Source organism: Cupressus sempervirens, chromosome 3 (genome assembly GCF_028749045.1).
Source record: "Cupressus sempervirens isolate cs-2001-9-10 chromosome 3, ASM2874904v1, whole genome shotgun sequence".
Classification (NCBI taxonomy): Eukaryota; Viridiplantae; Streptophyta; class Pinopsida; order Cupressales; family Cupressaceae; genus Cupressus; species Cupressus sempervirens.
Window position 1 is genome coordinate 60,226,955 of NC_143120.1, and position 72,089 is coordinate 60,299,043.

Sequence of the window (72,089 nt, forward strand, 5' to 3'; positions counted from 1 at the left end):
TCTCATGTTATTTGCAAATTCTTTCTTCTCATCAACACTAGCTTTAGATAGATTGGTAGTCTAGGTTTATAGTCTTTCTTTATAAGTTACCAAGACTTGATTCCCATGCATATTAAATGAGTAATTATCCTTCCTTTCCATCGTGTATAGTTGGTTCCATTAAATTTTGATATGTTCTTCTTAAAGGTTTCCATCACAAATATCCTCAAGCGATCAAGCTTCCAAAAGAGGACTAGGCTCAGATACTAATTGTTAGAAGTAGTGGTTGTTGTTGCACCAAAAGATCAACATTTTAATGTTAGATACAAGCACTAGACTTATAAAACCCACAAGAGGTTGTTAAACCATGTTGTGAATCTTGTGGTGGATGTTGGTGCACTACCAACACTTGCATCAATAAGAAAACACTATAAGCGACACATACAAGGAAGTCGGGTAAGCTAAAGTAAAAAAAATTAACCACATGGAAATACAATCACTTAACAATAGGTTGAAGGGTTGCACATTTCAAACCTAGGTAAATATTAATGAGACTATTAGGATAAAACCACAGACAGAAATAAAAACTACATGCAAATATAACCAATAATAGAAAATAATAGATCACACAGAAATGAACACAAGGCACCAAGATTTAACATGGTTCACCTAATCCCTGGGCTACATCTACCAAACTACAAGTCCAATATTATTACAATCTAGTGATTACAACCTAATTACAATCCGTAATCCCTTGCAGCTCAATACCACCGCAAGAAGCAATTTTGCATCACAAAATAATGAAAATACCTAACCCTAAACCTTTTTATACAAGTATTTTATGTCATTTTAGGGTTACAACATGTTGGCCATATGTCGGCTACAACATCAGCCACAGCCCAAAAAAAATTTGGGCTGATGCCCCAAACCCGAAAGAATTTATGAATTATGTATAGTACTTTCATGATTAGTCGCCACAATCTAACAATCTCCCACTTGGGGACTAATCAGGCTCCACACTAAACAAAAATCTCCCACTTGGAGAATAATCCTATAGCAATACCACTACCACATGGGGCTCCCACTGGATTAGACCACCCTGGACTCTGTTGTTCTTTTATTCATGTTTAGTCTAAAAGACCAACTGAAGCTAAAGAGGAGTTTTGCTTCTCCCTTGTTACAACCTTTGTCAACATATCTATTGGATTTTCATTTGTATGTATCTTCTCCAGCATTAACTGTCCATCCTCCAAAACTGACCGAATGAAATGGTACCACAACTATATGTGTTTGGTCTTAGAATGCAGAGCTAAATTCTTTGCAAGATGACTGGCACTCTGACTATCTGTGAACAAATAATTATCCTTCTTAGGATGTCCCAATTCTTCCAAGAAGAACTAAAGCCATATCATCTCCTTGGCTACCTCTATAGTAGCAACATACTCTACCTCTGTAGTGGATAGAGCATTAATATTTTGTAACCTAGAAACCCAGCTCATGGTTGCCCCACCAAAAGTAAAGACATAACTTGTAGTACTCCACCTGGTATCAATATCCCCTACCAAATCTGAGTCAACATAGCCCTGTAAATCAGTAGTAGAGCCCCCAAAGTGTAAACATTTATTGGATGTTCCTCTCAAATATTTGAGAATCCACTTGACAGCATGCTAATGTTCAAATCTTGGATGACTCATATACCTGCTAATGACTCCCACTACATGTGCAATATCTGGCCTAGTGCATACCATGGCATACATCAAGCTTCCTACAGCTGAAGCATAGGGTACCTTGGACATCTTATCCTCCTCTTCTTGTGTCTTGGGACACATCTCCTTAGTCAACTTCAAATGATCAGGTAAAGGTGTGTTGACAGCTTTAGCATTCTCCATAGAGAAACGTTGCAACATCTTCTCAACATAATTAGCCTAAGATAGCATCAATGTTTTGCTCTTCCTATCTCTACAAATCTTCATACCAAGGATTTTTTTTGCTACCCCCAAATCCTTCATAGCAAATGCATGTGCTAACTAGTGTTTCAGCCCCTTAATATGATCCATGTTAGACCCATCTACAAACATATCATCAACATATAAACATAAAATAATGTAGATATCATCATCCAACCTCTTAAAATAAACACAATAATCTAAATGACACCTGTTATAGCCATGCTCATGCATAAACTAGTCAAATTCTAGATACCATTGCCGATGTGCTTGCTTCAAGCCATATAAACTTTTCTTCAATTTGCACACTAAGTTCTCCTTACCTTTGACTTCAAATCCCCATGGCTCAGCCATATATATTTCTTCATCCAAATCACCATGAAGGAAGGTTGTTTTAACATCCAGCTGCTGTAAATGCAAATCTTTAGTAGCCACAAGACTTAAAATAGTACGGATACAAATCATTTTAACAATAGGAGAAAATATCTCATCAAAATCAATTCCCTTTTTCTGTACAAATCCTTTTACAACTAACTTGGCCTTAAATCTTTTCTTACCTCCTTCCTCTTCTTACAACTTGTAAACCCACTTATTTTGTAAAGCCTTTTTACCTACGAGCAACTTGCACAAATCCCATGTCTTATTCTTTAGCAAAGAGTCCATTTCATCTTTCATTGCAGACTCCCACTAAATCTTGTTATCCACATGCACAACTTCATCATAACTTTCAGGTTCACCAGCATCAGTAAGTAAAATAAAATACAAAGAGGGAGAAAATCTTTGTGAAAGTCTAATTTGCCTCGTTGACCATCTAACATTCATTGGTGTGTGTGGTATTTGTTGTTGTGGTTGTTGCACATAATGAGGAATGGCTAGAACATTAGCTTTTGGAGTATCATCCAATACTACATAATCATCTTCTTTCTTCTCATGTTGCTGCAACAAATCTTTGTACAACACTTTCTCATTGAATACGACATCCCAGCTTCTAACAATTTTATGGTTTTCAAAATCCCAAAGCCTATAACCCAATTCATTAATGCCATATTCAACAAAGACATATTTCTTTGATTTAGCTTCTAGCTTGGTTCTATTTTCAGAGTCTATATGAGAAAAAGCTTCACAACCAAAGGTCTTGAGAAAAAAATAACTCACCTTCTTACCAGTCCATGCCTCCTCTAGAATGCCATAGCCCAAAGGAGTAGAGGGACCTCTATTAATCAAATATACTGCAGTATTGATAGCCTTCGCCCACATGTGTAAGGGCAACCCAGCATGCAACCTCATGCTCCTTGTGTGTTTCATTATAGTCCTATTCATGCATTCAGACACTACATTTTCCTGTGGAGTCCTTAGAATAGTTTTCTATCTATGAATACCATTAGTGGAGCAATAATCTTCAAATTCATGACTACAATACTCACCACCATTATCAGATCTGAGACATTTTAATTTCTTACCAGTCTCATTTTCAACTAAGCATTTCCATTTCTTAAAAGTTTGAAATACATCATATTTCTGTCTAAGGAAATAAACCCATACTTTTCTAGTTGTGTCATCAATAAATGTAACATAATAATGAGAGCCACCAAGGGAAGATACCTGAGCCGGTCCCCATACATCTGTATGCACAAGCTCTAATTTCTCCTTTTTGTTTTCCTTCCCAGTCTTTGCAAAACTCACTCTCTTTTGTTTTCCATACACACAACTTTCTCAGAAATCCATATTAACACATTTTAGACTGGGTAAAACTTTCTTTGAATGAAGTACTTTCATACCTTTCTCACTCATGTGCCCAAGTCTTTTGTGCCATAGCGTTGTATCAGAATCTACAATAGCTATTTGTTCTCCCTGCTCAACTGCAGCAATTGTTCCTGAACATTCATTTTTCTCTAAAACAATCAAAGTAGAAGGAACAATATGACCTATACAAAGATATAAGGTGCCTACTTTCACACCTTTTGCTACTACAAGGGAACCTTTTGAAACCTTCCAATTTTTATCATTAAAAGTAACTACACAACCCTCATCACCAAGTTGCCCTGCTGAAATTAAATTCCTACTCAGCCTTGGAACATGTTTTACCTCATGTAGTAGCCAATCATTCCTATTCTACAACTTAATCTTAATTTTTCTCTTTCCAACAATTTGATAGGGTTCATTATCCCCCAAATAAACAAGCCCAAAATCCCCTTGGACATAATCAATGAAATAACCTCTATGAGGTGTAGCATGAAATAAAGTACCAGAATCTAAAACCCATAAATCATCAACACTTTCTAAATACAAAAGCAAAGCATCCTCTTTAGATTTTTTACTTACCACATTTGCCTCCTTGTCTCCATCTGATTTATCTCCTTCATTTTTCTTTTGATTCCAACAATCTTTCTTTTTATGACCTAGTTTGCCACAATACTAACAGTCATTTGGTCCTCTTGATTGAGACCTCTTCCCTTTGAATTTCCTCTTGATTTCCTACAATTTTAAGAGTTATTTCCTCTCTCAATTGTTCTGCCCCTGCTTTGTGCATTCAAAGCACTTACTGATGTAGATCCACCTGAGGATTTCCTACGAGTATCCTCACTCAAAACAACACCGATCACATCTTCACATTTTAGGGTACTAGATCTAGGAACATAATTACTCACAACCATTACCAAGCCATTCCAGCTTTCAGGAAAAGAACACAAAATCAAGAGAGCCCTAATTTCTTCATTAAAATTGATATCCACAGAAGATAATTGACTAATAATAGTATTAAACTCATTTAAATGATCTGCAACAGATCCACCTTCTACCATTTTCATATTAAATAAATGCTTCATGAGAAATACCTTGTTTGAAGCAGAGGAATTTTCATACATTGTCACTAGGGTTTTCATCAACTCTTCTATCATCTTTGCTTTTTTAATATTAAATGCCACTAATGGTGCCAGGCATAACCAAATGCTTTCGAGTGCTTTTTTGTCCAAAAGATCCCATTCATCATTTGACATAGATCCCTGATTCTTGGCTTTGCCTTCCAACAGTTTCCATAAATCCTTCTGATAAAGATAATCTTCCATTTGCATCTTCTATAACTAGAATTTCTTCCCATTAAACCTATCAACCCTGAGCTTACCCTCATCTGCCATTGCTCCCACTCAATCGTGAGACTCCCACTTAACCGTGAGACTTTCCTGCAAAGGATAACTGAAAGACAACCTCACTCTAATACCACTTGTTAGGATAAAACCACAGATAGAAATAAAAACTACATGCAAATATAACCAATAATAGAAAATAATAGATCACATAGAAATGAACACAAGGCACCAAGATTTAACGTGGTTCACCCAATCCCTAGGCTATGTCCACCAAACTGCAAGTCCAATATTATTACAATCCAGTGATTATAGCCTAATTACAATCTATAATCCCTTATAGCTCAATACTGCTACAAGAAGCAATTTCATATCACAACATAATGAAAATACCTAACCCTAAACCCTTTTATACAAGTATTTTATGTCATTTTAGTGTTAGAACATATCGGCCATATGTCAGCTACAACATCCGCCATGGCCCAAAAAAAAATTTGGTACTTTCCTAATCAGTCACCACAATCTAACAAAGACCTTGGGCAAAAATAAAGTAACCTATAAAAATCTTAAGAAGAAATAAAAGGGATTAGTTAAAACATGATGTTGGAATAAAACTATGGGAAACAAGATACTGAGAGGGGGAGTGAATTAGGATCTTAAAATTTTGACTTCAAAACCAATTCCATTAATTAATACCTAATTCATCTCACAAATTCATCAATAAAACTGTAATGCTCAAACATAAATGACATACATCACATCCATCAAAGTTCAACACATAACATTATAATTTGATTACCCAGAAACACTTCAAGATGAAGGTAAAACTTGGGTGGGAATGAAACCCACAAATCTTCATGGTTGTAAGAATAAAGTTAATTTGTTAAGGTTACAATGTTTGATCATAAAATATAATCTACCCTATGAGCGATCTGCCTTGTTAAAAGCTTAAGAGATCATTAAGTCTCACTTTGTTAAAGGATTCTAAACTCACAATAAAGTAAGGATTCTATTAGGAGATTTTCATAGGCCTCTTAGGACTACTCAATTAAGAGAATTACCCTATGCCAATTAAAAAATAATTGATTTAGTACTTGACCCTCAGTTTGCTTTGCGAGTTGATCTTGGGTCTCCTCTTTCTTGTATCTCTGATCTAATTCTCCTAATTTGATATCTCTATTTAGTTATTCATTGCTTTGATTTCTCTCTATTGAATCTATCTCTAAAAATTTCTTTAACTCCTTCACATATGCATTCACTCCTTATACATCTTCTCTCTTTGATAACAACTCTTCACACTTTCTCATACATACGATTCTAGGGTTAGAATCCTTCTTTAAATAGATGTTCTATGAAGTTTCTAGATCTTGATCGATGACTTAAACTTTATCATATTTTTTTGTTTACATCCCTTTTTTTGATTGGTTGAATTGTATGCCTAGGGATCATTAACTTCTGTAAGGACATGCAATCAACATCTGAGCTAGCTCTACAAATATTAAATGTCATAGAAATGTTGGCCAAAATGGTTTACATATGAGTTTCTGTCATTACAAACTCTCATATCAAAATTGAATTACTTGACACTTGAGTGCTCTGATGCTCAATGATGCATAAACCTTCATGTTATTACTCGGCTTCTATTAACTATTTTCTCTTGATGACTTTTCAATATACTCAATCTTCACTAAATTGCTCAGCTCATACTATATTCCTTGGTTTGCATATATGTGGTGTAGGAGCACCCTTTCAAGGCTCCCACCATATCAAATTTTTGTGTGATGAACTTCTTCTAAGAAGTATGTAGATAGAATAAGATTTTTTAACTCATTTGGTGTGTTTTGCTCTAGTTTAGGCTCTTGGTCTAGGGGTTTGACAATGTATCGTCATGTTGTGATGTTTTGATTTCTAGTGCATAGGGTGTTCCTAAAAAATTGGAATGGTGTATTGGGGTAATTTTGAAGCCCAAGAGTTCCTTAAGAAGACCCAAAAATGGTCTTGGTGACGGAATTGCAAAAAGAAAAAAAAAAGAACTAAAAATTGCTAAGTTGCTGGTCATTTATGTAAAAGTGTTGAGCAACTTGTGTTAGAAAGCAAGTTAACTTATTTAAGTGGCTAAAAATGCCCTAACTCAACCCATACACTAGGGGATAGCCTATTTAAGGTTGGAAAAACATTAACCAAGGGTTGGAAGTCATTTTTTGGTATTGCATTGTGCTGCTACAACAAACTGTGACTGGTTTTTAATACATTTTTACTAGTTTTTGGTGTTGTTTGGCAGAAAATCATGTTTTTACTGTCATTTTTTTGCATGTTCTAGTTTTTATATTGTATATTCTCCATTAGCCATGCATTAGATTAGATTTTTAAACACATTTTGGAAGGTTTTATTAAATTTCTTTAAAAGTAAGAGTTTGTTGTCCAGTTTTGAGTTGTCAACAATGAATGGGTTGTAGCTCTTGTTTCCACTGTGAGATTTCCATGGTCATTTGGATTCCAAGAATACAAACTCTAATATGTAACATATTGCAAGAAATGGCCCAGAAAATGTGTGGAAGCATTTGTTTGACAAAGCCCTAGGTGAGCTAGGTAATGCCCAGCTAGGAGCAAGCATCAAAGAATTTGTTCTCAAGAGCAAAACCTAAAGATTCAAGACTTTCCCTTTGGATGGATTCAAGAGGGATATAATAAGGTTCTTTTTTGTAGAGGAGAAATTTTTATGAGTTGAATAAGGTGTTTGAAAGTTGAGGACAGCAGATAGCCCTCAAAACCCTTCAAAACCTTCATTTTTACCATTATTGTTGTACAGCTTTTTGGTGGCCTAAAATCTCAAAAATCTTTGAGTATGTAATGTATGAAACAAATGTTATTAATGCCAGGTCTAATGAATACTTAAGGGTAATAAGTTATTATCCCTATAAATCTGGGTGGAGGCCTAATTAGGGGCTCTTCTAGTAGCCTTTTTTTGAAGAAACCAAGAACTCGAGTATGAACCCATTGTTACCATCTATTCAAGCATACTAAAAGTGTTCCAATAAGTGAGTCATGGAGCAAGATTTGATTATCTCACCTGGTGGGAAGGTTAGGGAAGGTCAAGGGATGTTCTAAGTTGCAAGAAATCCTATAGACCATATAGTTGTAGAGAAAACACCAAGATCCTATTGTTGGATGAGAAGCACAGACTAGCTAGTCTCTCCTAGCCTACCCCATCAGATTGGTATTAGAGCCTACAAAGGTGTGGGACAAAGCAATTGCAAAGAAATGTGAATGTAGTCACCTAGTGAATCTAGTGATTCTAACACAATGGTAACCAATGTTGAACTTGCTAAGGAGGTAGAAGAGCAAGAAGAAGACAATAGGTCTTTAAGAGAAAGATTGGCACAACTGGAATAGTTGTTAAGCAAGGTCCAAGACACTACAGATAAAGTCAAGGACAAGATGGAGCAGAAAGAAGAGAAGGAGGCTAAAGAAAAAGACATTGAGTTGGAAGAAGAAACTCCAAGACCAGATCCTATTTTACCAAAAGAGCCTTTCTTGAAGGCAATCAAAGCAATAAAAAGTAAAGCCTTGGAAGGCATTCCTATATTCAGTGGCAAGATGGATCCTAATCTCATCATGGAATGGATTGAAGGAATGGAGAACCATTTTGAATGTGATGGTGTCTCTAATTCTTAGAAGGTTAAAGTGGCAAGGTCAAGATTGAGAGGCACTGCTCTCACCTGGTGGAAATTTGTGCAAACAGAGAGGGAAAAAGAAGGAAAAGGTCCTATTACTTTCTGGAAAGGAATGGTGGCTAAAATTAAACAAGCCTACATTCCTTAAGACTATGAAATATAGCTACATAGGAGGAGACAAAATCTGAGGCAAAAAGACATGGATGTGCATTCCTATACTGAAGAATTCCAAAAGTTATGCTTGAAGATGAAAGTGGTTGAAGATGAAAGTATCCGGTTGGCAAGCTATCTAAATGGACTCAAATGGTCTATTCAAGAAGAAATGAGCCTTGTCACTCCTAAAACAGTTCATCAATGTTATCAAATGGCCCTAAAGGTGGAAGAGAAAGGGAAAAAAAACAAGATTGTACTTCCAAGAACAGAGGAAGAGGTAGAGACTCTAGAGGTGGTCAAAGAGGTGGTTCTAGTAGAGGTAGTGAATCAAGAAACCAAGGGGAAAGTAGACTTTTGGAACAAATTTTTTAAATCAGCACAAGGGGATATTTTGGTAGAGGAAGAGGATCTCAAGGAAGTAGAGGAAGAGGAGCAAGAAGGAGCAGCTCCTATTTTTCCACGATGAAGTGTTACCAATGTGGACATCTTGGGCATCCTACTTATAGGTCACCTGATAAACCATCAACCTCTACTAATGAAAAAAGAGTGGCTTATGCTCAAGCACTAATGAAGTCAACAAACTAGAATAAAAAATGGGTGAGAACTTGATGATTAGAAAGGTGCTCATAAGGCAACCCAATCTGAGTGAACCTAAGCAGAGGAGGGCTCTTTTTAGAGTCAGGTGTAAGATTCAAGGAAAAGTTTGCAAGGTTATAGTAGATTCTGGATCTACAGATAATATTATATGAAAGGAGGAAGCAAAGAAGCTAAAACTTACAAAGGTTCCCCGTGCAAATCCCTATAAGGTAACTTGGTTGAATCAAGAGCAAAGTGTACTTGTTAATGAGCAAACATGGGTTGAGTTTTCTATTGGAGCCTATAAAGACAAAGTGATTCGTGATGTCTTACCCATGGATGCATGCCATCTTCTATTGGGAAGACCTTGGCAATTTGACAGGAAGGTGATCTATGATGGAGAAGAAAATGCCATTTCTTTCAAGAAAGATGGAAGGACTTTCAAAATTCAGTCCTTAATAGAGAATGAAGGGGAAGCCTCTAAGACACCTAGTGTGTTACTTAGTACTGGAAAAGAGTTCTTACAAGCTTTACAAGATGAGGAAACCATAGGATGTGCAATTATGGTGAAACCAAAGGAAGAAGATACGAAGTTGCAGCCAATACCTCTTGAAGTACAGCAAATCCTTGATGATTTTAAAGATATTATTTCAGATGGTACACTAGCAGTACTACCACCTAAAAGAGCAATTAGCCATCAAATTGATTTTGTACCCGATGCTTCTTTGCCTAACAAAGCAACTTATAAGCTTACTCTAGATCAGAATAAGGAAGTGGCAAGACAAGTACAAGAATTATTGGATCAAGGGCTGATTAAGAAGAGCATTAGTCAATGTGTAGTCCCAGTGGTCTTAGCAGCAAAGAAAGGAGGAAAATGGAGACTTTTTACAGATTCAAGGGCCATTAACTAGATCACTATCAGGTATAGATTTCCTATTCCAAGAATAGAGGACTTGATGGATTGTTTAGGAGGAGCTAAGTACTTTACTAAGCTAGAGTTAAAGAGTCATTATCACCAAATTAGAATCAAGGAGGGTCATGAATGGGAGACCGCTTTTAAAACAACAAATGGGTTGTATGAATGGCTTGTGATGCCATTTGGGCTTACAAATGCCCCAAGAACTTTCATGAGATTAATGAATGAGGTCTTGAAGGACTTCACAGGTGGATTTGTGGTAGTGCATCTAGATGATATACTCATCTATAGCAAGACAAAAGAAGAGCACATGGAACATGTAAGGTTAGTCCTGAAGAGACTCAGGAAGAGAAACCAACCATTAATTTGGAAAAGTGTGTATTCATGCAACAAGAATTGGTTTATTTGGGCTTTGCAGTGTCCAAGGGTAATCTGAAAATGGACCCAAGCAAAGTGCAAGCAATCCTAGATTGGCCTACTCCTAGAACAGGGACTGAAGTGAGAAGTTTTCATGGCCTAGCACAATTTTATAGAAAGTTTGTGAGGAACTTCAGAGGAATTTGTGCCCCAATATTAGACACCATCAAAGGAGGGCTGAAAACAAAGTTCAAATGGACTAAGGCAAGGCATTTCAAACATTGAAACAAGAGGTAGCTACAAAACCCATTTTAATCTTACCTACTTTTGATAAATTATTCACTCTTGAATGTGATGCAAGTAATGTAGCAGTAGGGGTGTATTGAGTCAGGAAGGAAGACCTGTAGCATTTTTTAGTGAGAAACTCAATGAGGCAAAAAAGAAATATTCAGCTTATGACTTGGAGTTGTATGCATTAGTACAATCTCTCAAGAAGTGGAGACATTACCTCCTACCCAAAGAATTTGTTGTCTTTACAGATAATCAGGCTTTGAGTTATATAAACACTCAAGAGAGGCTTAGTAATAGGCATTCGAATGGATGAGGTATCTACAATCTTTTACATTCGCAATCAAACACAAGAAGGGGCAGCTCAACAAGGTAGCAGATGCCTTGAGTAGGAAGCTTTTGATTGTCCAAGAAGTGCAGCTACAAAGCATTGGAATAGAAGGTTTTAAAGATTTGTATGAAGAAGATGAAGACTTCTCCCAAGCCTACAAGGTATGCCTAGAGTTTGAGAATCATTTTCATAGTGATTTTGTAGATTATACCCTTCAAAATCGATTGCTACTTAAAGGTAATCAGCTATGTGTACCTAAGGGATCCATGAGAGAAAAATTGATTCAAGAGAAGCATAATGGTAGCTTGAGTGGACATTTTGGCATAAACAAGACATTGGAGTTAGTACAAAGATACTACTTTTGGCCTAAGTTAGCAAGGGATGTACGAAGATATGTTGAGCAATGTGGAATATGTCAAAGAGCTAAAGGAGGTTCAAGCAATGCAGGACTCTATCAACCCTTGCCAATTCCAAATAGGCCTTGGGAATGTGTAAGTATGGACTTTGTGGTTGGACTTCCCAAAACCAAATTAGTTATGGACAACATTTATGTTGTAGTAGACAGGTTCTCTAAAATGAGTCATTTTATTCCATGTAAGACTACTCATGATGCAAGTTATATAGCACATCTCTTCTTCAAGGAGATAGTTCAGATTCATGGACTCCCTTTGAGTATTGTGTCTGATAGGGACAGCAAGTTCATGGGTCATTTTTGGCAAACCTTATGGAAAAGGCTGGGAACTAATCTTTCTTTCAGTTTAGCATACCATCCTCAAACTGATGGTCAAACTGAGATCATCAATAGGGTGCTTCATAACTTGTTAAGGTGCTTAACAAAGGAGTATGGGCAGACTTGGGATCTTGTTATCTCTCAGGCTGAATATGCGAGAGATTTAGGTCCTATAGAGTTAAAAAGTGGACAAGTTGAAGATTTTACCCAAACTATCAAAGAGGTTCAAGAACAAGTGAAGAAAACTATGTTGGAGTCTACTCAAAGATTCAAAGCCAAAATGGATGAGAAGAGGAAAGAAGTACAGTTTCAGATTAGGGACTATGTTATGGTCCATCTTAACAAAGCTAGAATGCAGCAAGGTATGCCCACTAAGCTCCAAATGCGAAGAATTGGGCCATGCAAGGTTCTAGCGAAGTATAGAGAGAATGCCTACAAAGTGGACTTGCCATCAGACCTAGCTATCTCACCAGTGTTTAATGTTGTAGACCTAATCAGATTTAAGGGAGAAATCAGTCAGCAAAGTGCAGCTCCACCAAGGGTCCTACAAGACCTTGACACTAATACAATGCCCAAGAAATAGCCAGCCAAAGCAGAGAAAGTATTGGAATCAAGGGTGAAGAAAACTACACGACATCAAGTGTCTATGGCACATCTGATCAAATGGAAGGATCAACCTGAATCTGAAGCTACTTGGGTTGAGGAAGGACATTTCAAGAAGTTTGGCATTGATCCAACTCTTCTTGACCCTAAAGTGCCTTAGTTTGTATTGAGGGGGGGAGTATGGTGCAGGAGCACCCTTTCAAGGCTCCCACCATATCAAATTTTGGTGTGATGAACTTCTTCTAAGAATTATGTAGATAGAATAAGATTTTCTAACTCATTTGGTGTGTTTTGCTCTAGTTTAGGCTCTTGGTCTAAGGGTTTGACAATGTATCATCATGTTGTGATGTTTTCATTTCTAGTGCATAGGGTGTTCCTAAAACATTGGAATGGTGTATTTGGGGAAGTTTGAAGCCCAAGAGTTCCTTAAGAAGACCCAAAAATGGTCTTGGTGATGGAATTGCAAAAAGAAAAAAGAAAAAAGAACTAAAAATTGCTAAGTTGCTGGTCATTTATGTAAAAGTGTTGAGCAACTTGTGTTAGAAAGAAAGTAAACTTGTTTAAGTGGCTAAAAATGCCCTAACTCAACCCATACACCAGGGGATAGCCTATTTAAGGTTGGAAAAATATTAACCAAGGGTTGGAAGTCATTTTTTGGTATTGCATTGTGCTACTACAGCAAACTGTGACTGGTGTTTAATACATTTTTACTAGTTTTTGGTGTTGTTTTTCAGCAAATCACATTTTTAGTATCATTTTTTTGCATGTTCTAGTTTGTATCTTGTATATTCTCCATTATCCATGCATTAGATTATATTTTTAAACACATTTTGGAAGGTTTTATTAAATTTCTTTAAAAGTAAGAGTTTGTTGTCCAGTTTTGAGTTGTCAACAATGAATGGGTTGTAGCTCTTGTTTCCACCGTGGGATTTCCATGGCCATTTGGATTCCAAGACTACAGACCTTAATGTGTAACATATTGCAAGCAATGGCCCAGAAAATGTGTGGAAGCATTTGTTTGACAAAGCCCTAGGCGAGCTAGGCAATGCCTGGCTAGGAGCAAACATCAAATAATTTGTTCTCAAGAGCAAAGCCTAAAGATTCAAGACTTTCCCTTTGGAGGGATTCAAGAGGGATATAATAAGGTTCTTTTTTGTAGAGGAGAAGTTTCTATGAGTTGAATAAGGTGTTTGAAAGTTGAGGACAACAGGCAGCCCTCAAAACCCTTCAAAACCCTCATTTTTACCATTATTGTTGTACAGCTTTTTGGTGGCCTAAACCCTCAAAAATCTTTGAGTATGTAATGTATGAAACAAATGTTATTAAGGCCAGGTCTGATGAATCCTTAAGGGTAATAAGTTATTAGCCCTATACACCTGGGTGGAGACCTAATTAGGGGCTCTTCTAGTAGCCTTTTTGTGAAGAAACCAAGAAATTGGGTATGAACCCATTGTTACCATCTATTCAAGCATACTAAAAGTGTTCCAATAGAACCTTAAAACTTATCAAAACCTTGGTTGGACTAGGTATTACCGTGGAAGCCTGGTAGACCTACATATGCATTTTGGAAGAATTGCACTCCTAGGAGGATAAGTGAGTCATGGATCAAGATTTGATTATTTCACCTAGTGGGAAGGTTAGGGAAGGTCAGGGGATGTTCTAAGTTGCAAGAAATCCTATAAACCATATAGGTGTAGAGAAAACACCAAGATCCTATTGTTGGATGAGAAGCATAGACTAGCTAGTCTATCCTAGCCTACCCCATCAATATGTTTGATCTCTATTAAATGCTCGGCAATCACTATCTCACTCAGTATAAGGGTTGTATGTTCAGCTTTTACTAGATAACTCGGTCGCAGTGATGACTTTGTAATCTTGCCCTGTAAGTGACTTGCAAATGACTAAGTGTTTGGAGACTAATCGGCAACATAGGCTTAGAGATCAACACATGAGAATAAACCCATAAAGTTCTCATTCAACATGCAACTAACTAAACAAGTCAACATCAAAACAAAAAAGGTTCAACCAAATTCTACTTAAGTTTTTGTACTTGACCATTTTAGCAAAAATTAATACCTATAGAATCCTAACACTATGAAGCCAAACTCGAAATATAAGATATTTAATATTCCTAACAACTACCATTGAACATAATTAACAATACATAAAACTTTTTTTTTAAATCAATACAATAAAGAAGTGCATAAAATAACTTACGAATAACAAAGGGACTTCTAATTTTCCATGGCAAAATTGTAGAATGTATGGGTATTGTTTCTCTTAAATGCGCCACCTTGAAAAAGGGCTCAAAATACTTTCACATTAATTGGCTGTGCACATATAGTACAAGAAAATTTATGGCTATGTTTTAAGTCTCAAAAATGCTTGAGGAGTCTTGTCATGGACTAAGAAGGGGGGCCATATCAATGTTCCGAGCATATGAGTAATATTATTACTCGTCCCGTTGCATTAGACTTCAGTGAGCACAAAGTGGCGCTCCTACGTTTATTTTCTTGAATGGAGGACTTGGCAATAGTTTATTTTATCCAACTCAATGATGGGTGGCCCTCAACAACTTGGACTAAAATTGTCATAGAACATTATCATCTCACCCCATTAATGGTCATAGTTGAGCAAACTCAATAATAATTGAGCTAAAATTGGCATTACATGAAGGAAAGTTGATATTTTTTCAAAAAATTACAAACTACATAATACGGTCCCACCATTTAAGCCCGAGTGTGTATTGAAGAGGAAATTCCAACACAGAAAGCACGACATTAGAGGGCATGGGATAATTTAAGAAGATAGGGTGGACAAAGGATAAAAGGATCAAACTTGGTTGCCCACTAGAGTTTACTATGCCATATGTGAAAGGAACACATGTATTTAAAGCAAACATTAATGCAAATGCTTAATTGAAGCAGAAACGTGCATGATAGGTGGAATAAATGACAGAAATTTTGCTTAAACCACATAATCTCACTTACTATCACAAGTCAACTGAAAAATAAATCTAAAGTGGAATACGGGGGAAAGGATCTTGAGGCACTAGCGCAAAAGGGATTTACTCGGGTTCAATTAAGCTCTATGGAAAGTTAATGGATTCAATATTGGAAGAACTTTTATTTTTAAAAAATTATTAAATAGATTGGCATTATATCATTAATGTTTAAATTTGTATAAAAGATTTTGAATGCTTTTTTTATTCAGATTATCTTGATTTATTGTAAGTGTCAGTAATTTTATATTTATTAATAATAAAAAATTTAAATATTTTTCTTTATTATTGTTAAAAAAATTAATTTGTATAATTATTGTAGTCTTTTAATATTTCTAATATATTTTTCTCATGATTGTACATATTCAAATGTTCAATGTCTTTCGGCTTTGTATGTAAAGTAAGCTATTTTGAACAACTCCTCTTCTATGTCCTCTTCAGTGTAACTCCTATTTTCTTAATCAACAAAATCATGTCATTATTTATAGTATCCTTTAGTAACACTTTTTCAATATTTCAGCAATATAAATTCCATTACAAGTGTCTTGATATATTTTGCTAAAAAACATGTCATCTCTTTCTTGATTATTCTACTTATTATTAAACCACTTTTTATAAAGCCCAACCTTGTATATGCCTAATACAACTCATTAGTGTGGTCATTTTTGCTAGTTAGGCAAATCAATTAATGAATTATGTGACCTTGTTTTGATATGTAGAGATCATTAATTGTGCTAGTGAATCACATGGGTTACCCTTGTGATAGAAGGAAAGAGATCATCTAACCTAAACATACAAATAGAAACCCATTTCCAAATAGGTAACAATTAATTAGCCCCAACTTCAAACCCTTAGGAGAGTTGGGTACTTGTGGACTCATTGGTGATTATATGTCCCTCTTTTGATTTCAATTGATTTGGATATGATTCAACAATATAAGAACTAAGATAAAAGGTGCAAAAATGAAAATAAGAAACACAAACAAACATATGCATATTTGAGAATTAATTGAGATACATAGAACTAAAAAGTAGATGTAGAGAGGATTGTGTGTCTAAACTCTAATCTCAAAATAGGTTGACACTATCACTAGGTACCTAGTTTTTCAGGTGTCACAAGTGTAGAATAGAAGTCAAAATAGTGTTGGGAGCCTCCAAACTACTTTTGAATCAATTTTCAAGCCAAAGCACTAGGTCTATAATTTAAGGCATCCTAGTCCAAACCCTAAGTTGAGAATCATTGAATAAAATTGATAATACCCTTGATTGATGGTGCAAATCTCCTAGGATAAATTCTCAAAGTGTTGATGCAATGACATGATGAATATGTTATTTTTACGCCCTTTAGGTTGTTGTTCTTATGTGACAAAAATCTCATCTGTTACCACTTTAAATATTAAAAACATGACAAATATTCACATTAGTCATTATGAAACTTAATTAAAGATTCTTGTCATAGCTTGGTGTGTCTTACTCTTACGGAGAAAAAACTTTTCTCTTGGAATAAACTCGTGAATAAGATATGCTAATGGGTAGTTTTAAAATGGTAAATTTTTGCTTCCTTATGGAAGGCATGAACTAAGGTAAAAAAAACATATTGAATCGGGAGGAGGCCATTGGGAACTCTCCTACTTATGTAGGGGTGGTTAGATCTATTTAGTGAGGGGTTGAGATTAATGATAAGCCTCTTGCACTTACTCAATATTATTCTGCAAAAACTTGTTACTCTTTGGGCATCAAATCCATTGGGGATATCATGGTTAAAATTTAGATATATTCTTGGGAGAAACTATGTTGTAAAAATGGAATCCCACCATCCCCAAAGAAGATTTTTTTTTTTATTAACAAGGTTACTAGTTCTTTTTTTTCCTAGGAAAATTCCTACTACTAAGTAATTATTGGATCGATTGAAGTGGAATGATGGGACTCCTTTTACAGAGGTCAAGGTGAAATAGATTTATCATATGCTAAGAGATAAGGTTCAAATTATTGCATGGATTAATGCATCTTGGGGGTGTCACTGGTCTGAGCCTAAGTGTCATTTTTTAATGAGTAGGATGTGGAAGAGCTTGTATGAGCCCAAAAAGATCTATCTTAGGTAGATGATTCTCTCCAAGAAGATTATTGTTGGATGATGTTTTAACTTCCTTAGGGTGTGATTCTGTCTATTGTTCTTTATGTAATGTACTTGAGACACCAAGTCATCTTTTTTGTTATTGTTCATTTACTTCTCAGTCATGGTCCCTCTTCCTTGGTTATCTAGTGGTCTGGAACAAATCTCCTAGTTTGTCATGGATTGAAGTTTTGGCTAGGTTTGTGGACATTTTTATGATTATCCTAACTTGTTTTGGTTTGTTTTATTTTGTGACATACTTTGGCTTTTGTGGTCCAAAAGGAATGAGGAAACCTTTCAAAATAAGAAAAGAAGGATTACTAAGTTCAATGATAAATTTGCACATCTTTTTAGTATGGCATAGGTGTCTATTATTATTGAAATGCCAAAAAAGAATATTATGATCCATGCCCAATAGGGAATGATGTTGTTATAGAATTGTGATGTCATATCAACTCATTTTTATAATGTCCATACATGTTGGATTGAAAGGGGAAAAAAAGAATTAGAACAGGTACTAAAAGATAACAAAATCTCTAGAGTATATATTGAAGTTAAGAACAAAGAACCAAAGTACAAGGATGCACCAAGTTGGGATTTTTTTTTGCGCCAAATATTGTTCCACATCTGGGCACATTTTATCCTAATAAAGTTGAGGGAAGCAATAATATAGTAGATTCATGGGACTATTAATGACCAGAGCTCTTCTCTTGCTTGATAATTATCATTTTTTAATGTAATGCAATATGATGCTAATAGTGTAGTAAGAGTTGCACAGTAGATACAGTTTCAAGTTAGTATATTTTGGAAAAAAAATTGTTGTGATAAACATGTCTATTCCATGATGCTATTTGTGAAATATATCTAATAGAAAAAAAAAATCACTAATAAAAAGACTATTCTTCAAATCTACAATCATATTATCAAATATTAATTTGAACTAGAATTGGCCATTTAGTCATCCAATTTTTTCGAGCCTCATGATTTTTTGTTCCATTTCAATCTTTGTGTGCATTCTTGGTTCATAACCCCATCAATTACCAACTTGGTTTATAGTGGTAAAGGATTGAGAAGTGGGCATCACCCACATTTGTAATGAGTATATATACCGTTTCAAAAGTGGGCATCTCATTCCCAATTTCTATTTCTTTTTTTCTTTTTTCCTCAATTTTTTTAGAGTATATTTATCATTTTACTCATCATATCTACTTTTCATTCATCCTTGTGATATTGATTCCTTTTCCTTTTTTTTGTCTTCCTTAGGAGTTAGGACAAGTTTGGGACTCACTTGTTGGGAAACTACATTCTTACTAAGATCTAACAAGATTACCATTGAGGTTCTAGATGAATAAGTTGATTCACATATTATTACCTGGTGAAAGGATAGTGACTAGAAGTTGTACATAATTCTTTAGATTACAATTTATAGGTTTTATTCTAAAGATCTGGGAATTAGATTAGATGTCAAATAACCCCTGGATAATTATCCTAATAATATTTTACAAGGTTCTATTTTAGGTGGTTGTTATAGGATAGTTTTCTCAGGTTTTGTTTATAAATCAATAGGAGAAGCACTATAGGAATATTAACTCATAAAGAATGGCTAAGGACCTATAATTTTATGAACCTATTTTTCTATTCTAGGATGGTTTTCTCAAGTACTATTACTAAATAAATAGTAGAAGTTATTCTCCTTTTCACCATAAGAGTATGGTGCAGGAGCACCAGATCTAGTACAAATACCAATGGAGGCTAGAAGATCCAAATAGGGCATGAAGACATGTATTAAGGTCAACTAGTACATTTTAGGTCCTATCATGACATTTTGGGATGATAAGGGCCACATAATTGGTTATGGTTTGAAAGGTCTTGATAAGGACTTCGTTCATTGTAATAAGGTCCAATAGTTCCCAATAGGTTAAAGTCGTTCAATAAGTTCCTAAGATAGTTAAATTGGTTCTAGCTAAATCAAATTTTAAAATTTGGTAAGTTAGAACATTCAAAGAGGTGATTAAATGAAAGTTCCAAAATCAAGTTTTTAAACTATAACAACTTGTTAGTTTTGGTAGGGAAATGTGTTTAATAGCCTAAATGGCTTTGTAATTATTTGAAACTAATTAGATTAAGTTGAAAAAGTTCTAATTCACCCATTAAAGCTTGGTAAAGCCTAGAAAATGTAGATTGGAGTTGGCAAGAAAATTGTGTACACACTATGAGAGATTTTGCAATAAAAAGTCATTGTTCTCGTAACTTCTTGAGGCATTGTATATGATTGATTTATTTATCTGATCAAGTTATGCCTTTTTATGGTATTATGAGAAGGAAAACATCAAGCTATAACTACATGCAAGAGTAGGAATATATTTGTTACAACCTTTCATAGTTTGGTGTTGATTGGTATAAAGGAAATTATAGTGTTTTGATATTTTTGGGATACCTATAATGATTTTGACCATTTTGTGAATGTAGAGGGCTAAATTTCCATAGAATGGTCATGAACTAATATGTTCCATAATGTACCAACCATCAAGATGAAAAAATACTAAATTTGCAAGGTGATCACAATGTTCGAATTGATGTGAAGGAACAATGATTTGGAGCTTGACTATAGCAGTCAGAGTTCTACTTCAACAATGGTATTCTTTTATGATAGGGAGGATTTTAATATGGAATTCTAATTATTAAATAATTTTTGATAGTTTTAAATGGTGATTGATGGTCATACGTTGAGAAAGCCCTAGATAGATGAGGGTTTGTAGGAGTGATTTGGGGCTTCCATAGTTGCAGGGTAATTGAGACCAAAAATTGATTATAATTTATTTTGATTGGGATCAAATTAAAATATATATATTAAAGTATTTGTAGTTGGAATTCATATATTTCACATGGTTTCTTTATAAAAGTGAGGACAAATTGGCTAAAAACCAGTAACAAAAATCTATTTGAGGCAAATGGTCCAAAGCACCAAGGGTTGAATTTGAGATATTTTGAAATATAGTCAACTGGGTATAATAATATATGATTTAATTTGAGTCTTTTGGAAAATTTGAAAGATAATAATTAAATTAACTCACTAGAGACCTAATTGCTATTTAGGCCTAGTAGGACAAAAAAATGGTTTTTCTTGCAATATAAGTACTTGGAACTTTGGATTTGGGTGGTTTTGATTAGATTGAGTTAAAAGTGTTAGAAACCACAATTGGAACAATTGTTTTATTTTCATTGATGTCAAATCTACTGATGATACATGTTGCTATCTGTTCTAAATGTCATATCTATTTGATTGATGAAGAGGATTTGAGAATTTTCTCATAACAAAAGCACCTAGAGGAAATGTTGAGTTATAAAATGGAAGCCATAGTGGACATTTGATTAGTTAGACTTTGACAAGATAAAGTGATTTTTTAAATCATGTTGATAAATAGTATTATTCAAGGCTTGACAGTGCAAGTCGAGATAAATCACTAATGTAAGATTTGGCCAAGCAACAAAGTAAAAGATCAAGGAATTTTGAATACTATGCCTTGTGATGCTAGTGTCAACCAAGCCACAATAAGTGCTATGCAAATTTGATGTTGACCAAGCATTAGTATTGACTAATCCACAATATTGAAGAGCTAAAAGTTTGACAACAACCAAGCAAATTAGTGATGCCTGAGTGTCAAAACTTAGTAATGGCCAAGTGACAGTATTTTGAATGTGTATGAGAAATTTTGATTTCCATCTAACTCAATTGATTTCTTGGGATATAGAAGATGTGTTGAAGATAATTTTGATTAGCTAGATCATTTAATTTAGGGGGAGGATTAGGTAAGATACCTAATGAATGAATTCAAGGAGAAGTTTCTAGAAAAGAAGGAAGATGAATAGATACAATGAATCTAATGAATCAAATTGTGATCCCTAAGATCTATGGTGATTGTGAAAATGGAAAAGGACTAGAATTACCTATTGAAGGAGGCATAGAGGAAAATTCAAAGTGTGAAAAGTGTGAAATGAAAAGAGAAGAACAAAACAAAGAAGTTATGTATGTTCCTAGTGAGATGGAACAAAGTTGTTGAGGTTGATAAGAGAATCTAAGAAGAAGGCTTAAGTTTTTTGTGGAGAGAAGTGTGAATACTTGAAGGGGTTGCCAAGAAAATCAAAGAAAGAGATGACAACGAAGGCTTGTCAAAGTGATGTAGTGCAAGGTAGGAGAATCCCCAAAGGAGATGTCCTAGCTCCCAGCAAATAACCACATACTAAAAATACAACACAAGATTCACAATGCAAGATCTGATATTAAATTACAACTTTTTATTCATAAAATAACTATTACATGAAATGTGCCATGTTATAAGGACTTCCCAATTACAACCAAATATAATAGCAATTATAGTAATAGTTTTGCAAGATCCCTCAAGATCCAATCCAAACCCTAGCTGGTGTAGAGCCACAAGCTGCTAGAAACCTCCAAGATCTTAACTTGTGCTCACAAGCCACCAAGAAACCTCCTTGTTTCTAAACCACATCCACTAGCTCTTCTCACAAACTCACAAATCCATCACAATCCTGTTGTAAACTGCCTCACATTCGATGCTTTGTCCACTAACTCGGGAGAACTCACCCTCTACTTCCTCCTTTTCTCCAAGCTTCTAGTAAGAAGAGATCACACCTTGAAGCTCTATTACAAATGCTCATATGCCTTGTTTAAATAGGCACTTATCACCCAAGATGTTACGAACATAACCAATGTGGGATAAAAGGTAAATAAAATTACCTTCAACAAATATTTAATTCTCACCCAAATACAACTAAGCACCACCATGTAGCCCAACAAATATTAAATGCATGATTTAAGGAAATGTCCACAAACTTCTAGAATTCCACCTACACACCTCGATAAGTGGAATGACAACAATTTTTATTTATTTTTCTATTTACGCCACCTATGCACTTGAAAAATAGAAATTTCTCCTTTTCACCTTTTTTCTATTTTTTTTTTTTTTTTTTAATTATAATGCAAGATGCTTGTGCATCACAAAGAATCAACACGTGAACTAAATAGAGATTTGAAACTACAAAACTGAGTTGTAATCATAGAGATCAAACCATTTTGTTTTCTTTCTAATCATTGTAAATGGTTTGTATTGAAATTATTTTAATTAAAGGTTGACCTAATAGTCATTTAGGACTTAAGAATCTTTGTAAATCCTTTAACAAGATGATGTTCTAATGGAATGATCTAAATCCTTCGAAAAGGTCACTCCTAACAAGGTAATTAAATCCTCTAAGTAAGTCACATTTAACAGTGTGGATTATAAACTTTTAACAAGGTTGGCTCCTAACAAGGCTCACTTTAGAAGAGTGAAGAAGTGGTGACTTGTTGCTAGTATTTTTTCCCAAATTGGGTTTCCAAATTAAATTCTAACGTCAAATTTGTGTTGAATGTTTTATCGTGTTTTACATTCACATGTTTATAATTCAGAAAAATCTGTTATCTCAGGACAATGAACTACTAGTTAATTTTGTTATTGAGATTATAGTAGAGACCGAGTTACAATAGAATAAGAAGAACAGATAATGTTTAATTTTTTGATTGTTAAATTGGTACTAAAGGACCTTGAGTAACTAATTGACACTCCCCTCGCAACTATTGGAAACATTCTAACAATTGGCATCAGAGCACTAGTGCTTATAAAGAGAAGTTTGAAAGTACTTAAAGACAATGATCATTACTCACAAAAGGGGGTACCAAATTTGAACAAGGAAAACTTTCATGCATGGAAAATGCTAATGAGTTTACATATAACCAGTATTGGTTATGTTGCAATAGGTTTTGTAGACAATGATTATGTGAAGATAATTTTTGTTACAAAAGTTTGCACCCTTGTCCAAAGTTTTTAACTAAGGACAACCTTGTGAAACATGGAAATAACCTCCAAGTTGTGGGACTTGAACTATGAGGTTGAGTCTCTAGAACTATCAAGATGTGCCTAACTACTCTTGGAGAGGAAAAGGGAGAAGGAATGCATGAAAAAAAATCTACCTATTCTAACCTAAGGAGTGATGCACCAAATAGAGTGTTCAAACCAATCTTTGTCCATACATGCACATTTGGACCATCATGACACCAAAAGATATACACATCCAGACTTGTTTTAATCTAACAATCACATGAAGATTAGAAAACCCAAATAAATGACACAAGGAAGAACATAATTCACTTATATATCATTTATAGGCCAAAAGGAGATATAGTCATGTAAGATCGCAGATTTCCACAATACACTAATGAGAGCCAAATAGGTCTTGCACAATACATCAATTTCTAGAGGAGATAAAGTAGAATGTCATATAGGTTCAGATGTAAAGGAAATTTACAGTGAATTTGCAAAGCAATATCAAAGAAAACATAGAAGAGTCAACCCTTACAAAGATTACAAAATCTACCTTTATAGCTCAAGCATAACTAAGATATTTTTTGACTTACACCAAAATCAACCACCACCATTTAAAATTGTAGAGAAAAATCATATAGATCTAGAGAAAATATGATCTTGGCATGGATTTAGATGTAAAGAAATCCAATACTTTGCCAAAAATAGAGCCTTGATAAGATGAATTTGATCCCAATTAATCATTCTGACCAAGTAGATAGATAAAACCAGAGGTGGTGGAGTATTTCCTTCATTTACCATGCATGAAATTTGATGAGAGCATTTTATGTCCCAAATTATACCATATTTTAGCATTTGTATAAGCCTTCATGCTCATTTCAAAACCCATTTTAATATTCTATTTTCACCTTCTATGTTGCATATGATCTAATATAAGAAAGTAATATTTAATCTAGTTATTTGATAAAATATGTGAATACATATATGTGATTGTATTTATTTAGCATGTTATTGTATTCATTAAGCAATATTATCAAGCCAACCACAAATAGCATAATACAATGATGATTAAAATGGAGGACTTCATACATGGCAAGAACCAAAATTGTTATTTCCTATTCTTTGCTACAACTGGATACAACCTATAAATATGCTTGTAGTTGGATGATGTTTGGTTTTCATTATCTCTATTCTACTCTAAGTTGTTATAAGTTGCATCTATATAAGTAGCGAGAGACAAAAGGAGGGGAGACATATAGTCCTGTATAACACACAGTAGTGTACAGAGATTACATTTATTCTAAATCATAAATTCCATATTCACATGTATGGTTAAGAAGCTATAAAATTAGTTTATCTCTTCATCACCCAAAGCTGAGGAGGTGGGCCCACTCTGAGGTCACATGGTGATTCTTTATTTTATGGAGTGCATTTGAGTTTTTTTTATTGGTTTAGCATTATATGATATGTATTATTTGCATTTGTATTTTGATTAGTTTAGCATTACATGGTGTGTGTTTTAATCATATTATATTAGTTTATACATTTAATATCTATGTTTGATTGCATAATAATATTTCATCTGAATTAGATATTGAATTAGTTAATGATTTTTTGTGAGTTATAGTTATCTTTATTGTAGATTAGTTTTGTTATGAGCTGCTTCTATTTTTGATGTTCTTGTTAATAGGAAGTGACAGTTCCTATCGTTGGGATTCATTTAGTTTTTCATAGATTCAATTTCACGTCATGTAACTACATTCATAATCCCTCATCTCTTTGCCAGGATCCCTTGATGGCATACTACTCAGACACCTTTCATAAGCTTATGCTCTCAGATTGACACATATAGACTAGCCAAACTTCATTATAGATCATTAATTCTTTATTATTATTTGCCCCAGTGTTGGCCTATCAACATTCATTCGAGAGTGGTTGGAATTGATCATGAAGATCAGATCATGTAAAAAAACATCTCTTCCTCATAGTTGGCTCGACAAACCAACAAAGTTAATAGGTCAACTTTATCTTGCACAAAAGATGGGCCACATGGGCCAATAGTTCTATTTCTTTTGCCACCCTGCAAAGTCTTCACACATTTGACCACATCACCTACTAACTACCCCAACTTTTCAACTTAATTGCGATATCACATAACTGTCAACCTTAACTATGACTAATTTTCTTTCAAACTGGGTCCATGAGGATACGTGGCAATTAGGTGCATTCCTACATTGTCTAAAATTCTCACAGCTTCAAAATGCAGGAAAGCATTGATCGTCAATCTCTGCAAGATCAATGATCATGGGAGATCCCATTTATCATGGCATTTGTTTTTAAAACTTTTGGGCCCACCAGACACTGAGCATCTAGCTTCATCAAGCATGTCAAGCCTTGTGGTGAATCAACGGGAAGTAACTAGCACATACTTTCCACCTTAGCACTACCTAGCACCCTGATTGGCAATATTTTTTAAATCCTAGAGGCCCACACTAGAAACAGGTTCTACATGCCATACATCGCATTGTCACTTCCCCACAATGTTTAAACATATTGCATCTTCAAGAACTGGAGAAGTGCCTACCATTGATCTATGTGAGATTGGACAACCCAGAAACATGCAACCAACAAACTATCCATGTCAATACCTTTGACCAATGACATGACACCAAACTACCTTCATATGCCAATGTGCTCTGACAGCTCATCCACATTGTCTGTGATGGCCCACCGAAGAAGCTGGACCCATGAATCCACATGGCAAAAATTTTCTTTCCCACATTGTCAAAAATTCTAACAAAACAAAGAATGTGGGAAAGTAATAGCCAATCAAAATTCCAGTGAACACTAACATGTTAGCATAGTCAAAAGATGAGCCACAAACAACAAACAAGGGTCCACCTTGGACGCATGTCATAAGGTCACTTCCCCACATCCATTAAATACTGGGCAATTAAAAAATTTGGGAAACTGACTACTATAGATCCGTGGGAGATCTAACATTGGATGAAACATGTGGGGGCCAAAAAAATAAACTTAGGAAAATAGGGAAATATTATAAGGTTTTTATTTAATTTATTTCATATTTCCATAGTAGTGTTTAATATTTAAATATGGAAAGTGAATGTTAGGTGGGCTTTGGCATTTGTAGTCACTGAAGTCTGCACCCTTGTCCAAAGTTACTACCTAAGGACAATCTCATGAAACATGGAAATAACCTCCAAGTTGTGGGACTTGAAATATGAGGTTGAGTCTCTGGAGAAAGTTGGCTTCCTCTTACTATCAGGGCATACCTAACTATTCTTGGAGAGGAAAAGGGAGAAAGAGAGCATGAAAGAAAATCTATCTAATCTAATCTAAAGAGGTGATGCACCAAAATAGAGTGTTCAGACCAAACTCTACCCATATATGCACTATTGAACTAGAATGAAACTAAGGATATACACATTCAGACTTGCTTTAATCTAATAATCACATGCAAATAAGAAGACCAAGATGGATGACACAAGGAAAGAGAGATTCACTTATATTATCATTCATAGGCCAAGGAGATATAGTCATGCAGATCATAGATCTCTACAAAACACCAGTAAGAGGCAAAGAGTTCTTGCACTTTCATACCAATGGCTAAAAGAGATAAGACAAAAAATTCATGTAGTTCAGAGGGACACGGGAATTTACACTGAGAATCTATAGAGCAGTAACAAAGAAAATAGAGAAAGGTCCCCACTCAAAATTTTAGAAGTTTCCTTTATAGCTTAGGCATAACTGAGATGTCCTCCACTGTAATTACTTCGCAACAACCTACCATTAAGTCCTGCAGAGAACAATCATGAAGAAAATTTGATCTAGACACGGATCCAAATGTAATGATATCTAATCTTCTATGTTAAATAATGCCTTGAGAGGATGCAAACGGCACCATAATTGTGCTTTGACCAGGTAGATAGGTTGGATCGAGAGGTAGAGTGTTCCTCTTTGTTTCGTATTTACTCCAGGGTGGTTGGAATTGATCATGAAGATTAGATTCGCATAAAAATTCCTGACTCTCTTCATTCCCTAGCACTTGAATCAGTTGGGTCAGAAAGTCAACTAAACTCTGCATCCAAAACAAGCTATGTGGGCCAATAACCTCCTTCTATCTTGCCATCTCACAAGAGTCCAATGTGGTTGACCATCTCTTTTTATTACTAACTGTGCCAACCCTCAAACTCTAACTATGACGGTCACATTAATTGTCCGCACCTCTAACCATTACTGCCTCCACTAGACCCACTGGGATACATGTCACCGAGGCACTATGTCACTATGTGTATCCTTCGAGCACTTTTCCATAGTAAGATAGCACCCACCGTGGATTCGGGCTGATCTAACGATCGTGAAGACTTGTCGTATTACTGTGCTATCTTCCTAAAACTTATGGGCCCATGAAACACTTGGCAACCACCTAGCACAACCTGGCATCTTCATCTTTGTATGACCTGGCCCCACTCATCCACATGTCACTAAGGTGCTATGTCACTATGGATAACATCCTCGCAGCTTTCCATAGTGAGATAGCGCCTATCGTGGATCAAGGCTGATCTAACGATCGTAAAGACTCATCATATTACTGCGCTATCTCCTTAAAAATTTTGGGCCCACAAAACACTTGGCAACCACTGGCACAACCTGGCATCTTCATCTTGGTGTGAGCTAGCCCCACTCATCCACATGTCACTAAGGCGCTATGTCGCTATGGGTAACATCCTCGTAGCTTTCCATAGCGAGATAGCACCTACCATCGATTTCCTTAGATCTACGGTGATCAAAAAAATTGTATAACTGCACACTGAATTGGCTAAATGGACCAATGAAAAACCACCATTGTACTATGACCCACCTAACAACTACCACCGAGGATGAGCCGTAATATCACTTGGGAGAAGGGCAAGCCCATTACGTCATCTGTGCCACGCATCGTCGAGGTGCCATGTCACTATGGATAACATCCTCGCAGCTTCCCATAATGAGATAGTGCCCACCATTGATTTCCTGAGATCTGGTGGCAAGAAAGATGGATTTAACGTATCAGTACACCAACCAACAAGAACTGGCCACGTAGCAACCTATCTGACAAGTCCTTGTTTATGGTCTGCTAAATGAAGCAGGGCCCACATTCTACACAATCATACCTTGGCCAATGAAAAGATTGATCAACTACCAATGTGTCTGACAAATCTCACATTGATATCTAACAGGGCATACCTAGGACCCACCTTCTTCCTGATGTTACCATAGTATCACTTTTCTTCTGGGTGCTATGTCGCTAATGGTGAGGAACATAGATTTTTTGATAGCACCCACCGTTGATCCAGCAAAACCCAGTGCTAGAGAAACAACAAGGAAAAGGAGGACCCACCTAACAATGTGGCAAAAAGGTGCTATGTTGCTATGGCAAAGGACCGTGCAACTTCCCATAGTGAGATAGCACCAACCGTTGATTGATCTTGATTTGACAATGGGGACTTACGAGCCTGTAGAAACATTAAAATGCATAGGGAAAGAAATATAATAAGGTTAGCATAAGGTATTTTGCCCCTTTTGAATATTTGAATATTTAAAACTTGTGAATGTTACTACGTCAAATTCAAATGCGGTGATTCTGGCGGGAAGGCAAAAATGACTAACAAATCTGGTGACTCAGAGGGAATGCTAGCCTGCTATGCATAGACCAATGACCTCACGCATCCATTGGGCTACAGAGTCAAAAAGATGTGGATCTTGCATACACTGTGAAACCCTAACCCTACCTCTGAAAGGAAAACCCTAAAACCCTTATCTCTGCAACTGGAACCAGAGACCAAAACCTCCTTCTAAAACCTTCAAAATTTCAAAATTTTCTGTCTCACGGAGACAATCTTGTGCTCGTGTACTTCTTGGAAAAGCAAGGAACAACTGGAAACGAAACTAAGTTAACTATGTACATAGAATCTCAAACCCTCAGAAACATGGCTTGAGATAGATTCCATTGACTAGGATGGGAAAATTTCACCACCAGGCTTACTTAATTGGAAAGCATTGGCCTACTTGCAATTGAAAATCAGATAGAGACCACTCCATAATGCATCAAACTTTGAGTGTCTTCCTAGTTTTTCCCTATCTGCATCCCATTTCAGAACCAAATCTCCCTCTCAGAAGATTCTAAGCCTAGCCTTCCTATCAAAACTCCTTTTTACTTGCTACTGGTGTGTCTCTAGGGTCTGCATAGCTTTATTTCTCTTCTCTTCTAGCTCCATCAGCTCTACCATTCTTACTGTCATGGCATCATCTTCAATCAAATCCAACTGTTTAGCTAGCTCTAGGGATGGGAACTCTAATGAAATTGGAAGCCTTGCTTCTCTACCATAAACTAACATAAATGGTGAATTCCCTATTGACCTTTTAGGTGTTATTCTATCAGCCCACAGTGCAGTCTTTTGTTTTTTATGCCAACACCTCTAGTTATCCTTTATTGTCCTTTTCATGATCCTAATCAGGTTCTTGTTGGAGGACTCACCCAAACCATTATCCTAAGGATAGTAATTTGAGGATGTACTCAAATAGATATTATGATCCACTACCCATGCATAAATCTGAGCTCCAAAAAAAGACTTTGCATTATTTGAAATAATGGTTGAAGGGGCACTAAACTTGGTCACAATTCCATCAAGTAATTCCACAACTGAAGATTCTGTGGCATCCTTCAATGCAACTGCCTCTGTCCATCTAGTGAAGTAATCTGTAGTAGCTAGAATCCACTTGTGACCAGAATTGGAAGAAGGATTGATAGGGCCTATGAAATCCAATCCCCACTGAGCAAAATTTTGATCCACCTAGATAGGATGAAGGGGAAGAGCTACAAGTCTTTGTTTGCCAGAGAAGAAGACACATTTTTCACACTTCCTTACATACCTATGACAATCATGGAACAAGGATGGCCAAAAGTAACCATCCCTCATGATCTTCATTGCAATTGTTCTAGCTGAGAAGTGGCCACCATCAGGACCATCATGAAGCTCTTTGATTACTCTTTCAGCTTGGTCTATATCAAGGCATCTTAATAGGGCTCCATCAAAATATTTTCTAAAGAGGACACCGTCAACTATGACATAAGGAATTGACTATAATCTATATTGTCTCCTTTTAGTTCTATCTAATCCTTGAGGGTATCCATTACTTTAAAATAAATTCATCATATCATCCATCCAACTCCTTGGGTTGATATTTCTTACCTCTTGTTGCTCTGTCAGTATTATAGCAGCTTCCTCATCAAGGTCTTGAGATGATAACATATGTTTACACAACCCCCTCCCTCTTACCAGCTTGGTAATTTGAATGTCAGTATCATATTCCATCACTTTACTAATCTAGCCAGCTCTTTTCTCACTAATATCTTTGCTCAAAAGGAAATCCTTCACACTGGCATGGGGTACTAACAAATGAATCTTATTATGAGAGAGGAGGTGTCTAAATTTCTTTAAAGCTCTGATGACGGCAAGGGCTTACTTCTCTACATAGCTATATTTATCTTCATATTCTTTAAGCCCTTCACTAAAGAAAGCTATGGGTTGCCCGTCACCTTTATCATTTCTTTGAGTCAAGACAACAAAAATGCTTGACTTACCACCTAGGATATAAAAGGATGAAATCTTTCTCAAAATTTGGATTCATGAGAGTAGGGCCTGAGGCTATGGTTGTCTTGATCTCGTCAAAATTTTCCCTCCCTTCCTTGGTCCTTGTAAAGACCATACCTTTCTTGAGCATAGTTGTAAGAGATTTCACCATGGTAGCAAGATTAGGGATAAATTTTCTCACAAAATTTATCCTACCTAAGAAACTTTGCAGCCCTTTCTTGTGTTTAGGAAGAGGAAAGGCAAGTATTTCTTTTGTTCTCTCTGGATTAATGGTTAAGCCATCCTTAGATACAATATGTCCTAATAATTTTCCTTGGTTAGTATCAAAGACACACTTGCTTGGGTTAAGGGAAACTCCAAACTCTCTACATCTTAAGAATACCTATCTTAGATGATCAAAATGATCTTCTACATCCTTTGAATACATAGTGATAACATCAAGGTAAACTAAGACAAACTTGTCAATCAATCTTTTGAAGGCCATCTCCATTGCCTTCTGAAATGTAGCACCTGCATTGGTTAGCCCAAATGGCACCTTACAATAAGCATAGGTACCCCATTTAGTGGTAAATGCAGTCTTGTACCTATCATACTCTTTAACTAGCACTTGATTGTAGCCAAAAAATCCATTAAGAAATGAAAATCTCTTTGAACCATTAACCTTGGACAAAATCTACTCCATAGAAGGGAGAGGATGGTGATCTTTAAGGGAAGCTTGGTTAAGGTCCCTAAAGTCCACACACAATCTAATTTCTTTGTTCTTCTTCCTAACAAGGACAAGGTTTGCTACCCATGATGAGTGCTTAATAGGGAAAATTATGTGGACCTCAATCAATTTGGATAGCTCCTTTCTCATTAAGGGTTCAATTTTAGGATTCACTGGTCTCTATTTTTGTCTTACTAGTTTTACATCATTAATTAAATCTATGGTATGCTGAAACAACCTTGGGTCAAAGCCCTTTAAGTCATCATATGTCCAAGCACATACATCATTAAATTCTTGACATAGATGAACAAAAATTTCTTGTTCAATTCCAGAACATACCTTACCCACATTGAAGGATTTTTCATCAGCAACCATGACTGAAATATGATCATCTTCATCAGTAGCTAGGTTCATGTCTCTACCTCTTGTTTGGTCATCAAGATTGAAAACACTTTCTAAGGTAATGAGACCCTTAGGCAATTTGTTAGAACTGAGATGAATGATTTGGTCACCATACTGATCCTGCACTCTTGACTGATTTCTCTCTGAAAATTTTGCCTCATTCTGTAAGAAGCTCACAATTTGCTCATCAGACTCAAACACTTACCAATGGATGTTGTTATCAGGGATGGCAGGCCTTACTACCACTCTTATTTATTGCTCCTTCTTTTCTTCAAGATCCCCTGGCACATCATAAGATGCACCTATTGCTGCAAGTCTATTAGCATATTTGTTTTCCTTTCTAGGGATGCTTTGAATATTAAATGCATTAAAACCTTCAAGAAAATCCCATACCCTATTTTTATAAGACTTGAGCAAACCATTCTTGGTGGTATTCTGATTTCTCACTTGATTAACCACCAACTCATTGTCTCCATACACCCTTAAGGCTTGGATTCCTCTTTTTTGAGCAAGTAGGAGACCTTGAATCAAGGATTCATTCTCGGCTACATTATTAGTGCAATTGAATTGGAGCCTAAATGAGAAGTAGTACCTTACTTGTGCAGGAGAAATCAACATCACACCTGCCCCTAATCCATTTTTATTCCTTGATCCATCAAAGTACATACTCCATATCCCACTCATATCTTCTTTAGTACCCACAAGATTGGGAACTAGAGCATTTTTCTCCAATATACAATATGTACTAAGGCCTGTCTCAAGGGTTTCTGACATAAGATCAAATTGATATGCGTTAGCCCACTCATCCAAGAAAAAATCAGGTATCTCTACTAGGGAAGTGGTGGGCTCATTCACTATGTCATTCTCATCCATCTCTAGGATAGGGCAATTCATGTTGATGGGGTTGGGGGTGTAAGATTCAGTATGATGGAAGGATTGAGGCTCTACTTTGATTGAAGAATTTGCTCCATATCTCATTTTAAAAGACATATATGACCAATTGAAAGATATGTAACCACCTATTTGGGCTGTGAAGTCTCTCGATAGACAGATGGCAAAATATGGCTTGACCTCAACAACAGAGATATCTTGGGTTATAGTACAACCAGGGCATGCATGTAAGGCCATCTCCACATTCCTAAGGATCCCTACATTCTTGATAGTACTACCATCCAACTGTAATACATCCCTAACAATGGGCTCATGTTTCATTCCCAAAGCATCAGCAACACACCTAGGCATCACTGAACTACTAGCCCCTAAATCAATCATGCAATTATGGACTAGTTTGCCCCCTATAATTAGAGAAATATAGAATGGAGGAGGTCTAACCTTTTTACTTGTTTCTACCTCCCTTGATGGTTGTACTAGGCTTGTGGCACTTTCCATGCTGAGGAACTGGTCCTTTGGTTCAATTCTTTCCAATTCTTGCTACAACAACCTCTTTTGCATGGGTATAGTAGCAACAGCATCCCACATGGAGATATTCACATTTGTCTTCTTCATTTGCTCTACCACACTGAATGGCATAGCAAGTGTTTTGGTAGAACCTTTGGGAGCTATGATTGTATGAGGTTGAGATGGAATAACCTGAGGATCACTTGCATCCTTTCTACCATAATTTTGCCTTTGTTGTTGAAAGGTACTTGATTGATTATTTGCTGCTTGCTCATGAGATATCGCATTTGAAGTTGAGGCCTGATTGGGAGGAGGAGGTACAACATCTTCCATAGCTCTTATTTTTCTTCTAATGTTATGAGCAATGGAATCCTGGTTTTCATTACAATGCTCCTCCATCTAATGATTCATAAAAGAGCAATCACCCTGTCTTTGCATATCTTAGGCATCTTTAACTTGGTCCCCCTTGTATAATTGTTTTGTTGCAGGCTCATGGACTGGAGAAGCCATAAAAGATTCAGCCTTCTAACACATACAATAGGCATAGGAGTAGTTACATGAGGGACAAAAATCTTGATCTTGAGCCATATTGTTTTGAGGGACTATGGCCCTACTTTAATTTACATTTGAGGTTGAAGCATGGCCACCTTACCTACTCTGATCAAAATAATTTTTCCAATGATTAGGATTTGGAGGCCTACCACTATTTAGAGTTTGATATTGCAATTGCTGAGGCTTACTACCTTGAGCTTGTTGGCTTTCTAAAGTCACCACCTTGTTGCTTACTTTCTGCATCATAGAGGAGTTATCCTCCAGCTTCTTCCCATAATCTTGCAGTCTTTTCTCAAGGTTCTTTTCTCTTTCATCCATGTTCTGCATCAGAGATTGCATCATCTTTTTTATTTCATCTATCCCATTTGAGGATGTGGAAGCTTGAGGGACTGAAGTAATGGATTGTGATGTAGAAGTTGTGGGAAGGGGAGCCATTCTTGGTTGATGATTTGGAACATCAGGAAAGAAAGGCATAGGAGGCCTTGGAGCTAGTTTACCTCCTTGTATTAGGATGTTCTCTGATTTTATTGCTATGTCATAAGCATTAGGCAAGGTATCTCCTCCCATAGTTTGGATTGTAGTGGCAATATCATTGTTAAAAGCTCTAAGGTAATGCAAGAAGGCGTTACTAGGGGTAGGCTTCATTGAAGTAGGCATTCTATCCCATGTCTTTTGAAATCTATAATTAAAATCAGTCATACATTCATGGGGGGCTCTTTTTATAGTAGTCAACTGCTCTAAAAGTGACAAATAGTCACTTTTATCCTCAAAATGTTTGCACAATCCTGCTCCTAATCCACCCCAATTAGTTATATAACCATGAGCTAAACCTTTATACTAATGTAGTGCTTTTCCTTTCAAGGATGAGGCTTTGAGCCTAACTGCAAGATCATCCTCTGTAATACCATGGATATTGTAGACATTTGCCACCTCTTGAATATGTTCTGAGGGAGAGATAGAAGTTTCACTAGTAAACTCTGGTATACTTTTGAGGGAAGCTACTGGTATGCCATGTCTTTGGGCTAATAAGAGAGGGCTCCCACCATTAAAGGTGGCAAAAGTATGAGCTCTAGGCAATGCCATATAGATAAGTGATCTATTGATATGTATTGATGGCAGTCTAGGCTGAGATCTAACAGCAGGAGGAGTAGAGATAGATCTTGTAGGTATATTTGTTACTATTCCACCCCTAACTAGTGATAAAGATATTCTAGTCTTCCTTCTTCTAGGGTTTGAAAATGAAAGCTCTTGATATTGAAACTTACCTCTAGAAGATGCCCTTGTTTCAGCTCTGGGCACGAATCACTGCAACTTTGGTCTAGAACCATATATGTATTTGAAGCTCAGAGTCATCAAGTACTTTGAAGAATGAGCCTCTTGAAGGCTTAAACACCAAAGCCAATACTATCTCCTCGGTATTGATCTTGAAATCTTCCCTTTTGACACCAGTAGGCTTGAATTTTTTTGAAAAAGTCATCCCATTGAGTGTGCCAAAAACTGTAGTCACTGAAGTTTGCACCCTTGTCCAAAGTTTCTACCTAAGGACGACCTTGTCAAACATGGAAACAACCTCCAAGCTATGGGACATGAACTATGAGGTTGAGCCTCTGGAGAAGGCTGGCTTCCTCTTACTATTAAGGCGCACCTAACTATTCTTAGAGAGGAAAAAGGAGAAAGAGGGCATGAAAGAAAATCTACCTAATCTAATCTAAAGAGGTGATGCACCAAAATAGAGTGTTCGGACCAAAATCTACCCATATATGCACTATTGAACCAGAATGAAACTAAGGATATACACATTCAAACTAGTTTTAATCTAATAATCACATGCAGATCAGAAGACCAAGATGAATGACACAAGGAAAGAGAGATTGACTTATATTATCATTCATAGGCCAAGGAGATACAATCATGCAAATCATAGATCTCTACAAAACACTAGTAAGAGGCAAAGAATTCTTGCACTTTCATACCAATGGTTGAAAGAGATAAGATAGAAAAATCATGTAGTTCAAAGGCACGAGGGAATTTACACTAAGAATCTGCAAAGTAGTAATAGAGAAAATAGAGAAAGGTCCCTGCTCAAGATTTTAGAAGTTTCCTTTATAGCTCAAGCATAACTGAGATTTCCTCCACTGTAATTACTTTGCAACAACCTGCCATTAAGTCCTGCAGAGAACAATCATGAAGAAAATCTGATCTGGACACAGATCCAGATGCAATGATATCTGATCTTCTATGTTAAATAATGCCTTGAGAGGATGAAAATGGTGCCATAACTATGCATTAACTAGGTAGATAGGTTGGATCAAGAGGTAGAGTGTTCATCTTTGTTTCGTATTTACTCCAGGGTGGTTGGAATTGATCATGAAGATCAGATTCACATAAAAATTCCTCACTCTCTTCATTCTTGAGCACCTGAATCAGCGAGGTTAGCAAGTCAACTAAACTCTACATCCAAAATGGGCTACATGAGCTAATAACCTCCTTCTATATTGCCATCTCGCAAGATTCCAATTTGGTTGACCATCTCTTTTTACTACTAATTGTGCCAACCCTCAAACTCCAACTGTAATGGTCACATTAACTATCAGCACCTCTAACCGTTACTGCCTCCACTGAACCCATTGGGACATGTGTCAATGAGGTGCTATGTCACTATGCATATCCTCCAGGCACTTTTTCATAGCAAGATAGCACCCACCGTGGATCCGAGCTGATCTGATGATCATGAAGACTCGCCTTATTACTACGTTATCTCCTTAAAACTTCTGGGCCCACGAAACACTTGGCAACCACCTAGCACAACCTAGCATCTTCATCTTGGTGTGACTTGGCCCCACTCATTCACATGTTGCTGAGGTGCTATGTTGCTATGGGTAACATCCTCGCAGCTTTCCATAGCGAAATAGGGCTTATCGTGGATCTAGGATGATCTGACGATCGTGAAGACTCATCATATTACTGTGCTATCTCCTTAAAACTTCTAGGCCCATGAAACACTTGGCAACCACCTAGCACAACCTGGAATCTTCATCTTGGTGGGACCTAGCCCCACTCATCCATGTGTCGCTAAGGTGCTATGTCGCTATGGGTAACATCCTCCCAGCTTTCCATAGTGAGATAGCACCTACCATCGATTTCTTTAGATCTACGATGATCAACAAAATTGTACAACTACACACTGAGGTGGCTGAATGGACCAATGAAAAACCACCATTGTACTATGACCCACCTAAGAACTGCCACCAAGGATGAGCCATAATATCACTTGGGAGAAGGGTGAGCCCATTATGTCAGCTGTGCCACGCATCACTGAGGTGCTATGTCGCTATGGATAACATCCTCGCAGCTTCCCATAGCGAAATAGCACCCACCGTTTATTTCTTGAGATTTGGTAGCGAGCAAGATGGATCTAAGCTATCAGTACACCAACCAAAAAGAATTGGCCATGTGCCAACTTGTCTAACAAGTCCTTGTTTGTGGTTCACCAATTGAAGTAGGGCCCATATTCTACACAGTCATACCTTGGCCAATGAAAAGATTGATCAAATGCCAACGTGTCTGACAAATTTGACATTGATATCTGACAAGGCATACCTAAGACCCACCTTCTTCTTGATGTCAGCACAGTATCACTTTCCATCTAGCGCTATGTCACTAACGGCAATGAGCACAGATTTTCTGATAGTGCCATAGTGCCCACCGTTGATCCAGCAAAACCCAGCGCCAGAGAAACAATAAGGAAAAGGAGGACCCACCTAAAATCATGTCGAAAAGGTGCTATGTCATTATGGTAAAGGACCGTGCAACTTCCCATAGTGAGATAGCACCAACCATTGATCGATCTTGATCCGATGATGGGGACTTGTAGGCCCGTAGAAACATTAAAATGTGCAGGGAAAGAAATATAATAAGGTTAGCATAATGTATTTTACCCCTTTTGAATATTTGAATATTTAAAACTTGTGAATGTTACAACATCAAATTCAAATGCGGTGATTCTAGCGGGAAGGCAAAAATGACTAACAACATTTAAATTCAATTTTTTGGCAAGAGGCAATTTTGGTTAACAATAACAGTTGTTCCTTTAACTGTTCAATAAATAAAATAAAAGAAAGAATACAAGTAGGTAATGTTGGAGATTGCTTTAGCTATAAGCTATGTTGAGTTTGATGATATAAAAGAGTGTGATAGTGCAAAATAGATGTGGGAAAAATTGAAGACTATATATGGAGGAGATGAAAATTTCTTAAGAGCCAAATCAAAAATCCTAAGAGGAAATTTTGATCAGATGAGAATGATGGAAGGTGAGAACATAGTGCAGTATTGCACAAGAATCAAGGAAGTTTTCAATTTTATTCAAGGTGAAAATGGAGAAATTAAAGATGAAATAGTGATAAGAAAGTGATGTAGGAGCATCCTACGTGTAAGGGTAATCTTGCATCACCCAAAAAAAATATTTTTCTTTTTAGTCTTTTATATTTTAATAAGGACTAGTAGACAGGGTGGTTACTATTTATGGTAATTCCATCTTAAAATAAAATTTCTACCTCTTTCTTCTAGTGTTGAAACCACTGAATAGAGGCAACTCTTTTTAACACTTGACTTCCATGAAAGAGGAACATGAAAATCAAAAACACCTCAAGTGCTAATGCAAGACTTTGATCTGTTGATTTGACATGGGTGCATACTAAAAATCCTTCACACCATTGATAAAACCTTGTAGAGCTGCCACCTCCTTGCAAGAGGATAAAGAAATCGCTGTTATGATTTACTTTCTAACATTTCTATTTCTTATAACAACAAATTCAAAAAACACTCTAAAACTTATCAAGAACTTAAACTTTCTTTTCAAGAAACTATTAAAAGCTTCAAATTTGCCCATACAATTGAAAGTCCTTCAAAATATCTCAATGAAATTAACTAGGAACAAACTAGTACAAAGATTTAGAGTCACCCCTCACACTTTGTGAGAAATAAAACATTACTTGTCACTTGACAAATTTGAACCAGACCTTCAGATGCAAGAGAAATGAAAATCTTCAAACCACTCTTGTAGATTTACAAACTTGAAAAAGAGAACACAACCTTATGTTCATTCTTGACTCTAATTTTACAAAAACATTTTGAAAAGAAAATTCAAATGAATTGATTGAAGATGAACACTCTTAACAATACAATTTTCGCTCAACCTCAAAGCTACTACTGCAAATGGATAAAACTTTACTGGGAGAAATGAATCTTCAATAGAGAAATGGAAAACACCTCACAACCATATTGTTGTAGCAAATTCTTCCTACTATAGTGAATCTTTTTTTATAAACTCTCAAGGTTTTTCTGCATACAGATTCTAAAAATGCTATTTATACCAGAGATTCTAGTACTTTTAACAATAAATTTCTTCATAGACTCCCCAGAAGATCACCATTTTGTTGGTGACTCGGATGGGCAAAACCATACTGAAAAATAAGATTGAACTATTCAATTCACACCAAAGATTCTTGTCCTTTTAACCAAGCTTATTGCCATCTTATCTCCCTAGTAGAGTTGCCATTTTGTTGGTGTTTTGAAATAACGTGGTTTTAGATTACCCTGATGAGAACAAGATACATCTAGGGGTAGCTACTTCCCATTTTCAACATACCCTTTCAGACATCAGGCCAACTATAAGGCTAGACCCTTCTTCTACTTCAAGCTCTACAAAACCTAGGGGGGTGTACCTTAGATGCACGTATATGGTACTAGTTGTCAAAAGCATACACTAAATCTAAACAAAGCATATAAAACCCTTAATCTTCTAACACTTATGCAAAGATCTCAGACATGAAATAGCTACATGACCAAAGAAATTGATCAGCTAAGGGTATTCTTTTCAGTTCTTCAACATTAAAGGGAAAGATATTTGATTAATGATGTTGATTTTTAGAAAAACCTCAAATATGTAGCGGTAAGAACAAGTTGATCCTGTAAATGATCAGTGCCTTATCTATTAGTAAATTCCATAAATAAATCACATACTTTCTATGATACCAATAATATATTCCATTCATCATGATATCAGATCTATCTTATCACTTTGTGAATCAGACAATAGTGTTCATAAAGACCTCATTCTCATGAAATATCCTTCTCAAAATAACTAGAAACCCTATATCAAGAATTTACTTGTTCCTTTGTTCTAATAGAAAAAAATATCAAACATACAACCTTAAGGGGGTGAAAATGGGTCTCAGTTCTTTGTTCCTAAACCACATAAGATTGTAGATTACAGAGATAGGATATCAGAATCAAAATGAAACTAAGAGATTCCTACTCTTTTGTATTCATTTCTTTGAAATTGTACTTTCAAATGCATGTCATACAACTTACAAAACCACTAAATAGATTAGAACTAGCTATAATATCATCACTATTGTTGTTCATTACAAGAGAGATTGCTAAAAAAAATGGTGGAATCATAGCTCTGGATCCAACAATGTGGTCTCACAGACAAACTAGAACCAAAAATGTGGTATCACACTGAAAATTGCCAACCCTACACAATGGATGAGAAAGAGAAAGATATAGAAGAAGAATGGAATCCTAGATTTGATCTCAAAATGACATGTGTCCACTTGAATATCAATTCCTTGCTATTGTAAAACCTCTCTTATCTTTAGACCAATGAGATCTAATTTGGTTTTTATCATTATTTTATAGAAAACCCAAAATATCTCTTCCTCAATAATGAAAACCCTTTTGTTGATAAAATATCTGAAAAGCATCATGAAATGTTGATAATAGTTTGATTTAACTAACTAGGAGATGACAAAACTTGCCCACAACTGCATTTTCACATTCACTTAGTTCACCATTTCACTATAAATCAAATTTGGATTGCCCCAACTGAATGAAACTGCAAATTGGGAACCTAAGACAAATCCCTACATAACTTAAACTGGTGACCTCCTATGTGAAAACAAACTCTAGAAATGGAAATTTTGTTCTCTCTCAAATTTCGGCAATATATAATATCACTATATTAGCTTACCAAAAATGCCCAGAATCTTGATTTGAAAGTTAGGCTCTTGTCAAGGCTTTGAAACTTCATTTTAGCATATATTTGACTTTTTCTATAGTTTGAACTGAATTAAACCAAATTTTATTTAAAAGTCCTCAGGTATGTCAAAAAGGGGAAAATAATAAAAAATTAATTTTTGAAGCATGTTTGATTTTTCCACTGAATTTCCATCTGAGTCAAAGATGTTTGACTGATCTATGACATGTGTCATACTCTGACTGGCTAGATTTTTCTTTGTCATGAGATACTCACCACCTGGGTACCATGTGTCACTACCTTTCTAGTCCTTAGTTCTGCCATGTGGTTTCCACATCACTGTGCCATGTCACTACCACATCATTGGTTGCCATGTCGCTATCCTAGTCAGCATCTTGCCATGTCATCGCAACATGGCGACCTCATGACATGTGGCATTTTTGGACACATTAGTACCATACTTGCACCACCACATCATTGTCCTATCACTGGCTGACACTTTTCAAATCTTCATTGGCTAACTTACCCAAGCAGGCCTGCATCATCCAATGCATTTGAAACACTTGAAATATCTCCCTTTATGATATTATGATTTGATGTTGGTGTAATATCTTAAGCCTTAAACCTCCATTTCATGATCCTATTGAAAAGTGGATTTCGTAACATCTTAATTCTTTTTTCTTACCTCCTCAATCCTACACCTTTCTAATCTTATGCCATATCACAACATCAAAGCTCCATTTTATGTTGCCTCACGATCTCCCAATGCATCATATGATCGAGGCCCTTTCCTCTTTCTTCTTTGATCATACAACAGACTCCAAGTTGATTCCATGCGTCATATTTCCATTTATCAAGATCATGAGCCTTTAACCTTCAATTCCCAACCACACGATTGCCTCCTAGAGCTGCCACATAGCATCTTTTTTTGGGCATGATTGATCAAAACTTTACATCATCTTTTCCTCTAGCTAACCCCACACAGCAGGCCCTTACATGGGTATGTGGCTGTCAAAATCAATTTGTTTCTTAAGACACTTAACCCTATGGGAAGTCATGTATTTAAACACATTGAAGATCTAGAACATACTGAAGGTGTGATAATCCAAAGATCTATGACTCTCACTCTAGTTAGAACACCTCCTCTCTACCATGTCTTCTCTCATCATTAAAACTTTAACTTCACCAGCCTTTTAACATCATGGGGCTCTTCCTTGCAAATCATTCATAGCCATGGATGTGTTAGATGTAAGGTGTTAGAAACATAAAACATCTCTTAGTCCTTAATATAATAATTGGGTACATAAGAAATGAAATGTGTTTATAGGGCTCAAAGTGACTCTGAATCTAGAAAGGTACTAAAAATGGGGAATGTAAATTTGAGTCACATCAAGCCAATCAAAGAAATGGCTTGAGAGTTATGGCCTTCCGAAGTTGAGCTACCCAAAATTTCTAAAATAATTTTAAAAGATGTATTGGGTGACTCTAAATGTATTGTTAGGGTCTGTTAGCCCTAGGTATTAAGTTTCAATGTCTAGAACCTTCTCGGGCTATTTAAAATTGCCTATTTAAGAAAGGCCCAAACATTATCTAGAACAACTCAAAGTGATAGTTTATAGCTTGTATTGAAAATTATTGTAATTAAGGTGCCCATGTGGGTTAGCATATTGTACTTGCAAATTTTTTAATTTTGCATTTATGACACAAATAAGAAGTCCACATTTTGTTCTTGCATTTTTTGTTGTTTCTTTGTTTTTGGTTATTGTTTATAGTATTAAGGGGAGCATCCTTCATCTAGTGGTATCTGAGCTAGAGTTATTGAGTGTGTGGACAGATCACCAACTATGAGGTAGTTCATACTAGGACTGTGGTTTGGGCTAAGCATGTAGACAGATCGTTGATTGTGAGGTAGTTTTCACTAGGGTTTCTACAGAAGCACAAAAATTCCTCCATGAAGAGAGCATGGTGAAAGAGTCAAAGGTGTTACACCTGAGGATTTTAGAATACTCTAGAGGAAAATGCAAGCGATGCAAGAACAGATTCATAGAAGAATAAATCTTTCCATAGGAGATGATGAAAGTAAGGATGAAAGAGAAGAAGAAGGAAACATGGACCAAAAATGTAGTAGAGGAAGTTCTTAACCTAGAGGAGGAAAAGCTCTTTAGGGCCATTTCCAGTATTGGAAAAAGACCTATGTTTGATGTTCCCACATTTTCAAGAAATCTTAACCCAGAGGAATTCATCGACTGGATCAATGAATTGGAAGAGTACTTTGAATATGAAAATATTAAAGATCTAGATAGGGTCAAGTTTGTGAAGGCTAAACTGATTGGATCAAAATAAAAGAGGAAAGGACAAAATCACTATATGGGATCAGATAGTAGCTAAAATGAATTGATAGTTCATTCCCATAGATTATGACCTTGATCTATTGAAGAAAATGCAATGATTGAAGCAAGCGAGAAGATTTTTTCAAGAGTATATTGAAGAGTTCTACTGAGTTCTCATTAGAACGGACCATGTAGAAGTTGATAAGGAGAAAGTTGCCTATTATCTTAATGGGTTATGACCAAGAATTTATGCTGATATGAGTCTTGTTCGAGTGACTAGTATTGAGGAGGTATACCAGTTTGTCCTAAGGTTTGAGGAGAAACTAAGCAAGAATTTTGATAACAAGAATAGTGGAAGAGGTCATGGTGGAAGATCTAGTAGACAATCTTATGGAGGTTGTAATGATGATCAAAAGAATGAGGATGAGGCTGCAAGTAGTAGTCAAAACCAGAGGGCAAATAAATCCAACCATTTTTATGATTAGAATAATAGAGATTAGAGAGGAAGAGGTAGAGGACAAGGATCTAGAAGAGGAGGGTTGTGTGGCAAATGTTTTCACCATAGATAAGAAGGGTATAGAGCATTTGAATGTACCCAACAAAAGGCTAGGAAAAAGTTACACATGTTGATGAAGATGTTGAAAGATGAGAGGTCATAATTAATAGAAGAGTCCTATTGAGTAGTGAGAATTAACTTGATCAAAGAAGGAGCTTATTTCACACAAGGTGCAGATGTCAAGATAAGTGATTTGATGTGATCATTGATGGTGGAAGTACTCATAATCTAGTGTCAAAAATGATGGTCACAAAGTTGAAGCTAAAAAGATATAAACACTCATATCCATACCATATTGCTTGGGTGCAAGATGACCACAAAGTCATGGTCAATGAGCAATGCTTAGTAAAGTTCAAGATTGGAAGCTACTAGGATGAGGTACTATGTGATATCATACCTATGGACATATATCATATGTTGTTGGGTAGGTCATGGTATTTTGATAGGCACAATGTACACTGTTGGCGCTAAAGATTGCATGGTCAACTTTCAGCACTACTGAAAAAATCAAGCCCTTAAACACTTTTAAAATGCATATGTGTCTAGTTGTACCCTGCTGTCCATTTGAGACCCCTAAGGTGTTTAGTGCTTCTAGCACCTTTCATTCAGTATGCCTAAGTGTTTCGTGAAGTTAAATTGAGTTTCTGAGTCATTTGACGAAGTCCTGTTTCAAGCATTTGTCAAATTTCCAATTCTGCCCTAGTGTAAAACAGCGACAAGAAGTTGTGTTTTCCATTGAATATCTCGCACCCAGAAATGTGTCATGACTTGCCACTTTGAGATTATCTAGTGTCCATACCCAAGAACCTATGTTTCATATTTTGAGTCATTTCAAGTTCGTCTGACTAGGTTTTGAATCCCTCGAAGTTGGTCAGTTACTATTTTCATGGTTTTGCAAAATATTCAAAATTTTGGGAAGCCCTGTTTGACGTGTTATAACTTTTGACCAGTTGACCTAAATGTTAAAATTCCTTTTGCGTTGCATTGTAGATGTCAGAGACTTGTTATGTTTCAAGTTTCAGCTTATGACAAATCCGTTTGATCAGTTTTCAAACATGATTCCAAATGCAATTTCTATCCTTTTACTGGTGTCAGCATTTGCAGATTTATCAGTACCCTAGTTCATGACGTTATAACTTGGAATCTATGATTGGCAAGATCAAATGTATTGTACCATTGTGTTGTCCACCAAAAATACTTTAAGTGTGCCAATTTTTAAGTCATGGAAAATCCATATGCACACTTTTCTAGGTCAACTCCATTTGCAAAAAATGCTTTCTGTCAGCATGTCCAGTCTACAAAATTCTGAGTAGCCCACTTTGACTAATCGCCATTCGCGCCCCATGATTTTTCATGAGCCCAAATCGTAGGTTCATTTTCACCTCGTGGCATAGAACCAGTGTCCCAATTTTTGTTTCCCCATGTGCTCATTTGCCCAGCTTTTGAAGCCGATTCTAAACCCAATTTAGTGTTTTCTAACTTGTTTATCTACAGGTGATTTTGAGATGTCAACTTTGACAATTAATATCTTTTGACCCCGAATTTGTCATAAGATGAGATCTGTCGAGGTAAAAGTGTGCGGAGCAGAGATTCAGTGTACTAGTTTTCACAACTTGGTCAAATGATCTGGTCAGTTTTTAAAGCCAGGCAATAGGCCCCCAGACACAAGTTTCATAGTGTTGCAAAAATATTTTAAAATGAGTTTTAATGGTCAATCAGTGATCAAATTTGATTCTAGTTAGTTCAAGACAATCGATGGATCAGTTTAGATAATCATTGTTCGAAAACGAAATTTTTTTTTAGCCGGGCCCACTTTGGGGCCCGACTGATTCCATCAGAGTAATGCTAATTGTGTGCAAATGAAGATTTCAAGAAAGAAATTATAATGATGTTAATTGATTATAATATTTCATTATATTCATTTCCATCATCTGAGTTCACTAAGTGTGGCAAGGACTACGTCCATACTTGTAAAGAGAAAGGAAGAGAATGGAAAGCAAAATTGTGGTAAAGTGGTGGCTGCAAAGGCTGCTCCTATGTTTTCTGCGTTGAGGCCTCATTTAATGGTGGAGGCTCCCAAAGCGGCAGATGATATTCAGTTTTACAAACTGGCTTTTGGAGCAAAAGAGGTTGCCAAGTCTTTGCATCCTAAGCATAAGGCAAAGCAGGAGCTCCCTCTTATCCTTCATGCCCATTTGAAGTTCGGTGTTGTAGAGGTAATGGTCTGTGATGAGATGGAGGAAGCCGGTGAAGAGGTGAAGTCGCCACCTAAACTGAAAGGAACTTTTGCAATATTGCACCTAGAGATTGATGATGTGGAGGGAGCATTTGAGAAGGCAGTGGATTGTGTGAGTTGAAATTTGGAGTGGGTTGAAAATGGCTCAATAAGAGAATGCAAGGCAAAATGGAGATACACGTTTTAGCAAAGAGACAAATATGGAAAAATCTGCCATTTTTAAAGCTAAAAGTCGCCAGTAAAATAAGAAAAAAGCTGCTCAGAGTGGTTGAAGATGCCCACAAGGAGTTTTAAAAAAAAAAAAAAGGAAAGAGTTGCTTTACTGAGGAGAACACGACTCCAACAGGGAATAGAATTTAAAAGGAAACCATCAGCGCTAACCAAAAAGTAGAGCCCATAGTGATAATGGTCATGCATTTTTCAAAGAAAATAGAGTATTAAAATTGCCATGTATATTAAGAACAAGCAGTGTGCGCCTAAGGAAGATTGGATGGTTATTCATGGCGGCAGCAAGTGAAATGGAACAGGGGCAGTCGTGTCCAAGGCATGAATATAGCATAGATTTATGCTGCCAATATCCCACATTGGGAGTGCACAAACTTTTTAAGACTTTAAATTCAATAGCCCTAAACATCTTAGTTGTCTTTGGGACGGTGGCTTTTGGAAGCTAAGTTTGCAGAGGTGGGGTCCATGGTCGACAGGCCAGTCATAGATGCTGACAAAGGTTAAATTTTGAACAAAGGCATCAGACAGAGTTGATGACATCAGCGAGTGGGAGGTTGCTGGGAAACAAAAAATTTGGTGCCTCGCTACTTCGCTAGCCGGGAGGAAACTAAAAGTCCAGCTAGCGACTTAGCGAGTCGCCGAAAAATTTCAAAAATCTGGCGAACGAAGGTTGAATTCGACCTTAGAGATCACGCCACGTGGATAATCTAACGGTTGTCGCTAACTCACCAAATGAAAGTTGCACTAAAGTTATCGTAGCGAGATAGCGAGGATGGATGCAGTAATGACATGTGGCAGTGGATCCAAGAGATGGTGACATGGCGAGCAAGTTTCTGAGACACGTGAGATTGTGACACATGGCAGATGGTCAAACCAAGTTTGACCCAGATGGAAGGGTCAAAGAAATTTCAAAAGTTATAAAACTAATTTTTATCCTCTCATATGCACATGCACATACTGATTATTTTAAATAAAGTTTGATTTAAACATAGTTCAAACTTTACAATATTTTAAATTTTTGAAATATTCAAGTGCTTTAAAAGCCATGGAACAGAGGTCTGATTTTCAAACAAACATAACTGAAAAAAATTTCAACCAAAATGTGCAGTCCAATATATTGCCGAAATCGGGAAAAGATGAACTTTCCAATTTTGGAGTCGGTTTTTGTACAGGTATCAGTATGTTTGAGCTATAGGAGGATTTGTCTCAAGTGCCTGAATCGCAACCATTTTCAGATATCGAAGTCCAAAATTGTTTTCCAACATGGTAATGACTTGAATATCGGTAGCATACAGTGAAAATGTAGTTGGGGTCACGTTTAAGTCAGTTATTTGGGGAGTTCACCAGCTTTTCATAAGGTAAATCAGATATTTTAGTGACTCAGCAAGTTTTCATCATTTAGAAACAAACATTTCCAAATCAGTTACAGAAAATGATGAAACAAGATCAGATTAGAATGGGAGATCGAAGGAAGAAGTTATCCAATTGCAAAAGGAAGGAATTTCAAGTGGATAGATGTCAGTTTCAGATTTAATCCGAGAATTCACATTTGTCTATATCATTCTTTCTTTTTGTCATTGTAAGGGTTCTAGTTTTTGCACTAAGAGACCATTCTTCAGCATTTCTTCTTGTATTGAACAGCATTTTGAGTTTTATGCAAATAGTTCATGTCTGTTAGGTGATTTATGAAGTATTCTGTACATCTTTCATGTATTTGATTTCAAAGAAAGCAAATAAAGAGCGGTAATGGTTTCAAATTCAACCTAAATCTTGTCTCCTATTTGTGGATCTATAATCTTTTCTAGTTTATGATCAAAGACCATAGATTAGGTTGCATCTCATTTCGTGATGTATGTGATTGAAATACCTTGTTTATGGAACCAAGAGCCATGTAACCGCTTGGTGTTTATCACAGGGTTTACTGATTTCATGATGGGATATTCTGAGTATGAGATTCATTTTGATGTAGATGTCAGTTCACAAAGTGAAGGATAGATCAAAGATGTGGATGTAGTAATATGTTTGAGATTTCTAGGAGATGTATGGTTATAATTCATTTAATTGCCCAATAGATAAGGCACTGATCAGAAATAGGATCACTAGATTTTGTTGCTCATACTTGGGTCTTGCTGATATCAATCTATTAAATCATTTTCATTTTTATGTTGAAAGGTATTCAAAGTATAGCCCGTACTTAGCTTTCCAGTTTTATGAGTCATGTCCTTAGCTATTTCATGCTTGTGATCTCCTGGTTAAGCATAGAAGAATTAGGGGTTTCATCTGCTTTTATAGATTCTGAATATGGTTATTGCACTGGTCACATAGTCAGATCTAAAGAGGTTCACCCGCCTAGGTTTTGCAGAGCCTGAAGAAGAAGAAGGGTCATGCCTTATAGTTGGCCTGGTGTCTGAATGGATGTTTTGATAATGGGAGTTAGCTATCCCTAGATGCATCTTGTTCTCATCAGGATAATTGGAAATGGGTAACATTTTCAAACACCAACACACACAATGGGTGAGAAAATACCTACACTCTAGCCAAGGATGGAGTGAAGCATAAGTTGAAGCCATTCAAGGATAAAGAAGAAAAGGTACATAGTGTTACCTGAATATGTTTTATTGAATATGTTTTATTGATGGAAAAGAGTTTCTCAAAGGTATGAAGCATGAGCATATGTGTTTTTCTATAATTCCAAAAGATGGTAAAGTAGAAGTAGAGGAGGTTCCTTCAGAAGTTGCAGATATGTTGGGAGAGTTTTTTGATATTGTATCAAATAATGTACATGATGGATTGCCCCCAATGAGAAAGACCAGTCATTAGATGGATTTGGTTCTAGGAGCCAGTTTTCCAAACAAGGCAGTACATAGAATGACACTAGTAGAAAGTGAAGAGTTGAATAGACAAGTTCATGAGTTGTTGCAGAAGGGTTTGATTCAAGAGAGTCTAAGTCCATGTGTAGTACCAATTATATTAGAACCAAAGAAGAATGGAGAATGGAAGATGTGCACAGATTCTCACACTATCAACAAGATCACAATTAAGTATAGATTTCCATTGCTAAGGATGGATGAAATTATGGACTATTTGAGTGGAGCTAAGTATTTCATAAAGATAGATCTAAAGAGTGGGTTCCATTAGAATTGTGTCAAAGAAGGAGATGAATGGAAGACTACTTCCAAGATAAGGGAAGAATTGTACGAGTTTTTAGTCATGCCTTTTGGGCTAACCAATGCACCAAGTACTTTCATGAGGCTCATGAATGAGATACTGAAGGAGTTTTTGGATAGATTTGTCACTGTTTATCTAGATGATATTTTGATATTTAGTAAGACATTGGAGGAGCATTTGATCCATATTCATAAGGTGTTTGATAAGTTGAGGAAAGAAAAGTTGTTGATAAACATGAAGAAGTGCAATTTTATAAAGAAGGAATTGGTGTACCTAAGATTTGTAGTCGTAGCTAAAGGTCTGAAAATGGACCCAAAGAAAGTGATGGCTATCCTTGAATGGCCTATTCCAAGGAGTGTGACAAAGGTAAGATCTTTTCATGGACTGGCTAGATTTTATAGAAAGTTCATAAGAGATTTTAGCATTATTTGTGGACCCTTGACTGAAACAACGAGAAGGGATAGGAAAAAATTTAAGTGGATTGTAGGAGCAGATAAGATTTTTAATCTGTTATAATAGAAAGTTACTGAGCAGCCTGTTTTACCACTTCCTTATTTTAACAAGGTGTTTCAAGTAGACTGTGATGCTAGTGGTACCACAATAGGAGTTTTTATGAGCCAAGAAGGTAGACCTATTGTTTATTTTTGTGAGAAGTTGATGATGTAAAAAGAAAATATTTTATTTATGATCAGAAATGTTATGCTATAGTTCAAGCATTGAAGAAGTGGAGACACTATCTTCTTTCTAAGGAGTTTTTTTATATATTGATCATCAAGCTTTGTAATATTTGAATAGTCAAGGAAAATTAAACCAAAGGCATTTGAAGTGGGTTGAGTTTTTGTAAAGTTATAAATTTGTTTTGATACACAGGAGTGGAAAGTCTAACAAAGGTGAAAATGCTCTTAGTAGGAGATAACTTTTGCAAATAAAAATGTAGATAGAGGTGGTTGGGTTCAAGGAACTCAGTACTTTGTATCTAGATGATTTTGATTTTGGTGAAGTGTGGAAAGCTTTTACAAAACCTGTTACACTTGACATGACAAAGTGGTTGGATTTCATGATCCAGGATAGTATGTTGTTTAGAGGAAGCTAGTTGTGAATTCTTAGAAGTTTAATGAGAGAGAATCTCATCAAGGAGAAGCATAGTGGAGTATTGGCTGGACATTTTGGTAGAGATAAAACCATAGCTTTGGTTGCTAAGAATTATTACTGGCCACAATTGCAACAAGATGTGAAGAATTTTTTGCGGAGTTGTAGAGTATGTCAAATAGTCAAAAGAGTGAAGTAGAATATGGGGTTGTATCAGCCATTACCTATACCAGAGAAATTGTGGGAGGATGACAACATGGATTTTTCTCTTGGGTTGCGAAGGAAACAATGAGGGCATGATTTTATTTTTGTGGTGATTGACAAGTTTTCAAAGATGGCACATTTTAGTCCTTGTAAGAAGACTAGTGACATTGTTCATGTGGCAGAGTTGTTTTTCAAAGAAGTGGTAAGACTGCATGGTTTGCCAAAGATTATAGTTTCAAATTGAGATACCAAATTTTTTGGGTATTTTTGGACATACATTATGGAAGAAGTTGAAGATAGATTCAAAATTCAGTTCATCACATCATCCACAAACTGATGGATATACATAAGTTTTGAATCACAATTTGGAAAACTTACTGAGATGTTTGGTTGGAGACAAGCCAAAAGTGTGAGATCTAATTTTACCATAGGTATAATTTTCATACAATAATTCTATCAATAGGAGTATTGGTAAATCACCATTTCAAATTGTATACAGTATTAGTCCTAGAAATACTTCTAAATTATGATAGTTGGATAAAGGAGAGATAAGTAGTGCTAAAGTAGAAGAATTCACTGCACATTTGAAGAACATCCATGAGGAGGTGAGGAAGCACATCATAAAGATAAATAAGGAAGATGTAAAAATGAGGTATAAGGAATTTCAAATTAGGGATGAAGTCATGGTTCATTTGCGAATGGATCATTTTTTTGTGGGTACATATAATAAGTTGAAGATGAACAGGTTTGGACCATGCAAGATAGTGAAAAGGAATGATTCTAGAAATGTTTATGAAGTGGAGTTTCCTGCTGAATTGAATATTTCACTAGGATTTAACATTTCACATTTGATAGAGTATTATGAAGGAGGTAATGGAGATGAAGTTTAAGAAGTGTAGTGGAATGTTATGGTAGCTAGTTTGGCCACAAAGGAGATTGAGGAGATACTGGATAGTTGTATTGGCAAAAGTACAAGGAACAAAACTTATGAGGAATACCTAGCCAAATAGAAAGGGAGGCTAGTAGAGGATTCATCATGGCTAGCAAGGGAGGAGGTTAACCATTTTTTTTTCCTCTGAACACCTAAAACATGATGAAGTCACTTCTCAAATTACCCTTGGTTTTTGATGCAAAGGCATCTTGGGTGTAAGGGCTATCTTGCATCACCCAAAAAAAAAAAATTATTTTCAGTCTTTTCTATTTTAATAAGGACAAGTAGACAAGGTGGTTACTATTTATGGGAGCTTGTTATTTTTATTAAGTTTGTCCTACAAGCTCAAAATATTCTCTTTTTCTATATGAAGGTTCATTTTAAAGTTATAAGCCTACCATAAAGATCTCATTGCTTCATCTTAAGTATCAAAGAAGTTATTATAGATTTTCAGTGGGAAAATTTGTAGAAAAATGTTCAAACTCACTGTCAGAGGCTTTAGAATACCTAGATGAGATCTAAAAACTCTATAGAAGGGTGCTTGTGTAGTTTCGAGTCTATAGATTAGGAGCTGGCATTTCTGAAAAGTGGTTATAATAGCCAATTGGAGAATTGGTTCAAGATTTATGGCCTTCTAAAGTTGGGCTACCCAACATTTCTAAAATAATTGTAAAAGATGTATTTGGCCAACTCTATATGTATTGTTAGGTTCTATCAGCCCTAGATATTAAGTTTCAATGTCTAGAACCTTCTCAGGCAGCATAAATTTTCCTATTTAAGAAAGACTCGAACATTGTCTAGAATAGCTCTAGGTGATAGTTTGCAGCTTGTCTTACAAATTATTGTAATGAAAGTGCTCATGTGGGTTAGCATATTGTACTTGTGAATTTTATAATTTTTCCTTTACGGCATAAATAAGAAATCCATATTTTGTTCTCACATTTGTTGTTGTTTCTTTGTATTTTGTAATGGTTTATGGTATTAAGAGGAGCACCCTTCATCATAAAGGTATTGAGAACTCTACTTATTTTATATGCTATTAGGATTTCTACAATAAAATATCTAAGATGTACTCTAGGTAACAATTTGACTTTGGAAGGTGTAATTGGTAGACTTGTTGCATTTGAGATGTGTAATTTTGATTACTACACACTTGCTACTGTTCAATCTTCTTTTGAGTCACAATTGGTTCTTAGCAAAAGAAAAGACAAACATGTAAAGAGTAAAAGTGACACTTCTAATGATGAGCTTGACGAACTTGAAGCACTTACTACAAAAATATTTGGAAGAGGCAAAGGTAAATACAAAGGTAAATTACCTACTTTTTTTTTTCATGCAACAAGGTTGGTCATATTGTTGCAAGATGTGCCGACAAAGAAGAAAAGGATGAGAGAAAGAAAATTAATTAAAAAGGAAGGAGAGATGACTAAGAATACAACAAGAACAAGGATGAAAAAGGTAAGGAATATTGATATATTTCTAAAAAAGAAACTCACACTGAATCTAAAATTAATGATGATGAAATTGTCTATGTTACTATGAAAGAAGATTCTAATGACGATGAGAAAACTATTTTAATTTCTTATGTGAACAAAAGTGATAGATGGATAATTTATAGTGTGTATTATATCATATGACTAGTGATAAAAATAAATTTGAGGATATTGGACCATACAAGGGTGGTTGTGTTAATTTTGGTAATGCTATTCCATGTGTTGTGAAAGGTAAAGGTACAATTCAATTGAAAATCAAGTGTGACAATATTTACTGGGTGGAAGGAGTTAACTATAATTTGTTGAGTGTTTCACAATTAAAAAAATTAGGGCATAGATTTGAACTCCATCATAGAAAGTCCAAGATATATGATGTTGATGGAAAGCTAATTGGAAGTGGTGATCAGACAAGAGGTAATTTTTTCTATCTAGATTTATCTGATGAGACATGTTTAGTTGTACAACAAGAAGATGTTTTCTTATGGAACAAAATGTTATGTCATGTATAATTTAACAATTTGGTGAACATTAATAAAATTAATAAAGTAAGAGGATTGCCAAAACTAAAGAAGTCTAACAATGCTATGTGTAAACAATGTCAAATGGGAAAAATGACAAAGTCTACTTTTAAGAGAAAAACATATACATCCACTGATATTTTTGAATTGGTTCATATTGACCTTTGTGGGCCTATTGATATTCAAAGCAATTGTGGAGATAAGTATTTCATTATGTTTGTTGATAATTACTCTAGGATGATGATTGTGATGTTTCTTAAAGCTAAATATGATGCTTTTCAATTATTTAAGTGGTATTTAGCCAGAGTTGAAAAAGAAATAGGGAAGAGTCTAAAGTGTTTGAGATCTGACAGAGGTGGTGAATTCATTTCCAATGAGTTCAACACATTCTACAATGAGAAAGGAATTAAAACATAGATGTAAACACCAAGGACCCCTCCTCAAAATAGGACAGCTGAAAGGAGAAATAGATCAATAATGGATTGTGCTAGAACATTGATGATGGAAAATAATGTATCACAAAAATGTTGGAGAGAATCTATCATTATTGTTGTCTATACCTTGAACATAGTACAAGTCAAAAAGGGTACAAATGCTATACCTTTTGAACTATGGTATAGATATGCTCCTAATTTGAAATATTTCAAAATCTTTGGAAGAAAATGCTACATATTGAAAGATAATAGGAATGGAAAACTTGGTGCCAAGAGTAATGAAGGTATACTCTTAATATATTCCACCAAGAGTAAAGCTTACAAGTTTTTAAACTCTAACACTAACAAAGTTGTGGAAAGTGCAAATTTTAAATATGATGAATTTGCAAAAGAAATGATGTTGAGTGTAATGAAGAACCTGAAGATTATAGTAAATTCATCTATGTGGAAAATGGTTCTCCCAACACTCCTACAAAGCAAGAAAATAATGTTGCAATTTTTGAACACACAGAGAATGATGAGGTGCAACAATAGGTTTTCGAGCAGCACACAATGGGTACCAAGCATTGGTAAGAAAATGTCAAGTCATAGAAAGACAATGCCAACCATTAGATAGACAATATCGAGCATGCATAATTAGAACATGAACTTGAACAAGAAAGAGATAATGTGTCTGAGATTAGTTTTCAAGATGAACCTATTGAAGAATAGAGAAGGAAACCACCTATGCTAGAAAAGAATGTAAGAAAACATCATAAACCTGAACAAATTATTGGAGATACAGAATCTAGTATTCTAACAAGAAAGAGACTCAAAGATGATACATGCTTACTTTGTGAATTTGAGACCAAATCAGTGAAAGATGCTCTAGACAATGAAGATTGGATCCATGCATAGAATGAAGAAATTGAAAAGATTGAGATGAACAATACTTGGACCCTAGTACTTAGAACAAAAGACAAGAATGTAATTGGAACAAAGTAGGTTTTCAAGAACAAGGTAAATGAAAATGATGAAGTTATAAGGAACAAGGATAGATTGGTACATAAAAGATATGCTCAAGAAGGAGGAGTTGACTATGAAGAATTTTTTCTCCTGTAGAAATATTGGAAGGAGTCAAAACTCTACTTGCATATTTAGCCTACAAAAATTTTAAGGCATATCATATGGATGTCAAATTTGCATTTATGAATGGTATACTTAAGGAAGAAGTGTACATAAAAAAACCTAGAGGATTTGTGGACCCGGACAAAAATAATATGATATGTAAATAAAAAAAAAATTATATGGATTGAAATGAGCTCCAAGAGCATGCTATGAAAGACTACACAACTACTTGGTGAAGATCAATTTTGAAATGACAAATGATAACAGTAATCTATACTTGAAGAATGGTAAGAATAATGAGATACTACTATCTAAAATCTTTGTTGGTAACATTATATTTGGAGGAAAAGAAACATTATGTAAATTATTTTTTGATGGAATGAAGAAGGAATTTGAAATGTCAATGTTTGGTGAGATAAAGTTCTCTATTGTTTTCCAAGTATATCAAAATAAAATTGGTATTTTCATTACTCAATCCAAATATATCAAGGAGATAATAAAAACTTTTAGAATGGAAAAGTAAATACTAGTAATCATACCTAGGTCTACAAGGCATAATTTATCTAAAAGTGATGAATCTACTGATGTGAACCAAACACCATACAGATCCATTATTGGAAAATTATAATTTATTGTTCATAGAAAACCTGATATTGCATTAATTGTTTGGATATTTGCTAGATTTTTAGAAAATCGTAAGGAGAATCATATGGTGGCAATGAAAAGGACATTGAGATATCTGAAAGATGTAGAAGAGTATGGATTCTATTACAAGAGAAGTGATAGATTTGACCTGAATGTATTCACTAACTTTGATTGGGAAGGAAATATTGATGACAAAAAAAACACTAGTGGAGGTGCATTCTTTCTAGGAAGGAGATTGATTTCATGGACAAGCACAAAAAGATTTGTATATCCCAATCAACACTCAAGGCTAAGTATGTGGTAGCTATAGTGAACTATTCAAACATTATGTGGATCAAGAAACTACTAAAAGGAATGAAGGAAGATTACAAATCTATTGGTTATCTATTGTGATAACACAAATGCTATCAACATATCAAAGAATCATGTGAAGCACACAAAAACAAAGCACATTTCTATCAAGTATCATTACTTGAGAGAACTAGTTCAAGACAAAAAAGTGAAGTTAGAATATGTGTACACCAAAGAACAAATTGTTGACATATTCACTAAAGCCTTACCTAAAGATTCTCATGAATATATAAGAGGTAAATTAGGATGATTCCCCTAAGAAAAGAAACTTAAGCTACAAAGAGGCATTGCATCAAATGTGTTGAATAACCCATCTTATGCATTGATACAAAAAGTTATACTTTAGGTGGTGTCTAAGGTAGTAATGAAGATGAAGAACATATCAGTCATAAATAGATGACAGATGATAGAATTATGTCTAGCATGTAAATATCTACATAAAGCCAAGAAAAATAGTATCTTTCTCATTATTGTCAAAGAGGGAGAGATAGCTAATTCTAGAGGAATAATATGTATAGTGATGCTAGAAGGAGAGTATGTATAAAAGATATAAGAGGAAGTCTGAACTTGGAATTAGAGGGAGTTTCTGAGATTGCATGAGTGAGAATTAGAATGAAACTAAGGATATTGGTCACTCATGGAAGTGAAATATTGTGGATTATATGGTAAAAAAGAGGGAGATTATATAATCAAATATTTAAAGGGTTGCTATTAATGATGTTGGAGTTCTCTTTGACAAAGAATACACTAGGCTAAACTAGGCCTAATACTAGGAAGCATAAGACAGGGACAAGCCTAAGGATCAACTAAATCCTATACTCAGCAAGGTTAAATCTTAGTTATGGGCCAACAACAAAAAAGTTAATAGGACTCCTTTCACTTTAGGCTCTATAGGGCCAAGGTAGGAAAACCTTAGGGATTGATCTCACTAATTGATATTCTTCTCTTCAAAACTATCCCCTAGAGTAGAAAGGAAATAATTAATGATTAAAAATTTTAGTTCTTCATTAAATAAAATGAAAAAGTAATTTTGAATGATGTGTGTATTTTGAAACTATATAAACAATAAACTTGCACCTAAAATTAATTGATTAGTGCCTTATCCATTGTTATATAGAGTCAAAACCAGCAATATTAGACCTATTCAATTGAATTGCTATTAAATTTGTCAATAGTGGACTCTAAATCTCATTCTTATCATATCCCCCTTATATACCCAAAACCCTATCACTTACTAAAAGAAATTAATTAATTATTTGAACTAGAAGCAATCAATAAGAGATATACAACTTATCTCAATTGTATCAAACTGAAAGAATATTGTTCATTTCAATCTCAAGATCATAGATATGCAAGGGAGGAGAAAAAATTCAAATACACAAATATGCAAAATTTTCTTTTGTATTATTTTCTTTGAAAATGAACACAATATTGATATAGACTCATAGTATAACTCAGTGTAATGCTAAAAACCTAGCATGCTACAAATATTAATAATAATTTGACATTTACAATACTGAATTAAAGCAACACTTTTGATAAGACAAGGTGAACACCAAGAAGGAAGGAAAACCAAGAATGGTAAGCTCCTTGGGTGTGACCTATGATGACGTAGATGTGTCCAGATAGTTAGGAGATGTGTGCTTGGTTGTGTTCAAACTTCAAGGAATGGGTTTTTGTCAAGCATGAAGGTGAGTGGAGGATTCAACAATGGAGGTGAAGATAGATTTTAACATGGTAAGGGTGTAAATGGATATGTTGTAGTTGTTAGTGGGGCATTATAAGTTTACATGGGTAGATGATATGGATTATGATGGGGAAGGGTTCAATTTATAGGCTAAGGTTTAGTGATATGGAGGGTTCGGATGAAAGGATGGAAGAATGGTGAGGGAGGGCAAGGATACTTTGAAAGAAGAGCATGAGGATTGTTCTTGTTTAGAGCCAATCATGAAGTGACACTTGTCACAAGGAGGATGAGTGTGAGGGGATGGTCAAAATGGATGGTTAGAGGGAGTAATGAGGGAGGAAGAGTGTGTAAGAGGGATGTAAGAGCCATTAATGCTCTTGGATAGGGATGGAAGAGGACAAGGGAGACTATTGACTTTGGCTTGGGTTAGCGAGTCTTAACCTTTGCTTAAAGTTGTGCACATGTTTAGGAGGGGGATTAGGCTTAGCTTAGAAAGGGGGTTAGGGGTTAAGGGGCTTATCTTTGATGGGATGGGTTAGTTAGGTGGCTAAGTGAGGCTAGTATGGGTGGATGGGTTGGATTAGGGGTAAACATAGGGTTTGGAGATGGTTTAGGGGTTTAGAATGGTTTATTAAATGATTTATTTAATAAAAGGGGGATGTGGGATTAAATTAAGTAGATTTTAGGATTTATTTAATTTAAAAAAGGAATAGGAATTTAATTGATAAATTGATCTTAGGTTATCATTTGATTTTATCAATTGGAATATAGTTAATTTAATTAATTAATTAACTAGAGAATGATGATTAATTAATTAAATAATAAATATTTAATCAATAATGTCCTAGGAGATGACTAAATAAGATTACCTAGTGGTGTAATCAGATTTAGATGTCTACCTGAATAACACTTTCAAAGAAGTTGAATATAAATGATGCGAAGAAGACTTTCTTAAAGCAACATGGTTGGCTTGGTTTTGAAAAGAATAAGATAGATTGAACTGCATGATGCCCCCTTAAGAAGGTGGGAGGGAGAAAATGAATCTTGGTGACTTATTAAAAAGTTAAAACATAGTGATGGGAGCAAGGGGATGTACAAGGGCAAAAGGAGTGGGATAAAAACTATTTAAATGGTAAAAATAACATGGTGGGAGGAAACGATGGGTGTGGGAGGAGTCAAAAAGGGAAGAAGGGTGCCACCCAAATCCTATAAGGGGGGTAGGAGGGGTAGAAAGGGTCATTGGCTCTCATACTGACATAGAGATATTATTGTTTGGAGCTCTGATCTAGATGATATGATGGTTGTGTGGGGATGACCAAAGCATTAGGAAAATGTGGTACAACAAGTATGAGTGCAGTGGACACCGGACCAATCAGTCGGGTCAAAAAAATTTGCTTACTCATTTATGAATTTCCTTTTGTAGTGGTCCCACAATTTTAAAAATGTATTCTCAGGTCTAGTGGGATCATTGTAGGGATCGACGGGACTGTGATCCCACAAAATTAGTTAGAGGGTGGTGCTAAAAATTGGTGTTAGAAATAGGTTTCAAGAAATTGCAAATTGGGTATGAAGGTCTTGCGAGAACACAAATATGCCAAAAAAATTTGAGGGGTAGCAAGCTCACTAACAAAAATGCATTCCTAGTTATAGGAAGGTAGGGGTAATGGGTTGGGTGCATTCCCGCTGTAAGTTATGGCTATGATAATGTGGGGGTACATATAGAATAGTGGGAACACTAGATAGGGTTTTTTGGGGTAACAAAAGTAAAAGAGTGATCCTATGGTAAAATATAACAGCAAGATCATGGGTGGTGATTGGTAGCAAGGAATACACTGACAAGAACACCGACAATGGTAAAGGACAACATTTTCTAGAAAGAAAAAGGACTTGGGGGAGGGAGGGGGGTTGTTGGGTTTGTGAATTAGGTTTATACTATATAAAAAATGAAAATTGACATGTTGTTAGCTTTTATGCAGTAGTCATTAGATGCATTGATGTCATGGGATTGACGGGTAGCCGTACTACACATGAGAGAGTAGTTCACACCGATAGCCTAGGCTAGGATTGACGGTATTAGCCTGGGGTACCTAGCAAGATTGCCATATACATAGACATATATGGTGATGATGACAACCTTATGTGAGTGATGACATAGTGAGATTAACACTTTTCACCTCCCAATAGGGGAGATGATAGTGACGTTAGAGGATGTCTACAAGATTTGTTGGTTACTTGTACAGGGGATACTAGTGATGGAGACTAGGGAGATGATAGGAGAGGCAATGGTAAAATTATTGGTGGGGCCTAGACTGTAGTATCATATTCAGAGTGGCCAGTTTCCTTTAGTTGAGCACTTGGATCGAGTAGCCACAGAGAGGAGGATCAATTTCTATGTATGCAAGAAAATTTTGGGATATATTGCCCCAAATACATGTGGTACAGGAGTTATGTTGGCATTGATACCAACTATTATGTAGATTGTGGACACTAAATTGCCTGCAACATGGGATTCATTGATGCTTGCAAATTTCTATCATGATCTCTATTAGATAGTATATCATGGTATAGGGAGTGTTTTCATGCCCAAAACTTGAAGGCAAAAACACACACACAAATTTTTTTTTTGAATTAATAATTTAACATGCCCTAGGTTTGAAATGATTGATAATAGTTTTAGTACAGGTTCTTTACTTTACGTCCTAAGGTTATAAACATGAGGGCGATTACAACATTACGATTTTGAAACTTTTGTTATTAGATTGATATCGATCTTGAGTTATGCTATTTAAGAATTAAACATATCAAAAGATACCAACAATGCAAGTTACTCTTAACTTTTGGCTAAATGATAAAGAAAACAATCCAACATACTCTATTTGTTTATCATATGCTAACATAATGGAACAAGATAATAGTTTCATAATGAGTTTGCTAAAACCTTAAATGTTTAAAAATTTATACTAAATATACTAAAACGGATAACCTAAAACCAACTCAAAATTACACAACATAGTTATCAACTAACTTAATAATTAAAAGATTTAAAATAATTTCAACGTTAACTTAAAACTCTATTAAATTAAACTAAGTACACTTTAACAGATTAAAGTTTCATTCTAAACTAACTATATAACTAAGTGGTTATAAATTAACTTCATATGTAATACTAACTTAAGACTTGATTTAAACAAATTTCTCTTTACAACTTTAAACTAAAACAACCTAAAGACACAACCATCTAATAAATACTAAATTATCTATACTAAAACATATTCTAAAATGCTAACTACAAATATAAAATACATAAATAAAATAATATGTATAAAATGATATTAATAAAGAGACTAAAACCAAGGAATTAAATAAACTAACCTACACCTAAACACAATTAACTCTACCATAACTCTAGTCTATCCTAATCCCAGCTATCCTACCCTAACCACTAATCATAACACTAGCTTATGTGACAGGTCGATTTGACCCCTCCCTACACCTCACCCTAGGCCCCACGCAACCCCAAGCCTGCACATCAGGAAGAAGGTACGCAGAGGGGATGAGGTCTGAAGTTTTTTAAACAAACATTCTCTAGGACATTAATACTACTCCCAAGCTAGGCCAACGTCCAAGCATTAATGTCATGTGTTGACATTGATCTCTCCTCCCAACATTTCCACATAGCCCAAGGAAGGGGAACGCAATCCCAAGGGTGGGCACGTGATCATAGATGAGCAAGGGAAAAAAATTTTGAAATAAAAGTGACCACCACCATACCCTTTTCAACATAAATGCCACTAATCCAACTTGGCCGCTAGGATGGGAGAAGGATGGGGATGGGACAAGGTGGCAGGGTGATGTCACCCACCCATCCCATCCACTATGACATGAGGCAGACATTAAAGAGCTTGTTAAAGGCAAGCTTAAACTGACGTGCAAGGCCAAGGAGGCAATAAAAAACATAAAGTTTTATAGGTTAAGAGGAGATATTTAGATATTGGCTTTATTTAAGAAAATTATATATATATATATTCAAAATTATGTACCAAAGAGATTTACATAATATTTATCTAGTTTCTTTATTCACTAAGGAAGGAATCTCAGCAAGAATATGCTCTGTGGCTTGGAAGCAATGAATTCTTTTTCCCCATGTATTTTCCAGAGAGTTTTTACTCCTGGGAGTGCATATTTTTTTTTTTGAAAGCAAAAATTTTGATAAGGCATGATCATGCTATTTTAAGCATTTCATTCATGTTGCTAAGGATTTGAATAAATCTATTATTAACATGTTTCCTTAATACAAGTATTCCAATGCAAAGGAGTACATTAGGTAAAGTCTCTCAATCTCTAGTTAAACATGTATGTTTAATATTAATTCTTCAAGGACATGGTATGAGTTCTATGTTCTGATTATTATTATTATTGATTTCAAGAATACAACCTCTCAGTCCAATTGATCATATTTGAAGAACTTAGAAGGTGAATGATACTATGCACATAATAAAAGAAAAGGTGGTGGATTATTCTCATTCAAATTTGATTGTAACCACCATGAAATTTATCAAGGAATGAACTATCTTTGATTTCGTAATATATGGTTTTGCTCTGATTGATCTCATCATAATACTTATACATCAAAATTGAAACTCACTATATAAATTCAACTCTTCATTATCGTAATTAAAACTTGGACATTCATAAATCAAGACATTATCTATGATTCTATTTTCCCATTTATATATATATATATGCAAATTAATTTATTCTCTTTTGATGAGCACTCATACAACTGAACGTTATGAACAAATATTAAGAGAACCAAATACACTCATCCATTACTTTATTGGCTAACCTGATTCAAGGGCTCGGCCGGGAAAGAATCAGGAAGAAAACCCGGCTTCGTTGCCATATACAATAAGGATTAAAATTACAATTTACAATAGGATCTCAATCCCAATTACAACAATTTTATCCAATTTTCTTCATGGTCATCATCAAGAATTTTGTAATGTTTTCTGAATCTCATTTCAAGAGCCATGGAAGAAACCAATAACTGATCGGGTGACAATCAAGCATAACCAAAAGAACATCAAGCATGCATAATCATACATGGTTTACACAATAAGATTCACAGTGAATCAAGACTAGGGAGAGGTGGATTCTTCCAACTGGAGAAGTCAAGCACAACACCAATTCAAATGCCCAATCGGGGCCAATAACCAAGAACTTTCGTTCTTCCATTTTAACTTGCCATACTCATACCAGGTTTGTGCTGACAGGTAGAGGCCCATAACACCCTACCCTTTATCCCTCTTCTCATCCTGAGAAGAGACTCTACACAGGTTGGAGTCCAACTAAACAAACCTCTCCCAAAATTGGTCACTTCTGCCCTCTCCTAGGGTGAGTAATACCAAAACACCCATGCAAGGAAACTCAAAATTGCAAACATAAACAAGAAAGGAAAACAACCAAAATAACAAGGTTTACAAATCTTCCCAACATACCCACAACCATACAACAGTAAAACAACAACAAGGTAACAAGAACATGAAACAAAACATAAAAATTGAATAAGGGAGATGGGAGTTTCCTACCTTCTCAAAGAGGTAATGGCAATGAACAAATTTGAGTAGAGTATCCCTCCTTCCTTCAAGCTTCAAGAAATCTTCTCTAAATGTAGAGATTGGTTAACCAAACCACTAGACCAAGGAAGGCCTCTAATAAGCCTCCAACTCAACCACCCAAAAAGAGCAATAACTATCTCCACCAACTTAGCCACTCTAGAAACTCCTAACACAACCTACACCATGGTTAAACCCTAAAAGGAGGTGGGGTAAGACAACTCATGACAACTACTTGCAATTTTCGCACAAAGGCAAAAAGGGACTTTTTGAGTGCCCTCAAAAGTCAAAGCTAGGGGCTTAGGGGTTGGAAAAGACCCCTAACCCATACCCACACCCATAGGTTAGAAAAAAAACATGTTTTAAAGCCTTAGGGAAGAGGTTAGAGACAAAATAAAATTTAGAAATAAAATAGGTCCATCTAACAACTCTAACTAGCAAATTAAGCACATAAACATTTTACGAGTGTCAAGCAACACTGAAAGAACACAATTACGAACAATAGGGTTTCCAAATTTTAGCACATGGAGATCAGTTTTGTTCCTCTGTAGGGTTCCTCGGCTAAATATCTGCACACTCATTGCACCCATCAGTAGTCCCATAAAATCACATGTATATAAACGTATATGTATCAGAAATTTTCATAATTTAAAACATACATCAATAAAGTTTCTTCATCCTTTATAATTCTTAACCATTTGAAATATCTTAAATCACATCTCAATCCTACATCTACTGATTTCGTCAACATACATATACATAAACATTAAATGACAATCATCAAATATATCTAGAAATAACATCACACAACATGAAATAATAAAATATGTTCCAAGCATCAGATAATGTCTCGACATCTCGAGTCGTGAATAACAAAATAAGGGTAATGTATCACTATGCCACGATGGGTCGGGGCGAGGCCTCACAAGTGTGGGGTTCCCTAAATTGTTACAAGTGTGGGCTTGGGATCATATTGTGGCATTTAGGCCAATTGAGTAGAGGGAGAGGCAAGAAAAGGAGTAGGTTTTGTACAACTGGGATGATCTACTTATGTACCATCATATAGAGGAGGTGGACTACTTGTGAGTCTAGATGTATAATATTTAGGTTATTACATGGAGGCCATAAATGGGTCAGGCCATATATGGGTCTCGAGTTGTGGGTAGAAGAGAGGTAGCATTTTTCATACACTATTTCACTCTATTTTATTTTTGGGTAGTGGGAGTAAATCACAGAGTAGTACCAACTAGATAGGGCCCTTTGATAGTTCAAATGGCCATAGGTTTTCCCAGGGAAGCTAAACAAGTATCAGTGCATGACATGAGAGCCAGACACTATTTTTGGGCTTGCACTTTAGAGGGAGAGATTGTTACAAGCATGGAAAGACCCGACACCATAGGATTGGGATTAGTTTGGGGGTATCGTGCATGCAAGCTTGACTTAGTAGTGTTGAGATGGTTTTAGTGCCTTGGGCTAGTAGGTCAAGTGTAGGTCACAAGAGTAGTAGTGGTCACAAGAGAGATTACCTGAGTAGTAAGGTAGGGGAGATATGTTTCCAGGGGGTTACAACAGTGGGCAACATCAGTAGTATAGGAGGAGGCGCCACTAAGGCAGAGATGGTGGGTTGTACGGGAGGAGAGATAGGAGGATGTGAGGCCATAGCCTGAGAGGGGATAGGATAGGCTAAAAAAGGAGAGGATACCATAGGAGGATGGTGAACAAGGGCCACGTGGGCTAGTAGGTGGAGGGGGAGGTGAAGGGGGGATGTAGGTGGTGCATCATCAGGGAGAGGGGATGGTGGATTGGCTAGTAGGTATGCATCCTTGTAGCAAACACACGAGGTGACTAGCTAGCTACAATAGGATACATAGTAGGAGATGGATTAGTTCAAGATAGAGTGAGATCAATTTAAGCATGAGTGTGATGTGGCATAGGGATAGGCAGATAGAGTAGGAGTAGAGTTGGGGATTTCACAGGTGGAGGTCGGGTGTTTGGAGGGGAGATCGGAGGTGGTGGCCTTAGAGAGACAAATTTTGTAGGGGAGGATGGACACCATCTAGGAGGAGAGGGATAGATTGGTGGTGGAGGTGGTGACCTTGAGGACACAGGTGGCTATAGGTGAAGGATTAGAGGAGTTGAGGAGGTTGTAGGGGGAGGTGGAGGATTTGAGGGAGAGAGTAGGATTCTATCACAGAAGATATCATACAATAGTGTTAACTAAGTAGATAGAGCATTATAGATGGTCGACATGGTCAGGTATAGTTGGGACCCATACAGGCATATAGGGAGGGGGAGAGAGTGGATGGAGCACTAGGGGCTCATAGAGGACTACTGGGTCTTAGTGCACAGGGTAGAGCCATAGGACAGGCAAAGCCATAGGTGAGATAGTGGGGTTAGAGGGAGGAGGGATGAGGTAGAGAGCTCGAGTACTAGAGGGGGATAGATGAGGCTACGACCTCCAACCATATCAGTGTTGGATGTAGAGAGAGGCACCTATGAGTCTCATGGTGAGAAGGCAATGGACAAGGAGGATTAGTGATATGCCACATTTTTCATAGTATTCTTTTGGATGTATCGTTGGATGTATTTTTATGGCCACAGAGCTAATGTATTGATATGGGCCTTTGTATTAAATGGATACTAGATATGTGGACTATGATGGGCTTTGGTATTTCTGTAGGGATGGAAGATTTATTCTTTATTCTTTTTTGGTCTGATATATAGATATGATCATTCTTTTGGGTGGGATATGGTTGTACAGATTTTCTATGTCATGATTTGTTTATTATGTTTATGTTTGTATGAGAGGCATGTGGTTAGATATAGAAGAGAGACTGACATGGTTTTATGCGAGATGTGATGTGCTCTATGATGAGTTTTAGGAAATATTTTATGATGATGTTTATGATAGCTAAAAATAAGTGGAAATGAACCTAAGATATGATGATGGATGTAATGTGTTTCAACTTTAGGATGAGAAAGATAAAGTGAATGGACTTTTAAATGATAATAATAATAATAATATAATAAGTATAAACTAGGATGATGAAACAAAAGAAGTGATTGTAAATTATGATGATGAAATATGATAAAATGGGACTCAAACTATGATAATGAATATGATAAAAGGAATGCAAAATATGATGATAAAACATGATAAAATGAACTCCAACTATGATGATAAAACATGATAAAATGAAATCAAATGATGATGGTGAAATGTGATAAATTGAATTCAAACTATGATGATGAAACATGATAAATGAACTTTGAACTATGATAATGAAATGTGATAAAATGAATTCCAAACAATGATGATGAAATGTGATAGAATAAATTTTAGACTATGATGATGAAACATGATAAAATGAGGTAAAGATTATGATAATGGAACATGATTAAATGAACTTGAACTATGATGATGAAATGTGATTAATGAACTTAAGTCTATGATGATAACACATGATAAATGAACTTAAGTCCATGACAATGGGAATGGTAAAGGAACATAAACTATGATGATGGACATGATAAATGAACATAAACTATGATGATGACCATGATAAATGAACATAAACTATGATGGTGAAACATGATAAATGAACATAAACTATGAGGGTGAGCATGATAAATGAACTCAATCTATGAGAGTGAACATGATAAATGAACTCAATCTATGATGGTGAACATGATAAATGGACTCAATCTATGGTGGTGAACATGATAAATAAACTCAATCTATGATGGTGAACATGATAAATGGACTAAATCTATGATGGTGAACATGATAAATGAACACAATCTATGATGGTGAAACCTTAGCCTAGGGTTTATGATTCGTAAGTTTATGATGATGAAGATGAACTTAATGTTCAGGATAAAGAAAGTGAATCAAGAGATTCTAATAAAGGAGGGATCCAAAGTCGTGATAGCTCAAGGAGGACCCAAAAAATGTATCATAAAGATTAGGATAGTAAAAAAAAATGAGCAATGTAAAGAATTAAGATGAGGAAAATGATAAGGACAAATAGGAGAAGAGGTTAGGGGAATGCAAGGGGAGGTGAGCAGTCATGATAGGAAAGGAAAGAAGAGTAATAGGGAAACATATGTGGTTTGTAGGAAGGTGGTGCAGCATATCACTGATCAATCATAACCTTGGTCTGGAGGCAAAAACAATATGCACAACTTTAAACACAACATTTGTATGGGACTTAGGGAGATGGAATTGGGTAGGGGATTGGGATGACATGGAGAGGTAATAACATGGTAAATAGGAGCTTGTGAAGAAATGAGGTGTAAAGAGGATTGATGTATAGGGTAGGAGGATAATGTGTAGGATGTGGCTAGTATAGATGCATGAAAAAGTGGTATGAATAAGTAATTTTCAGTATTAGTCAAAATGGTGAGGGTGAGGGGATACGCTTGAAGCTTAAGGATGTGGTACTTCATAAAGAAGTACCACCATGTAGTGTGAGAACTTTATTTGATATAGGAATATTAAGGATATGCCAAGGTTACTAAGAACATCAAGGCCTGTCCCCCGATATTACATAGGACTGACTTGAACAAGCACACAAGGATTGCCCAACCATCACACATGAGTCCCAGAGAAACTAGCATGGAAATGATGCTAGGTTATCCACAAGAAAATGATATTTCCCAACTACATCATGTGATCACAAATTAAAACATGTTTGGAATATGCAAGGGTCATATCTAAGTGACTCACAAGTAGAAAAAGACCTTGATCAAAATCTTGCTTTCGAATTGCCCAAGTCAAAGCACACCATGATATAAAATATTATGGTGACCATGAGGAGGGAACAACTAAATCACTTGGAAAAGATCCATTCAAAGAAAATACAAAAAACCCAATATTAGAAGAAAGAATAGATCTATGAAAAGGGTAACCATTTTCCAAAGAGATCATCACAATTAGATACTGACAAGCCAATATTAGGTATGAGGAAGGATGCATCCTGTAAGAACCTATCGGTAGTATTTGGGGCTATGAAACAATTGGAAACTATAACTTTCTATAGACAACCTGCTAGTGATGTGAGGTTTTGCTATAGGATTTGAAAATGTACAAGTGGGATTATACAAAATGTGGATGATTTAGAAATGATGGTAAAATATTGTAGCAAGTTTTTATATGACAGGGAAAAGTTCAAGATTAGGAGGTAGCATGATACATACATTATTGTTATTGTTAAAAGGGTACAATACATATAGTAGTATTATTGTTATAGGGGTATGATACATGGGCATGGTACAAAGGATAAGATACAACCAATATGATACATGCGGTAAGACATAGGAATGGGATAGAAGTACAAGCCATGGTAAAATACACTATCCTAATGGGTTTTCCAAGCTAAGGGATAATGAGAATATGTCATGAGTTGTGGGAGTGTGGGAATGAAACTCTTGGAACACCTTTTGGAAATGGCAAGATGGTTGCTGAGATGTGGAGGGGTGATGGGGGAGATGTAGGTCATTGATAGATAATGAATAGGCTAAGTGTAATTGCACCTATTTGCTAGGTTTTCACCAAGGTACCTATCCAAGGTGCTTGAATTTCCAAGTTTTCACCATTTGGATGCTTATTTTTCTTTACTTTTTTTATATCTAAGGTAGTAGGATACACTAAGGATCTAAGGCATAGAATTTCTTGAGGTGAATGATGTTGGTGGGATCATTCAAGACTTCACCTTCAAGTGTAGATAGTTGATAAACCCTTGAGCTAAAAGATGTTGTGACCATGTAAGGACCAAGCCATGTGGGCTAGGACTTGCATTTCTTTTCCCAGTTAGTTTTGACCTTCATGTTTTCTTTGAGAACCATGTGTCATTCCTAAAATTGGTGTGGATGGACCTTTCTGTTGAAGTTGCACTTGAGGTGATTCTGATAGACTGTGAGATGGTCATGATCTGTTGCCTTTTTTCATCAAGTAGATCTAGCTAGGTGAGTCTAGAGACTTTGTAATCCCCATTTGATATCTATCTCCACAAAGAAATGTGCAGGGATGGGAGTTCAACCTCAATAGTTGATACTACTTCAACACCATAAGCTAGGGAGTATGGAGTTGTGCCTATTGACGTATAGAACAAGGTCTAGTAGGCCCATAGGGCTGGATTGATTTGTAAATGCCAATTGTAGCCAAAATCATTGACAACTTTCTTTAGAATTTTGAGTAGGGTTTTATTAGTTACCTCTACCTAACCATTACCTTGTGGGAAGTATGAGCTAGAAAAATGGTGATGGATATGAAGGGAGGTGCACAATTCTTCCATATTGAGGTTTTCAAAGTTACCTCCATGGTCAGTGAAAATGGTATTTGGGATGCCAAAGTGACATATGGTATGATAGAGGATAAATTTGGACACTTGAACTCCTATGGTAGTGGTAAGTGGGACTACTTCTATCCACTTAGTGAAATAATTAGTGGTAGTGATTATCCACTTATATCCCTCTAAAGAGAGAGGTGCTATAACACCAACAAGATCAAAGCCCCAACATGTGAATGGCCATGGTGATGTAATAGGTTGATGATCTTGAGCTAGAGCCCAGATTAGATTGGCATGTTGCTGACAAGGTAGACACCTTTTGACAAAGTCACATGCATCATGCTCTAGAGTAGGCCAATAATATCCAACCCAAAGTATCTTCTTAGCTAGAACTATTCTGCTTGTGTGAGCACCACAAAGTCTAGCATGTACCTCTTTGAGAGCCATTGTAGCCTCATTTTGTTCTAAACATTAAAAGAGAGTTTCATTATAGCCACAATGATATAGGGTTTGAGCTATGATAATGTAATGGGATGCTCTATGAATAAGGTTCTAGCATTAGGTTCATGTTAGATGGGAAGATATGATACCATTTAGTAGGTAAGAATGAATTTTGTGGTACCATAGGAATTAGGGACCAACCAAGATGCATACCCATGTTGATTCATTATTTTCATGTATAGGCCTGTGTAGCTTCTCAACTAAGAATTTATACAATGTAGCCTCCCAAGGGATCTACAAAAGTGAACCAATATTAGCCATGGCATTTGCTACCTTATTTTGTAATCTAGGTATTTGTGTGAATTAAATTTTAGTAAAGTGTTGCTTTAACTAATCTATGAATCCTTTTTAAGGTTGAAGCTTGTTGTCTTTAGTTTTATATTCATTCAAAACTTGCTGGATAATAAGTTGTGAATCTTCGAAGAGATGTAACTTTTTGATGTTCCATTCAACTGCTATTTTGAGCCTTGCAATAAGGGCCTCATACTTTGAGATGTTGTCGGTACACTAGAATTGGAGTTTAAAAGATTTAGGAATGTAATCACCTTGAGGGGTGACCAAGAGTATGTTGGCTCCAGAGCCATGGTACATGTAAGAGCCATCAAAGTATAACTTCCAAGATGGTTGTTCCTCTATCAAGTAGAGGTGTTCATCTGGGAACTCTATAATGAGAGGGTGATCCACAACCAAGGGTGCATTGGCCAAGTGATATTCTTTAGCTTGACCTTTGATAGATTTTATGTTGACATATTGGATGTCAAATTCACTAAGAAGCATGACCCATTTAGCCAAATGCCCTATAAGTACTATGCATGCCAACATATATTTTAATGGATCAATCTTGGATATTAGTTGCACAATGTGGCTTAACATATAATGATGTAGCTTCTGAGTCACAAAGACCATAACTAAGAAAACATTTTCCCTTGGTGTGTAATTGAGCTCATACTTGACTAGAGTACAACATATGTAGTAAATAGCCATCTCCTTTCCTTCATCATCAAGTTGTGCTAGAAGAGCACCTAGTGTTGTTGGGGTAGCTGTAATGTATAATATGAGTGGGCATCCTACTACTGGAGTAACCAAGATAAGTGGATTAGCGAAGTATTACTTGATCAGTTCAAAGTTGCATTGGAAAATAGGGTCCCATCAAAAAATTTGATCCTTTTTGAATAACTATGTAAATGGTTAATTATCAATGAGCTAGGAGATGAATCTTTTGACTGATTTTAGTTTCCCTTAGAGAGAGAAAAGTTGTATGAGCATCTTAAGAGGAGCCATATCCATTGTGACCTTGACTTTTTTAGGGTCAATCTCAATACCATGCCA

The 72,089-nt window shown here is 35.9% G+C and overlaps 1 protein-coding gene across 1 annotated transcript; it reads left to right on the forward strand.

Annotated features, from left to right (window-relative positions):
* The first annotated feature begins 10,547 nt into the window (after positions 1-10,547).
* Positions 10,548-46,623, forward strand: LOC149564771 (uncharacterized protein At5g48480-like). Its single transcript, XM_089816225.1, has 2 exons — positions 10,548-10,651; positions 46,221-46,623. The coding sequence occupies exons 1-2, from the start codon at positions 10,548-10,550 to the stop codon at positions 46,621-46,623; spliced, it is 507 nt and encodes a 168-aa protein (XP_089672351.1).
* The last annotated feature ends 25,466 nt before the right edge of the window (positions 46,624-72,089 follow it).

What these genes read in the sequence shown, in the direction of transcription:
- LOC149564771 (XM_089816225.1), top strand. Translation starts at nt 10,548, where the DNA reads ATGAATGAGGTCTTGAAGGACTTCACAGGTGGATTTGTGGTAGTGCAT. An exon ending in GAGCACATGGAACATGTAAG is followed by an intron (nt 10,652 to 46,220) that starts GTTAGTCCTGAA and finishes AAGTGTGGCAAG; the next exon opens with GACTACGTCCATACTTGTAA.